The sequence below is a fragment of the Pseudophryne corroboree genome, chromosome 11, assembly GCF_028390025.1.
Source record: "Pseudophryne corroboree isolate aPseCor3 chromosome 11, aPseCor3.hap2, whole genome shotgun sequence".
Taxonomy (NCBI): Eukaryota; Metazoa; Chordata; class Amphibia; order Anura; family Myobatrachidae; genus Pseudophryne; species Pseudophryne corroboree.
In genome coordinates, this window is record NC_086454.1 from 251153592 (window position 1) to 251225680 (window position 72089).

Consider the following 72089-nt stretch of genomic DNA (forward strand, 5'->3'; position numbering starts at 1 on the left):
GGCCGGCGTGATCCATATAGTACACACTGTAGATACACTTTCACAGACGACACAAGGGTCGCTACGTGCCAGCTACACGCCAGCATATACACTCTGTTTCACCCAAGATAGTTGTTTTCTATAGGATTTGCTGTTTCATATGCAGCTGTCACTAGCGGGCACCACACTCTCTGGATATCACTTTTACACAGGACCTAGTAGGTCAGTAGCACGTACACTTTTTGGTTAGACAGTGCACTAGGCAAATTAGGGGACCACTGCTCGGCAGTTAGTTCGGAGCTCCATCGTAGCCCTTAGGTAAACCTGATACATGACCAGTGACCAACACACAGATTGTCCATCTTTTGGACAACAATAGGGTATATAGTTATATCTACATTGATTGGTATGCTGCATAATGAGATGTGCGCTGGATTTAGTAGTAAGGTGGTGGGTTCTTTAATTGGTGAGATTACACTTTCCAGCACGTTGCTTTTATCTGACAGAATGGTCCGGCACACAAAGAAGCGTCAGGGTTGCCTTGGCAGCCATCAGACGCAGCCGGAGTGAGGTCATCACAACGGGACCGGAAGCACAGCGGGAAGCCGCGACTCCGACCCACACACGAACACTGGCGGGCTTCTTCTTCATATAAGGTATGTTGTTTCACGATTTTATTGTTACACACCTTGTCAAAGGGGCAGGTAAGCCCCGAAACGTCGGCTTTTTTGTTCACTTTGAATACAGTTTTTCATTTTTGTAAAGCCTTGAGTGCCACTGTTGTTTGTATTGGGACTTTATATATATATATATATATATTTTTTTTTTTTTAGATGTGTGGATTTGGATTTACTCAGTTCTTAACACCAAAATTGACGCAAGACTGGATTTTTCTTATTAGCTATTCAAAACACTTGACATCCAATGCCAATAAGATGCCGTTTTGAGATAGAGGTAAATCCGAACCCGCACATCTGTAATATACTGTACATACAGGTATATGCTCTCATTTGAAGCGGGTACACAAAAATAATGTACTGCATGCATACAAACCCACAACAAAAATATATTCCTGGAAAAGCTGATGCTGCATATTGGCCAAGTTGTACAGGTTTCCCTGTAATTTATTAGTATGGCATACTGATTAGTTTCCAGGTCATCAGAACACTAAGTAAAAGTACCTCATTGGATCCAAATAACCAGTGAGCCCCTTGAGGGCTGATAGCCCAAGTGTCCACATCCTGTGGGTCTGACCAAACCAAGTCACAGAAGGCTCCTTTGTGAGGGATTTCTTGATTGTGTTCAATGGTCCAGATCTGATCCAAGGTCTTTATGTCGGGAGACAAGCCACCATGTACACAGAGTATTTGTTCATCTATCATCTGCAGAGATAGAGTAAACAATGCATAAGGAAAAAACTGGGAATTGTGCAGTACAAACCATGACACCTCCCGGCACAGTAGGCGTACAGTCCTAATGACTGCTGCTAATGACAGCAGATGGAGGATCATCTTACAAACTACCCACTCTAATCCTCAAACATAGCATGTTATCAGTCCATTATATTGCTGTAAGGAGGGTTGAAGTGAATCTTTATTCTGCCAGTGAGCAATGAGGCAAAATGTCAATGCCATTCAGGATCTTCAATTGTAACCAGTAGAAATATTAGAAGCTCAGTTAATAGGACTTAACACTTGTAGAAGTGCAATAGGTAAATGCAGAATTTCTTATATTAAAGGGTTAATATTAGGCACATGTACAGAGTTGTTGGTTGGTTGTTTATACTACACAGTAAGTGGTTTAAATGAAAAGGTTTTACCACATATCCGCAAACTGTCTAACGGGATCAGTATGCGATGCCGGCGATCAGAATACCGATGCCGGAATCCCAATTTTTGCGATCCCGACAGGGGTGAGGTAAGTATTCTACCGACCCCCCCCCCCCCTAACCCTCCTTTACCACAGCCTAACTCTGTCCTCCCCCTTATTGCTTAACCCTAACCTCCCCCCTTAGTCTAAACATAACCACCCCCCTTTCCGCAGCCTAACCCTAACCTTACCCCCTTTGTACCTAACCCTCCCCCGTGGTGCCTAACACTAACCCCCCTCCCCGCAGACTAACCCTTACCTCCCCCTCGCCCCTCTCCGCCTAACTGAAATTGCTAACTGCAGGTGTCAGTGACACAACTTCATCAGATGTGTCCACTAACCGTTCTTCAGATGTATTGATCAGATGTGTTCACTTTTTCTTATGAACTTACATCTAGTCTCCCTTCACTTTAAACAGCCCTTCTAGTCATTCTATTCCATTAAAATTCATCTTTTTTGCAAAACGATGCAAATAGGACACATATGCAGTCTTCGCTGATTAAAATGATATGTAGCACACCTATATTCTGTGTACCACTGCGGCTGTATCTGCATATGAAATGCTACGCTACAGTGTTTTCCTAGCATAGCAGTGTAAAAAAAGATGCATTTTTGCCAAAAAAAGATGCTCAACGCTAACAGAGTTGCAAGGAACCTGTCAGTGGAAGAAGGAAGAGATGGGTGAAGGTGCAGGGCAAAAGAAAAGTAGGTTGTAAGAGGTACATTGGGGTCTGGGTGGTGGGGGCAAATGGTAGAAGGAGGTGATGGCATAGATATAAGAGAGGTAAAGGGAGGGAGACAAAGACAGGAGAGACTTATTAGGAGGAGGGAGTGATAGAGTGAGGGTAAATAATGAGTTAAACAGGGTAGTAGGGAAGAAGAGCATAGATTCAAATGAGCAGAAGGGGATATGTATTATGCGGCATATACTGTATTGTGTCGCTATAGGGATTCCTGCTTTGCATCTTTACCAAGGTGCAGCAGGAAGCTACACCAACGAGATGTATCAACCTTTCATTTGTCATAGTGGGGAGTAAAAATTCCCCCCTCTGGCGATCCCCACCAGAGCATCAGTTTAGTGCTGATAAGAGTCGGATTAACGGAGAAGTGATAGGGTCCAGATAGACATATGTGCTGCTGACTAAGGGACTTGGGAGTCACGCTGTGCTGTATTCTGTGCTGTATGCAGCCTGAGAAGCCAGAGGCATTGTCACAGTTGCTTGGTCATAAAGTACGGGGTGGCACAGAGATAGGGGGAGTGGCAGAGGTGCGGGTGACTGGGAGCACTTACCTCCAGATCCCTGTGGGCGGTTTCTCCTTTAAAAGCAGTCTGCTGCTGCAGCATGCTATGCCCTAAGTTCTGTCCTAGCCTGCTGTCTATCTTCACAGATGCATTACTGGGAGGAGGGATGTCCCAGCATGCTCAGCATGGTCACACCTACTCCCAGTAATGCATCTGTGAAGATAGACATCCAGCTAGGACAGAACATAAGGCATAGCACACTGCAACAGCAGACTACTTTTACTTAGGGGGGTAGTGAGGGAGAGGAGCCCAAAAATGTATTTTGTTTCTAACCCCCCCCCCCCCCAAATGTTTTGAGGTCGAGGGAGAGACATAGAAAAAAAAACACTCTCCATCTCTACCCCCTAAAGTGCAGGAGATGGACGCTGGGGAGCACTGTGGCCATATTGGGAGGGGGTTGGGGGGTTTGGACAGGGCAAGGGGTCATTTTATTAGTGGCGGCCCCACAATTTTGTTGTCCTGGGACCCTCACAATCCTTAATCCGGCCCTGGTGCTGATGCGCTGATTCTCTCCTCCTGATGGACAACTCCAAAGCCAATTAAATAAATCAGCATATGATTTACCATGTGTAAAACTATGTGTAGGATATTTACTTTTATAAAAACTTGTGTGCGGAGAAAGACAAGATCTGTAAAATCTATTTCGAAACATTTCCATATACAGTATACCACAGAGGACAACAATTTACATTATCAGACATGTGCACTAAGTAAGTCATCCATTTGTAGATTCAGTAATTTTAAGAGCCAAAGAGCAGCTTTGTTTGTCATTGAGAATGGACAACATGGGTTAGAAAATGGCCATGTGCATGTTACTCAAGGGCTGTTATAACATTTGATCCACTGTATTTTGCCTTTTGGCATTACAAAAATGTATGATAAACTAAAAGAAACACTGTGCATGGTTGGGGGTTAACATCTAAAAAAATTTCAGTAACATGAGAGGCCGTCTGGCTATTTTGTTTATCAGACCACCAATGTTTATTGTTATTGTGTAATGAAAGGGTTGGAAGCCTAATATTCCTAAAAAAGAAAAAAAACTGAGGTGTATTAAATGCCATAACTTTCTAATGATCCATAGTAATAGATTTTCCTGAAATGAGACAGACCTTTCTTGATCATGAAGATGCAGAAAGTAGAGATGAGCGGGTTCGGTTTCTCTGAATCCGAACCCGCACGAACTTCATGTTTTTTTTCACGGGTCCGAGCGACTCGGATCTTCCCGCCTTGCTCGGTTAACCCGAGCGCGCCCGAACGTCATCATGACGCTGTCGGATTCTCGCGAGACTCGGATTCTATATAAGGAGCCGCGCGTTGCCGCCATTTTCACACGTGCATTGAGATTGATAGGGAGAGGACGTGGCTGGCGTCCTCTCCATTTAGATTAGGAGAGAGAGAGAGAGATTGACCTGAGGCTGATACTGTAGAAGAGAGTGCAGAGTTTAGTGACTGACCACAGTGACCACCAGCAGTGCAGTTGTTTTATTTAATATATCCGTTCTTTGCCTGAAAAAAACGGTACACACAGTGACTCAGTCACATACCATATCTGTGTGCACTGCTCAGCCCAGTGTGCTGCATGCCTGCATCATCTATGTATATATTATATATCTGACTGTGCTCAGCTCACACAGCTTATAATTGTGGGGGAGACTGGGGAGCACTGCAGTGCCAGTTATAGGTTATAGCAGGAGCCAGGAGTACAAGACAGTCACATACCATATCTGTGTGCACTGCTCAGCCCAGTGTGCTGCATCATCTATGTATATATTATATATCTGACTGTGCTCAGCTCACACAGCTTATAATTGTGGGGGAGACTGGGGAGCACTGCAGTGCCAGTTATAGGTTATAGCAGGAGCTAGGAGTACATATTATATTAAAATTAAACAGTGCACACTTTTGCTGCAGGAGTGCCACTGCCAGTGTGACTGACCAGTGACCTGACCACACTGACCACCAGTATAGTTAGTAGTATACTATATTGTGATTGCCTGAAAAAGTTAAACACTCGTCGTGTGACTTCACTTGTGTGGTGTTTTTTTTTTTATTCTATAAAAAACTCATTCTGCTGACAGACAGTGTCCAGCAGGTTCGTCATTATATAATATATATACCTGTCCGGCTGCAGTAGTGATATATATATATTTTTTATATCATTATTTATCATCCAGTCGCAGCAGACACAGTACGGTAGTTCACGGCTGTAGCTACCTCTGTGTCGGCACTCGGCAGTCCATCCATAATTGTATACCACCTACCCGTGGTTTTTTTTTCTTTCTTCTTTATACATACATACTACTACATCTCTTTATCAACCAGTCTATATTAGCAGCAGACACAGTACAGTACGGTAGTTCACGGCTGTGGCTACCTCTGTGTCGGCACTCGGCAGTCCGTCCATAATTGTATACCACCTAACCGTGGTTTTTTTTTCTTTCTTCTTTATACATACATACTACGACATCTCTTTATCAACCAGTCTATATTAGCAGCAGACACAGTACAGTACGGTAGTTCACGGCTGTGGCTACCTCTGTGTCGGCACTCGGCAGTCCGTCCATAATTGTATACCACCTAACCGTGTTTTTTTTTTCTTTCTTCTTCATACATACATACTACGACATCTCTTTATCAACCAGTCTATATTAGCAGCAGACACAGTACGGTAGTTCACGGCTGTAGCTACCTCTGTGTCGGCACTCGGCAGTCCGTCCATAATTGTATACTAGTATCCATCCATCTCCATTGTTTACCTGAGGTGCCTTTTAGTTGTGCCTATTAAAATATGGAGAACAAAAATGTTGAGGTTCCAAAATTAGGGAAAGATCAAGATCCACTTCCACCTCGTGCTGAAGCTGCTGCCACTAGTCATGGCCGAGACGATGAAATGCCAGCAACGTCGTCTGCCAAGGCCGATGCCCAATGTCATAGTACAGAGCATGTCAAATCCAAAACACCAAATATCAGTAAAAAAAGGACTCCAAAACCTAAAATAAAATTGTCGGAGGAGAAGCGTAAACTTGCCAATATGCCATTTACCACACGGAGTGGCAAGGAACGGCTGAGGCCCTGGCCTATGTTCATGGCTAGTGGTTCAGCTTCACATGAGGATGGAGGCACTCAGCCTCTCGCTAGAAAAATGAAAAGACTCAAGCTGGCAAAAGCAGTAGCACCGCAAAGAACTGTGCGTTCTTCGAAATCCCAAATCCACAAGGAGAGTCCAATTGTGTCGGTTGCGATGCCTGACCTTCCCAACACTGGACGTGAAGAGCATGCGCCTTCCACCATTTGCACGCCCCCTGCAAGTGCTGGAAGGAGCACCCGCAGTCCAGTTCCTGATAGTAAGATTGAAGATGTCAGTGTTGAAGTACACCAGGATGAGGAGGATATGGGTGTTGCTGGCGCTGGGGAGGAAATTGACCAGGAGGATTCTGATGGTGAGGTGGTTTGTTTAAGTCAGGCACCCGGGGAGACACCTGTTGTCCGTGGGAGGAATATGGCCGTTGACATGCCTGGTGAAAATACCAAAAAAATCAGCTCTTCGGTGTGGAACTATTTCAACAGAAATGCGGACAACAGGTGTCAAGCCGTGTGTTCCCTTTGTCAAGCTGTAATAAGTAGGGGTAAGGACGTTAACCACCTCGGAACATCCTCCCTTATACGTCACCTGCAGCGCATTCATAATAAGTCAGTGACAAGTTCAAAAACTTTGGGTGACAGCGGAAGCAGTCCACTGACCAGTAAATCCCTTCCTCTTGTAACCAAGCTCACGCAAACCACCCCACCAACTCCCTCAGTGTCAATTTCCTCCTTCCCCAGGAATGCCAATAGTCCTGCAGGCAATGTCACTGGCAATTCTGACGAGTCCTCTCCTGCCTGGGATTCCTCCGATGCATCCTTGCGTGTAACGCCTACTGCTGCTGGCGCTGCTGTTGTTGCTGCTGGGAGTCGATGGTCATCCCAGAGGGGAAGTCGTAAGCCCACTTGTACTACTTCCAGTAAGCAATTGACTGTTCAACAGTCCTTTGCGAGGAAGATGAAATATCACAGCAGTCATCCTGCTGCAAAGCGGATAACTGAGGCCTTCACAACTATGTTGGTGTTAGACGTGCGTCCGGTATCCGCCGTTAGTTCACAGGGAACTAGACAATTTATTGAGGCAGTGTGCCCCCGTTACCAAATACCATCTAGGTTCCACTTCTCTAGGCAGGCGATACCGAGAATGTACACGGACGTCAGAAAAAGACTCACCAGTGTCCTAAAAAATGCAGTTGTACCCAATGTCCACTTAACCACGGACATGTGGACAAGTGGAGCAGGGCAGGGTCAGGACTATATGACTGTGACAGCCCACTGGGTAGATGTATGGACTCCCGCCGCAAGAACAGCAGCGGCGGCACCAGTAGCAGCATCTCGCAAACGCCAACTCTTTCCTAGGCAGGCTACGCTTTGTATCACCGGTTTCCAGAATACGCACACAGCTGAAAACCTCTTACGGCAACTGAGGAAGATCATCGCGGAATGGCTTACCCCAATTGGACTCTCCTGTGGATTTGTGGCATCGGACAACGCCAGCAATATTGTGTGTGCATTAAATATGGGCAAATTCCAGCACGTCCCATGTTTTGCACATACCTTGAATTTGGTGGTGCAGAATTATTTAAAAAACGACAGGGGCGTGCAAGAGATGCTGTCGGTGGCCAGAAAAATTGCGGGACACTTTCGGCGTACAGGCACCACGTACAGAAGACTGGAGCACCACCAAAAACTACTGAACCTGCCCTGCCATCATCTGAAGCAAGAAGTGGTAACGAGGTGGAATTCAACCCTCTATATGCTTCAGAGGTTGGAGGAGCAGCAAAAGGCCATTCAAGCCTATACAATTGAGCACGATATAGGAGGTGGAATGCACCTGTCTCAAGCGCAGTGGAGAATGATTTCAACGTTGTGCAAGGTTCTGATGCCCTTTGAACTTGCCACACGTGAAGTCAGTTCAGACACTGCCAGCCTGAGTCAGGTCATTCCCCTCATCAGGCTTTTGCAGAAGAAGCTGGAGACATTGAAGGAGGAGCTAACACGGAGCGATTCCGCTAGGCATGTGGGACTTGTGGATGGAGCCCTTAATTCGCTTAACAAGGATTCACGGGTGGTCAATCTGTTGAAATCAGAGCACTACATTTTGGCCACCGTGCTCGATCCTAGATTTAAAGCCTACCTTGGATCTCTCTTTCCGGCAGACACAAGTCTGCTGGGGTTGAAAGACCTGCTGGTGAGAAAATTGTCAAGTCAAGCGGAACGCGACCTGTCAACATCTCCTCCTTCACATTCTCCCGCAACTGGGGGTGCGAGGAAAAGGCTCAGAATTCCGAGCCCACCCGCTGGCGGTGATGCAGGGCAGTCTGGAGCGACTGCTGATGCTGACATCTGGTCCGGACTGAAGGACCTGACAACGATTACGGACATGTCGTCTACTGTCACTGCATATGATTCTCTCACCATTGAAAGAATGGTGGAGGATTATATGAGTGACCGCATCCAAGTAGGCACGTCACACAGTCCATACTTATACTGGCAGGAAAAAGAGGCAATTTGGAGGCCATTGCACAAACTGGCTTTATTCTACCTAAGTTGCCCTCCCACAAGTGTGTACTCCGAAAGAGTGTTTAGTGCCGCCGCTCACCTTGTCAGCAATCGGCGTACGAGGTTACATCCAGAAAATGTGGAGAAGATGATGTTCATTAAAATGAATTATAATCAATTCCTCCGCGGAGACATTGACCAGCAGCAATTGCCTCCACAAAGTACACAGGGAGCTGAGATGGTGGATTCCAGTGGGGACGAATTGATAATCTGTGAGGAGGGGGATGTACACGGTGATATATCGGAGGGTGATGATGAGGTGGACATCTTGCCTCTGTAAAGCCAGTTTGTGCAAGGAGAGATTAATTGCTTCTTTTTTGGGGGGGGTCCAAACCAACCCGTCATATCAGTCACAGTCGTGTGGCAGACCCTGTCACTGAAATGATGGGTTGGTTAAAGTGTGCATGTCCTGTTTTGTTTATACAACATAAGGGTGGGTGGGAGGGCCCAAGGACAATTCCATCTTGCGCCTCTTTTTTCTTTTATTTTTCATTGCGTCATGTGCTGTTTGGGGAGGGTTTTTTGGAAGGGACATCCTGCGTGACACTGCAGTGCCACTCCTAAATGGGCCCGGTGTTTGTGTCGGCCACTAGGGTCGCTAATCTTACTCACACAGTCAGCTACCTCATTGCGCCTCTTTTTTTCTTTGCGTCATGTGCTGATTGGGGAGGGTTTTTTGGAAGGGACATCCTGCGTGACACTGCAGTGCCACTCCTAAATGGGCCCGGTGTTTGTGTCGGCCACTAGGGTCGCTAATCTTACTCACACAGTCAGCTACCTCATTGCGCCTCTTTTTTTCTTTGCGTCATGTGCTGATTGGGGAGGGTTTTTTGGAAGGGACATCCTGCGTGACACTGCAGTGCCACTCCTAAATGGGCCCGGTGTTTGTGTCGGCCACTAGGGTCGCTAATCTTACTCACACAGTCAGCTACCTCATTGCGCCTCTTTTTTTCTTTGCGTCATGTGCTGATTGGGGAGGGTTTTTTGGAAGGGACATCCTGCGTGACACTGCAGTGCCACTCCTAAATGGGCCCGGTGTTTGTGTCGGCCACTAGGGTCGCTTATCTTACTCACACAGTCAGCTACCTCATTGCGCCTCTTTTTTTCTTTGCGTCATGTGCTGATTGGGGAGGGTTTTTTGGAAGGGACATCCTGCGTGACACTGCAGTGCCACTCCTAGATGGGCCAGGTGTTTGTGTCGGCCACTAGTGTCGCTTAGCTTAGTCATCCAGCGACCTTGGTGCAAATTTTAGGACTAAAAATAATATTGTGAGGTGTGAGGTATTCAGAATAGACTGAAAATGAGTGGAAATTATGGTTTTTGAGGTTAATAATAATATGGGATCAAAATGACCCCCAAATTCTATGATTTAAGCTGTTTTTTAGTGTTTTTTTAAAAAAACACCCGAATCCAAAACACACCCGAATCCGACAAAAAAAATTCGGTGAGGTTTTGCCAAAACGCGTTTGAACCCAAAACACGGCCGCGGAACCGAACCCAAAACCAAAACACAAAACCCGAAAAATTTCAGGCGCTCATCTCTAGCAGAAAGGTGACAAGGTCCACCTATCTAAGAAATTCCTTCTCAATAGATGAATTTGCACACAATTCTTGGTGGAGCAACCAATCATTAAGACAGTGGTTCCCAAACTGTGTGCCTAGGCACCCTGGGGCGCCGTGAGGCTCTTGCAGGGGTGCCTCGGGTTGGTGATCCAGGGCCAAATCAAATTATTTATGGTCAAAGTGATTGGCATCTTTTTGCTGTGCTGTGATCAGATAGTTGCTGCCTATGGGGTAGTGTATTTTCGCTTTGCAAGTGTGCGAACGCTTTTGCAGCCGACGGCAAAAAAAAGTTTTTGTAGTTTGAGTAGCTCTCAAGTTACTCAGCCGCTGCGATCACTTCAGTCTTTTTGGTCCCGGAATTGACCTCAGACACCCGCCCTGAAAACACTTGGACATGCCTACATTTTTCCAAACACTGCCAGAAAACAGTCAGTTGACACCCACAAATGCCCTCTTTCTGTCAATCACCTTGCGATCGGCTGTGCAAAAAGATTCTTCGTTAAATCTATTGCCCAGCACCGATCCTCTTTGTACCCATACGACGCACCGAGATTTAACATGATCGCAGTGCTGCAAAAAGTTGCTAGCAAGCGAACAACTCAGAATGACCCCCAATAGCTTCACACTTCTCGTTAATTCTCCAAAATCAGTGGTAGGAATTTAAATTACTGTAGATTTGTTGTGTAGTAAGGGTATTTCCCATAGGAGTGACCTCCCAAAGATATGTGTCCGTTTTGGCAAAAAGGTAATTTAGATTTGTATTTATGAGGTACCTGAAACTTTTTGTCTGGACCAAAAGCCAAACCTAAAAAAATAGAAAATACAGAAAAAAAAACAACAGTCTGCTTTTTCGTGCACCGAACTATGGAAGCAGAGACTGCCACTTAGGAGACCTCTTCCTTCTGAATATTGAGTATGGTGCACTGCCTGAAACAACTCTTCAATACCCTGGCTGATAGGGACATCTTCTTCCCAACAGGACTGTTCCTGCCACAAAATTTTGGGAATTTTCCCTTCCACTTGTGGGGAGCCTTCCAATTCCCCCCAACCCCCTCTTTCCGAAAAAGTACATGTAAAGGAGTTATTCCTTAGAAATGCATAACTGGCTCCTGGGATGGGCCCACTAACCCTAATGAAAACAGAGGAAATGGGGGCATTAAGTACAGTCTGGCAATGCTCTCTCTGAAAGTTTGACTCTGAATGTGCCCTGTGTGTGACTCTGAATGTGCCCTGTGTGTGGTCCCTGACCTCTTAAACTCAACATTTTGCACCCTTTTTGGTGCAGTTATTAGATAATGTAGAACAGCATTTTGAACATGTAAAACATTTATTCAAGACATTCCCTTTTTGATATGAAATAATCTATAACCGATAAATCAAGCAAAACACAGAATCCCTTCTACAAAATTCTTCCTAAACCCTTAATAAGATTGATAGTGCAAAAGATAAATATATGTACATTTAATACTGAACTACTGTAATATCTGTCTAAACACTCAATGAGATAGATAGTGCATGAACATAAATATATACATATAACACTGATATAAAATATACAGTAAGGTTTGCCTTAACACTCAACAAGAGAGATTCTGAGATAGTGCAAGAAAACATAAATCACAGATAAATAATCTGCCTAAACTCCCAGGAGAGAACTAGTGAGGGGTGTTTTGTTGTTGTTGTTGGGTTTTTTTTTTTTTTAAACTATCCTTAACCACTGAACTGGCAAATATTATTGCAAAAAGGCCCCCAAAATTCTAAAAAACAATTATTATTATTATTATTATTATTATCATCATCAAATTAGGTAAATCAACGGTCCTCTGGACCCCAAACAGCAGGGTCACAACTAGGTGTTTGCGGAGGGCTGAAAAGCGGCTCCAGTCCATCCCTGCAGTCGGTAATGAATACACCTGTGCTCCAGCAAGTGAAGGAAAACATGCACTATGAGTGGATCCCGAGGGTTGGATTTGCGATGCATTAATTTAGAAACAACTCCCCATTTCTAATAATTTAATAACAAACCTTCTACCCAGTGCATCTACCCAGTGGCAATGCACCTAACAGCGTCCCTGTGCAGCACATGTGCTAACCGGAGATAAGGTGTTCAAATGAAAAAGACAGAGAAAACCCTTGTACATATAGCTTCTTGGATTCACTAAACTGCTTCAGAACATTATTAAACCTGTTCAGAACATTAAAAAATGTACCCTCACAGGCTTGCTTTGCTCGCCACACTTTGGGCACGTGTTACTATATATACTGTAGATGTCCACGTGGTGGATAGCAAAACTGAAAGCCCAGGGGTCCCACATTCTGAACTTGAGCAAGCTTCTTGATATGTACTAAAGAATTTAGGGGTCTATTCATAAAGCAGTGAAAAGTGTGGAGAAGTGAGCCAGTGGAGAAGTTGCCCATGGCGACCAATCAGCATTGAAGTAACATATATAATTTGCATACTACAGTATAAAATTATACAGAGCAGCTGATTGGTTGCCATAGGCAACTTTTCCACTGGCTCACTTCTCCACTCTTTTCTCTGCTTAATGAATAGATCCCTTAGCGCTAAGAGCAGGCTAGAATATGGCACCAGTGACGTGCGGTGGGGTGAGGCAGAGCCTTTCCTGGCATACCATACTCCCGAACGGAGTACTAGGGGAGAGAGAGGAGTGGGAGCATCATAGCAGGTCTGGCAGCTGCAAGTATTCACCCCTAGCAACAAGCATTACCCTTCACACTGAGCATTACCCTTGGCAACAAGCATGGATCCCAGAGCATGAAACTCCTAGCAATGAGCATTACCCTTGGCAACGAGCATGCATCCCAGAGCATGAAACCCCTAGCAATGAGCAATTCTCTTGGCAACGAGCATGCCTCCCAGAGCATGAACCCCCTAGCAATGAGCATTACCCTTGGCAACGAGCATGCATCTAAGCATAAAACCCCTGACAACGAGCATGACACACAGCGCATGAAATCCCTGGCAACGATCAGGTAATTTAATAGTAATTAGAAGCTTTACTGTAGGGCATAATGTATCACAGGCATTGCGGTGTATGGTATAATATGGTGCATTGGGCATAATATGGTGAAAGGGGTATTAATGAGGGGGGCTGTGGTGGAATGTGTTTTTTTTCTGTGGTTGCCAAAGTCTGTTGTTGCAGGGTCAAAAACTGGGGTGTAAGGTAGTCTTTTCTTGCAAGGTCACGCCTATCTTAGCAAGACCATGCCCCCTTGCCGGGAGCACACATGCGCAAAAACCTTCTTCTTTTTTTATGTCTATGGGGAGGTGCACATTTTTGTCATATGTAGGGGGGGGGGGGGGGCGCACTGTGAGCCAAAATGTCTAGAAAAAGCCCTGGCTTATAAACTGTGTGTAAATCTGGCTCTAGTACTAACCAGTGCCTCCTGAGCCATGTACCTCACCGCACGTCCCTGAGTAGGCACCTATGTCAGTACTAAGTAACCCAGGTGTTACTAATAAGAAATGGCACTTACCGTCACTCACCTCCAGCTGCCACTATCTGCCTCTTCTCACTTGAAGACCATTGTGAGAAACAGGAACTTCTAGGTAGTAACCTCTATGTCCAGTAACCAGTTCCAATAAAGTTTTGAAGAAAAACAAAGTGTCACTGGTTGCTGCAGCTCAACGGGAGAGGGGGTGAGTCCACAGTCTGTGTTGCCTTTCACCGCCAAGGGAGTGACTTATCATTCTCTCTTCTGGGAAGGACTGGTCTTGGTAACAATTACAGTAGCCTCCTACGGCTTCGTAGCGACGGTACGCGAAGCAGGAGCTGATATATCCCCATGGTAAGTGGAGTCTTAGTACATGGACCTAGTGTATATATGTCCCACAAGCAGCATTACACTCCCACTGAGTGCATAGGTGTTCCTTGTAGTAACTCTCTCTCTCTTTGTCTAGCTTGTATAAAATGTGGAAAGAATAATAATTCTGTATAAGGTAAGTGCAGGCAGCAGAGCTTTTCTGAGACCATGGATAATATGTGACAGGGCAGTGAGCCTATGTGGTGCTGTGAGGTGGATATATTGAGGATTGGGGTGCTGTGAGGGGTGTGGTATGCTTGGGTCAGCATGCTGACGCCGGGATCCCGGTAGCAAAATGGCGAGTGCAGCAAGCCCCTTGTGGGCTTGGTGGCGACGTGTCGTGGACACCCATTAGTGGGAATAGTCCCTGTTGGTCGGCATGCTGACCGTCGGGATTATGAGAGCTCGGGATCTAGGGGGAGGTTATGTGACCGTTGGTCTCCTGACCGCCGGTCACATGACTACATCCTGCTGTGAGAGGTGGACATTGAAGGGTGGGGGGGGGGGGGGGTGCTGTGAGGTGGGTATTGCAGGGGGGCTGCTGTGAGAATTGGGCATTGAAGGGGGGTGCTGTGAGAGGTGGGCATTGCAGGGTGAATGCTGTGAAAGAGTTGGGCATTGCAGGGGAGGTGCTGTGAGAGGTGGGTATTGAAGGGGGTGCTGTAAGGCTAACATTGAAGGGGGTGCTGTGAGAGGTAGGCATTGAAGGTGGTTTTTGTATATTGCTTCCTATATTTTAAAGCAGTCACTATAATTTCACTTTGATTATAGTTCTTAGACATAATGATTTTTATATATTTCTCTGACGTCCTAGTGGATGCTGGGGACTCCGTAAGGACCATGGGGAATAGATGGGCTCCGCAGGAGACTGGGCACTCTTAAAAGAAAGATTAGGTACTATATCTGGTGTGCACTGGCTCCTCCCTCTATGCCCCTCCTCCAGACCTCAGTTAGAATCTGTGCCCGGCCAGAGCTGGATGCACCTAGTGGGCTCTCCTGAGCTTACTAGAAAAGAAAGTATTTGTTAGGTTTTTTATTTTCAGTGAGATCTGCTGGTAACAGACTCACTGCTACGACACCACACGCTCCGGTCACTGGTGGGTGCATGGCGCTGGGGGGGGGGGGGGGCGCCCTGGGCTGCAATATGTATACCTATTTGGCAAAATGCACATAATACAGTTATAAACTATATATGTGCCTAATCCCCCGCCATAAATATTATTAAAAAAGCGGGAGAAGCCCGCCGCTGAAGGGGCTATCTTCCTCAGCACAGCCAGCGCCATTTTCTCTTCACAGCTCCGCTGGAAGGACGCTCCCCAGGCTCACTACGAGAAGGGTAAAAAAGAGAGGGGGGGCACATAAATTTAGGCGCAAAAGGTGATATAAGCAGCTATTGGGGGAAAATTCACTTTGTGTTAGTGTAAATCCCTCTGTTATATAGCACTCTGGTGTGTGCTGGCATACTTTCTCTCTGTCTCCCCAAAGGACTTTGTGGGGTCCTGTCCTCAGTCAGAGCATTCCCTTTGTGTGTGTGCGGTGTGTCGGTACGGATGTGTCGACATGTTTGATGAGGACGCTTACGTGGAGGCGGAGCAGGAGCCGATAAGTGTGATGTCGCCCCCTGCGGGGCCGACACCAGAGTGGATGGATATGTGGAAGGTATTAACCGACAGTGTCAACTCCTTGCATAAAAGGTTCAATGACGTAACAGCTTTGGGACAGCCGGCATCTCAGCCCGCGCCTGCCCAGGCGTCTCAGAGGCCATCAGGGGCTCAAAAACGCCCGCTACCTCAGATGGCAGACACAGATGTCGACACGGAGTCTGACTCCAGTGTAGACGAGGATGAGACAAATGTACAATCCACAAGGGCCATCCGATGCATGATTACGGCAATGAAAAATGTGTTGCACATTTCTGACATTAACCCGGTTACCACTAAAAAGGGTATTCTGTTTGGGGAGAAAAAGCAGCCAGTGACTTTTCCCCCATCTGATGAGTTAAATGAATTGTGTGAAGAAGCGTGGTGTTCCCCAGATAAGAAATTAGTGATTTCTAAGAGGTTACTAATGGCGTACCCTTTCCCGCCAACGGACAGGTTGCATTGGGAAACATCCCCTAGGGTGGACAAGGCACTCACACGCTTATCAAAAAAGGTGGCACTGCCGTCTCAGGATACGGCCGCCTTAAAGGAGCCTGCAGATAGAAAGCAGGAGGCTATCCTGAAGTCTGTGTATACACACTCAGGTACTATACTGAGACCTGCTATTGCTTCAGCATGGATGTGTAGTGCTGCAGCAGCATGGTCTGATACCATGTCAGATAACATTGATTCCCTTGACAGGGATACTATTTTGCTAACCATAGAGCAAGACGTAGTCTTATATATGAGGGATGCACAGAGGGACATTTGCCAGCTGGCATCTAGAATTAATGCAATGTCCATTTCTGCCAGGAGAGTATTATGGACTCGGCAGTGGACAGGTGATGCTGATTCTAAAAGGCACATGGAAGTTTTGCCGTATAAAGGTGAGGAATTATTTGGGGATGGTCTCTCGGACCTCGTATCCACAGCAACAGCTGGGAAGTCGACTTTTTTACCTCAGGTTCCCTCACAGCCTAAGAAAGCACCGTATTATCAAGTACAGTCCTTTCGGCCTCAGAAAGGCAAGCGGGTCAGAGGCGCGTCCTTTCTGCCCAGAGGCAGGGGTAGAGGGAAAAAGCTGCACCAGACAGCCAGTTCCCAGGAACAAAAATCCTCCCCTGCTTCCACTAAGTCCACCGCATGACGCTGGAGCTCCACAGGTGGAGCCAGGTGTGGTGGGGGCCCGTCTCCGGAACTACAGCGACCAGTGGGTTCGCTCACAGGTGGATCTCTGGGTTCTACAAGTGGTATCTCAGGGATACAAGCTGGAGTTCGAGGCGTCTCCCCCTCGCCGTTACCTCAAATCAGCCTTGCCAGCTACTCCCAAGGAAAGGGAGGTAGTACTGGCGGCAATTCACAAGCTGTACCTTCAGCAGGTGATAATCAAAGTTCCCCTCCTTCAACAGGGACGGGGTTACTATTCCACAATGTTTGTGGTACCGAAACCAGACGGTTCGGTGAGACCCATTCTAAATTTGAAATCCTTGAACACTTATATAAGGAAGTTCAAGTTCAAAATGGAATCGCTCAGGGCGGTTATTGCAAGCCTGGAAGAGGGGGATTTTATGGTGTCACTGGACATCAAGGATGCTTACCTACATGTCCCTATTTACCCACCTCACCAGGAGTACCTCAGGTTTGTGGTACAGGACTGCCATTACCAATTACAGACGTTGCCGTTTGGTCTGTCCACGGCACCGAGGGTATTTACCAAGGTAATGGCCGAAATGATGATACTCCTTCGAAAGAAGGGAGTTATAATTATCCCGTACTTGGACGATCTCCTTATAAAGGCAAGGTCCAAGGAGCAGTTGTTAGTCTGAGTAGCACTGTCTCGGGAAGTGCTACAACAGCACGGCTGGATTCTGAATATCCCAAAGTCGCAGCTGGTTCCTACGACGCGTCTGCTGTTCTTGGGCATGATTCTGGACACAGAACAGAAGAAGGTGTTTCTCCCGGAGGAGAAGGCCAAGGAGTTGTCATCTCTGGTCAGAGATCTCCTGAAACCAAAACAGGTGTCGGTGCATCACTGCACGCGAGTCCTGGGAAAGATGGTAGCTTCTTACGAAGCAATTCCCTTCGGCAGGTTCCATGCAAGGATCTTTCAGTGGGATCTGTTAGACAAGTGGTCCGGATCGCATCTTCAGATGCATCGGCTGATCACCCTGTCCCCGAGGGCCAGGGTGTCTCTGCTGTGGTGGCTGCAGAGTGCTCATCTTCTCGAGGGCCGCAGATTCGGCATTCAGGACTGGGTCCTGGTGACCACGGATGCAAGCCTCCGAGGTTGGGGGGCAGTCACTCAGGGAAGAAACTTCCAAGGACAATGGTCGAGTCAGGAGACTTCCCTACACATAAATATTCTGGAACTAAGGGCCATTTACAATGCCCTAAGTCAAGCAGAACCCCTGCTTCAAAACCAGCCGGTGCTGATTCAGTCAGACAACATCACAGCGGTCGCCCATGTAAACCGACAGGGCGGCACAAGAAGCAGGATGGCGATGGCAGAAGCCACAAGGATTCTCCGATGGGCGGAGAATCACGTGCTAGCACTGTCAGCGGTGTTCATTCCGGGAGTGGACAACTGGGAAGCAGACTTCCTCAGCAGGCACGACCTCCACCCGGGAGAGTGGGGACTTCATCCAGAAGTCTTCCAGCTGATTGTAAATCATTGGGAAAGGCCACAGGTGGACATGATGGCGCCCTGCCTCAACAAAAAGCTAAAAATATATTGCGCCAGGTCAAGGGACCCTCAGGCGATAGCTGTGGACGCTCTAGTGACACCGTGGGTGTACCAGTCGGTTTATGTGTTCCCTCCTCTTCCTCTCATACAAAAGGTACCAAAAGATAATAAGAAAGAGAGGAGTAAGAACTATACTCATCGTTCCGGATTGGCCAAAAAGAACTTGGTACCCGGAACTACAAGAAATGATCTCAGAGGACCCTTGGCCTCTGCCGCTCCGACAGGACCTGCTACAGCAGGGGCCCAGTCTGTTCCAAGACTTACCGCGGCTGCGTTTGATGGCATGGCGGTTGAACGCCGGATCCTAATGGAAAAGGGCATTCCAGTTGAAGTCATTCCTACGCTGATAAAAGCTAGGAAGGATGTGACAGCAAAACATTATCACCGCATATGGCGAAAATATGTTGCTTGGTGTGAGGCCATGAAGGCCCCAACAGAGGAATTTCAGCTGGGTCGATTTCTGCACTTCCTACAGTCAGGAGTGACTATGGGCCTAAAATTGGGATCCATTAAAGTCCAGATTTCGGCCCTGTCTATTTTCTTTCAAAAAGAACTGGCTTCACTGCCTGAAGTTCAGACGTTTGTTAAGGGAGTGCTGCATATTCAGCCCCCTTTTGTGCCTCCAGTGGCACCTTGGGATCTCAACGTAGTGTTGGATTTCCTAAAATCACATTGGTTTGAGCCACTTCAGACCATGGAGTTGAAGTATCTTACGTGGAAGGTAGTCATGCTGTTGGCCTTGGCCTCAGCTAGGCGTGTGTCAGATCTGGCGGCTTTGTCCTGTAAAAGCCCATATCTGATTTTCCATATGGACAGGGCAGAATTGAGGACTCGTCCCCAATTTCTCCCAAAGGTGGTATCAGCGTTTCATTTGAACCAACCTATTGTGGTGCCTGCGGCTACTCGGGACTTGGAGGATTCCAAGTTGCTGGACGTAGTCCGGGCCCTGAAAATCTATATTTCCAGGACGGCTAGAGTCAGAAAAACTGACTCGCTGTTTATCCTGCATGCACCCAACAAGCTGGGTGCTCCTGCTTCAAAGCAGACTATTGCTTGCTGGATCTGTAGCACGATTCAATTTGCACATTCTGCGGCTGGACTGCCGCATCCTAAATCAGTAAAAGCCCATTCCACGAGGAAGGTGGGCTCTTCTCGGGCGGCTGCCCGAGGGGTCTCAGCTTTACAACTTTGCCGAGCTGCTACTTGGTCGGGATCAAACACTTTTGCAAAATTCTACAAGTTTGATTACCCTGGCTGAGGAGGACCTTGAGTTTGCTCATTCGGTGCTGCAGAGTCATCCGCACTCTCCCGCCCGTTTGGGAGCTTTGGTATAATCCCCATGGTCCTTACGGAGTACCCAGCATCCACTAGGACGTCAGAGAAAATAAGAATTTACTCACCGGTAATTATATTTCTCGTAGTCCGTAGTGGATGCTGGGAGCCCGTCCCAAGTGCGGACTTTCTGCAATACTTGTATATAGTTAATGTTATTGCTTAACTATAGGGTTATTGTTCTGAGCCATCTGTTGAATGAGGCTCAGTTGTTGTTCATACTGTTAACTGGGTATAGTTATCACAAGTTGTACGGTGTGATTGGTGTGGCTGGTATGAGTCTTACCCTGGATTCTAAATCCTTTCCTAGTAATGTCAGCTCTTCCGGGCACAGTTTCCCTAACTGAGGTCTGGAGGAGGGGCATAGAGGGAGGAGCCAGTGCACACCAGATATAGTACCTAATCTTTCTTTTAAGAGTGCCCAGTCTCCTGTGGAGCCCGTCTATTCCCCATGGTCCTTACGGAGTACCCAGCATCCACTACGGACTACGAGAAATAGAATTACCGGTGAGTAAATTCTTATTTTCATTACACAATTGAACTACGCCTACAGCTTTTGATTATTTTTTTTTGCCACATCCATTGTGTTATTGCCGTGCACTGGTAGAAAACTAAAAGTTGCCAGCCAGCCAGCCCCTGCGGTCAGGCAGTGGGGGTAATTCAGACCTGATCGTAGCAGGAAATTTGTTAGCAGTTGGGCAAAACCAAGGGGGTAATTCCAAGTTGATCGCAGCAGGACTTTTTTTAGCAGTTGGGCAAAACCATGTGCATTGCAGGGGAGGCAGATATAACATGTGCAGTAAGAGTTAGATTTGGGTGGGTTATTTTATTTCTGTGCAGGGTAAATACTGGCTGCTTTATTTTTACACTGCAAATTAGATTGCAGATTGAACACACCACACCCAAATCTAACTCTCTCTGCACATGTAAATCTGCCTCCCCTGCAGTGCACATGGTTTTGCCCAACTGCTAAAAAAAAATCCTGCTGCGATCAACTTGGAATTACCCCCCATGTGCACTGCAGGTGTGGCAGATATAACATTTGCAGAGAGAGTTAAGGCCCCCATACATTAAAGCGATATGTCTGAGGCTGAAGTCAGAGACGTTTTCCCTTGAACTCTCCCGGGAGCTTCCGCATATACCTAACGGCTATCAATTTGCAGGTGGAGAAGATAGATTGGGTGGTGACTGCGTGCTGTATCCTGCATAACTATTTGCACAGCAAAGCCAACCATCATAGGACACTGCCCAGAGAAGCGCCAGGAGACCCAGACCCTGAACACCCAGACAAGACTTCACAATTTCCCTCTGTGGAACCATCTCCACTCCATTTTAGGGCAAGTCTATGGGCAAAACAGGTCAGGGACGAGTACCTGGCCTATTTTAACGGGGTGGGTGCAGTTGATTGGCAGGAGACCCACATTTAATTAGTGTACTGTGTTGGACTGATGATGGAACTTGCAAAAGCTTAAAAACGTATAAAAAAAATAAGAATTTACTTACCGATAATTCTATTTCTCATAGTCCGTAGTGGATGCTGGGGACTCCGAAAGGACCATGGGGAATAGCGGCTCCGCAGGAGACTGGGCACAAAGTAAAAGCTTTAGGACTAGCTGGTGTGCACTGGCTCCTCCCCCTATGACCCTCCTCCAAGCCTCAGTTAGGATACTGTGCCCGGACGAGCGTACACAATAAGGAAGGATTTTGAATCCCGGGTAAGACTCATTACCAGCCACACCAATCACACCGTACAACTTGTGATCTGAACCCAGTTAACAGCATGATAACAGAAGGAGCCTCTGAAAAGATGGCTCACAACAACAATAACCCGATTTTTGTAACAATAACTATGTACAAGTAATGCAGACAATCCGCACTTGGGATGGGCGCCCAGCATCCACTACGGACTATGAGAAATAGAATTATCGGTAAGTAAATTCTTATTTTCTCTAACGTCCTAGTGGATGCTGGGGACTCCGAAAGGACCATGGGGATTATACCAAAGCTCCCAAACGGGCGGGAGATTGCGGATGACTCTGCAGCACCGAATGAGAGAACTCCAGGTCCTCCTCAGCCAGGGTATCAAATTTGTAGAATTTAGCAAACGTGTTTGCCCCTGACCAAGTAGCTGCTCGGCAAAGTTGTAAAGCCGAGACCCCTCGGGCAGCCGCCCAAGATGAGCCCACTTTCCGTGTGGAATGGGCTTTTATAGATTTTGGCTGTGGCAGGCCTGCCACAGAATGTGCAAGCTGAATTGTACTACAAATCCAACGAGCAATCGTCTGCTTAGAAGCAGGAGCACCCAGCTTGTTGGGTGCATACAGGATAAACAGCGAGTCAGATTTTCTGACTCCAGCCGTCCTGGAAACATATATTTTCAGGGCCCTGACTACGTCCAGCAACTTGGAATCCTCCAAGTCCCTAGTAGCCGCAGGCACCACGATAGGTTGGTTTAAGTGAAATGCTGAAACCACCTTAGGGAGAAATTGAGGACGAGTCCTCAATTCTGCCCTGTCCGTATGAAAAATTAGGTAAGGGCTTTTATAGGATAAAGCCGCCAATTCTGATACACGCCTGGCTGAAGCCAGGGCTAACAGCATTACCACTTTCCAAGTGAGATACTTCAAGTCCACAGTGGTGAGTGGTTCAAACCAATGTGATTTTAGGAATCCCAACACTACATTGAGATCCCAAGGTGCCACTGGAGGCACAAAAGGAGGCTGTATATGCAGTACTCCCTTGACAAACGTCTGAACTTCAGGTACAGAAGCTAGTTCTTTTTGGAAGAATATCGACAGGGCCGAAATTTGAACCTTAATGGACCCTAATTTGAGGCCCATAGACAGTCCTGTTTGCAGGAAATGCAGGAATCGACCCAGTTGAAATTCCTCCGTAGGGGCCTTCCTGGCCTCGCACCACGCAACATATTTACGCCAAATACGGTGATAATGTTGTACGGTTACATCCTTCCTGGCTTTGATCAGGGTAGGGATGACTTCATCCGGAATGCCTGTCTCCTTCAGGATCCGGCGTTCAACCGCCATGCCGTCAAACGCAGCCGCGGTAAGTCTTGGAACAGACATGGTCCCTGCTGGAGCAGGTCCTGTCTTAGAGGTAGAGGCCACGGGTCTTCCGTGAGCATCTCTTGAATTTCCGGGTACCAAGTCCTTCTTGGCCAATCCGGAGCCACGAGTATAGTCTTTACTCCTCTCCTTCTTATGATTCTCAGTACTTTTGGTATGAGAGGAAGAGGAGGGAACACATACACTGACCGGTACACCCACGGTGTTACCAGAGCGTCCACAGCTATTGCCTGAGGGTCCCTTGACCTGGAACAATATCTGTCCAGTTTTTTGTTGAGGCGAGACGCCATCATGTCCACCTTTGGTTTTTCCCAACGGTTTACAATCATGTGGAAGACTTCCGGGTGAAGTCCCCACTCCCCCGGGTGAAGATCGTGTCTGCTGAGGAAGTCTGCTTCCCAGTTGTCCACTCCCGGAATGAACACTGCTGACAGTGCTATCACATGATTTTCCGCCCAGCGAAGAATCCTTGCCACTTCCGTCATTGCCCTCCTGCTTCTTGTGCCGCCCTGTCTGTTTACGTGGGCGACTGCCGTGATGTTGTCCGACTGGATCAATACTGGCTGACCCTGAAGCAGAGGCCTTGCCTGACTTAGGGCATTGTAAATGGCCCTTAGTTCCAGGATATTTATGTGAAGTGACGTTTCCATGCTTGACCACAAGCCCTGGAAATTTTTTCCCTGTGTGACTGCTCCCCAGCCTCTCAGGCTGGCATCCGTGGTCGCCAGGACCCAATCCTGAATGCCGAATCTGCGGCCCTCTAGGAGATGAGCACTCTGTAACCACCACAGGAGAGACACCCTTGTCCTTGGAGACAGGGTTATCCGCTGATGCATTTGAAGATGCGATCCGGACCATTTGTCTAGCAGATCCAACTGAAAAGTTCTTGCGTGGAATCTGCCGAATGGAATCGCTTCGTAAGAAGCCACCATCTTTCCCAGGACCCTTGTGCACTGATGCACTGACACCTTGCCTGGTCTTAGGAGTTTCCTGACTAGGTCGGATAACTCCCTGGCTTTCACTTCCGGGAGAAACACCTTTTTCTGTACTGTGTCCAGAATCATCCCTAGGAACAGCAGACGTGTCGTCGGAATCAGCTGCGATTTTGGAATATTTAGAATCCATCCGTGCTGTCGTAGTACTATTTGCGATAGTGCTACTCCGACCTCTAACTGTTCTCTGGACTGTGCCCTTATCAGGAGATCGTCCAAGTAAGGGATAATTAAGACGCCTTTTCTTCGAAGAAGAATCATCATTTCGGCCATTACCTTGGTAAAGACCCGGGGTGCCGTGGACAATCCAAACGGCAGCGTCTGAAACTGATAGTGACAGTTCTGTACCACAAACCTGAGGTACCCTTGGTGAGAAGGGCAAATTGGGACATGGAGGTAAGCATCCTTGATGTCCAGAGACACCATGTAGTCCCCTTCTTCCAGGTTCGCTATCACTGCTCTGAGTGACTCCATCTTGAACTTGAACCTTTTTATGTAAGTGTTCAAGGTTTTCAGATTTAAAATGGGTCTCACCGAGCCGTCCGGCTTCGGTACCACAAACAGCGTGGAGTAATACCCCTTTCCCTGTTGTAGGAGGGGTACCTTGATTATCACTTGCTGGGAATACAGCTTGTGAATGGCTTCCAATACCGCCTCCCTGTCGGGGGTAGACGTTGGTAAAGCAGACTTCAAGAACCGGCGAGGGGGAGACGTCTCGAATTCCAATTTGTACCCCTGAGATACTACCTGCAGGATCCAGGGGTCCACTTGCGAGTGAGCCCACTGCGCGCTGAAATTCTTGAGACGGGCCCCCACCGTGCCTGAGTCCGCTTGTAAGGCCCCAGCGTCATGCTGAGGACTTGGCAGAAGCGGGGGAGGGCTTCTGGTCGTGGGAAGAAGCTGTCTGTTGTAGTCTTTTTCCCCTTCCTCTGCCCCGGGGCAGATATGAGTGGCCTTTTGCCCGCTTGCCCTTATGGGGACGAAAGGACTGAGCCTGAAAAGGCGGTATCTTTTTCTGCTGCGAGGTGACTTGGGGTAAAAAGGTGGATTTCCCAGCCGTTGCCGTGGCCACCAGGTCCGATAGACCGCCCCCAAATAACTCCTCCCCTTTATACGGCAATACTTCCATATGCCGTTTGGAATCCGCATCCCCTGACCACTGTCGCGTCCATAATCCTCTTCTGGCAGAAATGGACATCGCACTTACTCTTGATGCCAGAGTGCAAATGTCTCTCTGTGCATCTCGCATATATAGGAATGCATCCTTTAAATGCTCTATAGTCAATAATATATTGTCCCTGTCCAGGGTATCAATATTTTCAGTCAGGGAATCCGACCAAGCCACCCCAGCACTGCACATCCAGGCTGAGGCGATTGCTGGTCGCAGTATAACACCAGTATGTGTGTATATACTTTTAAGGATATTTTCCAGCCTCCTATCTGCTGGCTCCTTAAGGGCGGCCGTTTCTGGAGACGGTAACGCCACTTGTTTTGATAAGCGTGTGAGCGCCTTATCCACCCTAGGGGGTGTTTCCCAACGAGCCCTAACCTCTGGTGGGAAGGGATATAGTGCCAATAATTTTTTAGAAATTAGCAGTTTTCTGTCGTGGGTAACCCACGCTTCATCACACACTTCATTCAATTCATCTGATTCAGGAAAAACTACGGGTAGTTTTTTCACACCCCACATAATACCCCTTTTTGTGGTACTTGCAGTATCAGAGATGTGCAAAACCTCCTTCATTGTCGTGATCATGTAACGTGTGGCCCTACTGGAAAATACGTTTGTTTCTTCACCGTCGACACTGGAGTCAGTGTCTGTGTCTGGGTCCGTGTCGACCCACTGCGGTAACGGGCGTTTAATAGCCCCTGACGGTGTTTGAGACGCCTGGACAGACACTAACTGAGCTGCCGGCTGTCTCATGTCGTCAACAGTTTTCTGTAACGTGCCGACACTGTCACGTAATTCCTTAATTACGGCCATCCATTCAGGTGTCGACTCCCTAGGGGGTGACATCACCATTATAGGCAATTGCTCCGCCTCCACATCATTTTCCTCCTCATACATGTCGACACACACGTACCGACACCCAGCACACACACAGGGAATGCTCTGATAGAGGACAGGACCCACTTAGCCCTTTGGGGAGACAGAGGGATAGTTTGCCAGCACACACCAGAGCGCTATATATGTATAGGGACAACCTTACAATAAGTGTCTATCCCTTATAGCTGCTTATATCTGTTATTTTGCCAAATAAGTGCCCCCCTCTCTTTTTTACCCTGTTTCTGTAGTTGCAGGATGCAGGGGAGATTCTGGGAGCCTTCCTACCAGCGGAGCTGTGTAGGAAAAATGGCGCTGTGTGCTGAGGAGATAGGCCCCGCCCCCTTCACGGCGGGCTCTTCTCCCGCTTTTTTCTGGAAAACTGGCAGGGGTTAAATACATCCATATAGCCCAGGAGCTATATGTGATGTATTTTTCGCCAACTAAGGTAAATTCATTGCTTCCCAGGACGCCCCCCCCCCCAGCGTCCTGCACCCTCAGTGACCGGAGTGTGAAGTGTGCTGAGAGCAATGGCGCACAGCTGCAGTGCTGTACGCTACCTTATGAAGACAGGAAAGTCTTCTGCCGCCGATTTATGGACCTCTTCTTGCTTCAGCATCTGTAAGGGGGCCGGCGGCGCGGCTCCGGGACCCATCCATGGCTGGGCCTGTGATCGTCCCTCTGGAGCTAATGTCCAGTAGCCTAAGAAACCCAATCCACTCTGCACGCAGGTGAGTTCGTTTCTCTCCCCTAAGTCCCTCGATGCAGTGAGCCTGTTGCCAGCAGGTCTCACTGAAAATAAAAAACCTATTTAAACTTTTACTCTAAGCAGCTCAGGAGAGCCACCTAGATTGCACCCTTCTCGTTCGGGCACAAAATCTAACTGAGGCTTGGAGGAGGGTCATAGGGGGAGGAGCCAGTGCACACCAGCTAGTCCTAAAGCTTTTACTTTGTGCCCAGTCTCCTGCGGAGCCGCTATTCCCCATGGTCCTTTCGGAGTCCCCAGCATCCACTAGGACGTTAGAGAAATATACTTGCAAATGCAGACAAAGATAGGTCATCGTCTTCAGGCTCTGGTGTGGCAGTCCGAGGGAGGGAGGTGAAACCTGTCCGGGTAGCCTCCTGGTCCAGGACAAACTCCAGCAGTGCCGTAACTAGGTGTGTGCTGAGGTGTGTGCTGAGTGTGCCTAGCACACAGTGCACTTGCGGTGGGAGCGCATTGTGCTGTTCGACACTGCGGGCACCGTGGTGCTTGGCTATCTTTTTATTATTCTCCCAGGTGGTGGTTGTGCTTTTGCGCAGGTACACTGATTCATACACGCATACAGAAACCGGAAACTAATGGTTTAAGCAGGACTAGGCGTGGCTTGTGCGGCACACAGCCACAGACTTCACTGTAAAGTGTAATAACCCCACCTGCAGGCCGCAGCAAATATCTGCTCCCTCCCCTCCTCGGTCTGCACCCGGGCCGCCCGTGCTCACAGGCAGCCAGACAGGCAGCATCACAGCAGCAGAGTTTGGGAGTAGAGGCCGCTGGTGCTGGGCAGCATATCCTGACTCCAACGCCTCCTCATCTCCCGAGCCGAGAAAGATCAGCCTCCGCCTCCAGCCCAGGTGCCCCTACTGCAAGCTAGTGTTTTGTTTTTATAAAAGGGGCGTGGCCATGGAGGGCCGTGGTTAGGCCCCGCCTCCGACTTTGCCTTGCCCTCTGTGGTTGTTTGTGTGTGGCCCATCCCTGCCTGCTACCAATGTGGGACCTGGAGGTAATATGTAGGGGGGGAGGTGTGGTGTGTGTGTGTGTGTTTGTGTGTGTGTACATGGGTGGGAAGGTAGGGAACATGCTGTGTGCGATGACTGGGGGTAACAGGCTGTGTGTGTGTTTGGTGATGTAAAACCCCACTGGTACTAGGTATGCAAAACTGCCGTCACTGTGTATGGTGCATCACACTTACTCTGCTCCGGCTGGTCATGGGTTCAGGCACAGATACCAGAGGGTCCCCTGAATAATCAGGTGTTTAATTACAGTTGCATTGTGGGAGTGGACTACAGGTATCGGTGCAGCGCATTAAGAATTGGGCGCCATGCCATCTCATAAAACAGAATAAAGTTTATTTAACATAAAGCAGGGATATAGCAGGGATAACTTCTTAACAATCCTCCAGCACAAAGCTTAATAGTTACATTCGATCCCACATCAGGGCACCTCCTCCAGCGCATCACTTAATTGCAGCTGCATGAATATGGCGAACAGCATTACATACCAGGGCATTCTGTGACCAGTAGTGCTACACATACCAGGTTATCGTCTCTCTCTCTGCCATAGCGAGGACTCTTGTCCATGAATGGCTTCTAATCTTGCCGCGTGGCTTCCGATCACTCACCCAGATACATCCTCTCTTGAGACACCTGTAACACACTCTTCTCCTGGCATCACCCTTTCACTGGATTCTGAGTACTGCTGCTCTCACACTGCGGTCTCACCCTCGGTCAGGTGCCTTGCTGCTTCTGGCATCTCTCCCCACATAAACATGTGAGGAGCCCTTTCCAGCTCACACACACCACGCTTCTCTCAGCTAACACACGTGCTTCTGCTAGCTAATACTCCAGGCTTCTGGACTGCAAAGACCATGCTGCTGCTGCATGAGAGCCTTTTGTAACCTTTTATTCCCAGGGAGACATTCCATCTGGGATTTCCCTCCCTGAGCTGCAAATTGGTGAGCCCTGCCTTTGCTTTTTGCAGGCTGATCTGTCTTGCTGTGAGCTGGGCTGTTAACCCCTTCTGTGCTGCAAGCTGTAGGCTGCGGGCTCAGTTCTATGAAGCTCCAGCAACCCTTTTACCTTTATGACACAGTCATGCTGGCACCTGTAGTGCCACAGTTGCTTTGTGCTTGCAGGCCCTTGCAGTTCCAGGGTATTACAGTGACTGTAGGGGACAGGCTGTGTGTGTGTGGTGACTGGGGGGTAACAGGCTTCTGTGTGGTGACTGTAGGGGACAGGTTGTGTGTGTGTGTGTGTGTGTGTGTGTGTGTGTGTGTGTGTGTGTGTGTGTGTGTGTAGTGACTGGGGGGTGACAGGCTGTGTGTGTGTGTGTGTGTGTGTGTGTGTGTGTGTGTGGTGACTTGGGGGGTATCAGGCTGTGCGTGTGTGGTGACTGGAGGGTAACAGGCTGTGTGTGTGTGGTGACTGTAAGGGACAGGCTATGTGTGTGTGTGGGTTGGGGGGTATGGGGGTTAAAGGGCTTTGTCTGTGGTGACTGAGGGTTAGCAGGCTGTGTGTGTATGTATAGTGATTGGAGACGCCAGGCTGTGTGTGCGTGTGTGTGTGAGTGTGTGCGTGCGTGCGTGTTTGTGTGTGCGTTTTTAACGGGGGGAACAGGGTGTGTGTGTGTGTGTGTGTGTGTGTGTGTGTGTGGTGACTGGAGGCACACGGGAACGTTCCCACCTCACGTCATTTCTGCCACTTTTTTTTTCTTTAAACAGGGACCAGCGGCAGTGTGGTGCAATGAAGGGGCATGCAGCAGCACTGTCAGCGCAGTACTAGCAGGAGGAGGCGGTCCAGCCAATCCTGCCCCTCCTCTCACCTTTTCTTCCTCTACCGCTGTCACGATCCCACAAAAAACAGAAAAGTGGACCTGCTGCTGCCAGCGCTGAAAGGAGGACCCGCTGCTACCGACACTGATGAGAAGGGGGACCCGACGCTGCCCGAGGTACACAGTGCCGCTTGTACTTAAGAGGACAATGACATACACTTGTATCGGTGGTAGGGGGACAGAGCGAGGTACACATGCTCTCTCTCTCTCTCTTTTTCACCTCTCTCCCCCTTTCTCTCCCCTGGTCTCTCTCCCCTCAGCCCCCTCTCTCTCTCACCCCCACTCTGTCTCCCCTCTCTCTTTTCTCTTGCCCCCTCTCCCTCTTTCAACCCTCTCTCTCTCACCCTCTCTCACTTAACCTTATCTTTCATTCTCCCTCTCTTTCTCTTTCTCTCTCTCTCTCTCTCTGTCCCTACTTCTCTCTCTCAACTCTCTCACTTTTTGTCTCACTTCTCCCTCTTTATTTCTCTCTCTCTCTCGAACCCTTTCTCCCTGTCTCTCTCTCTTTCTTTTGCACTCTCTTCTTCATTCTCTCTTTCCCTCTATCATCTCCCTCACTCTCTCTAGTCTCCCTCACTCTGCTCGCCCACTCTATCAACCCTCTCTTTCACTCCCCCTCTCTGTTTCTTTTTTATCTCTCTCCTTCTCTCTATCTTTCTCTCCCTCCTGCATCTCTATCTTTCTCTCCTCTATCAGACTGCTTTCTCTTCCCTGCTGTCTATCTCACTCTCTCTCTCTCCCCCTCCCATTTCTCCCTCTCCCCCTTTCTCTCTCTCCTCTCTCACTCTCACCCCTATTTTGTCTCACCTATTTCTTTCTTTTTGCCCCTCCCTCTCACCCCCTGCCCACCCCCTCTCTCTCAACCCTCTTTCTTTCTTTTTCTTTCTATCTTTCTTTCTTTCCTTTTTTGCTCTCTCGGTCTCCTCTGCCTATCTCCACTGCCCGCTCTCCCCCAGCTCCCTTTCTCTCACCTCTTTCTTCCTCCCTTTATTTTGCTCTTTTTTTCATGCTTTCTCTTTCTCTCTCTGCCCTGCTCTCACTTCCCCGCCCCCTCTCCCTCTTTCATTCTTTTCTCTCGCCCCTGTCTCACCTCTTTTTCTCTAACGTCCTAGTGGATGCTGCGGACTCCGTAAGGACCATGGGGAATAGATGGGCTCCGCAGGAGACTGGGCACTCTAAAGAAAGATTCAGTACTATCTGGTGTGCACTGGCTCCTCCCTCTATGCCCCTCCTCCAGACCTCAGTTAGAATCTGTGCCCGGCCAGAGCTGGGTGCTCCTAGTGGGCTCTCCTGAGCTTGCTAGAAAAGAAAGTATTTTGTCAGGTTTTTTATTTTCAGAGAGCTTCTGCTGGCAACAGACTCTGCTACGAGGGACTGAGGGGAGAGAAGCAAACCTACTCACGGCAGCTAGGTAGCGCTTCTTAGGCTACTGGACACCATTAGCTCCAGAGGGATCGAACACAGGTACCTAACCTTGATCGTCCGTTCCCGGAGCCGCGCCGCCGTCCCCCTCGCAGAGCCAGTAGAACAGAAGCAGCAGAAGCATGAAGACATCGAAATCGGCAGCTGAAGACTCCTGTCTTCACTTAAGGTAGCGCACAGCACTGCAGCTGTGCGCCATTGCTCCCACAGCACACCGCACACTCCGGTCACTGTAGGGTGCAGGGCGCAGGGGGGGGCGCCCTGGGCAGCAATTAATTACCTTTTTGGCAAAAATAGACATATATACAGTCTGGGACTGTATATATGCCCGAGCCCCCGCCATTTTTTACACATTAAAGCGGCACAGAAGCCCGCCGCTGAGGGGGCGGGGCCTTCTTCCTCAGCACACCAGCGCCATTTTCTCTTCACAGCTCCGCTGGAAGGACGCTCCCCAGGCTCTCCCCTGCAGTATACAGGTGCAATAGAGGGTAAAAAAGAGAGGGGGGGCACATAAATTTAGGCGCAGAGATATATTTAACAGCAGCTACGGGGTAAACACTAAGGTACAGTGTAATCCCTGGGTTATATAGCGCTGGGGTGTGTGCTGGCATACTCTCTCTCTGTCTCCCCTAAAGCCTTTGTGGGGTCCTGTCCTCAGTCAGAGCATTCCCTGTGTGTGTGCTGTGTGTGTCGGTACGCTTGTGTCGACATGTTTGATGAGGAAGGATACGTGGAGGCAGAACAAGTGCAGCCGAGTGTGGTGTCGCCGCCGACGGTGCCGACACCTGATTGGATGGATATGTGGAAGGTGTTAAATGATAATGTAAACTCCTTGCATAACAGATTGGATAAAACTGTAACCTTGGGACAGTCAGGGTCTCAACCCATGCCTGATCCTACAGCACAGAGGCCGCCAGGGTCTCAAAAGCGCACACTATCCCAGATAGTTGACACAGATGTCGACACGGAATCTGACTCCAGTGTCGATGACGATGAGGCAAAGTTGCAGCCTAAAATGACTAAAGCCATCCGCTACATGATTGTAGCAATGAAGGATGTATTACACATTTCTGAGGAAAATCCTGTCCCTGACAAGAGGATTTATATGTATGGGGAGAAAAAGCATGAAGTGACTTTTCCCCCTTCACATGAATTAAAAAGGATCCTGCGGATAGAAAGCAGGAAGCTATCCTGAAGTCGGTTTATACACATTCTGGCACACTGCTGAGGCCAGCAATTGCTTCGGCCTGGATATGTAGTGCGGTAGCTGCATGGACGGATACTCTGTCTGAGGAGATAGATACCCTGGACAGGGACACTGTTCTACTGACCCTGGCACATATCAAGGACGCGGTCCTATATATGCAGGATGCCCAGAGGGACATTTGCCTGCTGGGCTCTAGAGTAAACGCAATGTCCATTTCTGCCAGAAGAGTCTTATGGACTCGGCAATGGACAGGGGATACCGACTCTAAAAAACACATGGAGGTTTTACCTTATAAGGGTGAGGAATTGTTTGGGGACGGTCTCTCGGACCTAGTTTCCACAGCTACGGCTGGGAAGTCAAATTTCTTGCCTTATGTCCCTCCACAGCCTAAGAAAGCACCGTATTACCAAATGCAGTCCTTTCGTTCTCAGAAGAGCAAGAAGGTCAGAGGTGCGTCCTTTCTTGCCAGAGGCAGGGGTAGAGGAAAAAAGCTGCACCATGCAGCTAGTACTCAGGAACAAAAGTCTTCCCTGGCTTCCACTAAATCCACCGCATGACGCTGGGGCTCCACAGGCGGAGCCAGGAGCCGTGGGGGCGCCTCTCCGACATTTCAGCCACCAGTGGGTTCGCTCACAGGTGGATCCTTGGGCTATACAAATTGTGTCTCAGGGATACAAGCTGGAATTCGAGGTGACGCCCCCTCACCGTTACCTAAAATCGGCCTTACCAACTTCCCCCCTGGAAAGGGAGATAGTGTTGGCGGCAATTCACAAACTTTTTCTCCAGCAGGTGGTGGTAGAGGTTCCCCCCCTTCAAAGGGGAAGGGGCTACTATTCCACTATGTTTGTGGTACCGAAACCGGACGGTTCGGTCAGACCCATTTTAAATTTAAAATCCCTGAACATTTATCTGAAGAAATTCAAGTTCAAAATGGAATCGCTCAGAGCGGTCATTGCAAGCCTGGAAGAGGGGGATTTTATGGTGTCTCTGGACATCAAGGATGCTTACTTGCATGTCCCCATTTATCCGCCTCATCAGGAGTACCTCAGGTTTGTGGTACGGGACTGTCATTACCAATTCCAGACGTTGCCGTTTGGCCTGTCCACGGCACCGAGAGTTTTTACCAAGGTGATGGCGGAAATGATGGTGCTGCTTCGGAAGCAAGGGGTTACAATTATCCCATACTTGGACGATCTCCACATAAAGGCGAGGTCCAGGGAGCAGTTGCTGATCAGCGTAGCACACTCTCAGGAAGTGTTGCGTCAGCACGGCTGGATTTTGAACATTCCAAAGTCGCAGCTGATTCCTGCGACGCGTCTGCCCTTCCTGGGCATGATTCTGGACACAGACCAGAAGAAGGTGTTTCTCCCGGAGGAGAAGGCTCAGGAGCTCGTGACTCTGGTCAGAGACCTCCTAAAGCCAAAACAGGTGTCGGTGCATCACTGCACACGAGTCCTGGGAAAGATGATGGCATCATACGAAGCCATTCCCTTCGGCAGGTTCCATGCGAGGATCTAGGGCCAGGGTGTCTCTTCTGTGGTGGCTACAAAGTACTCACCTCCTCGAGGGCCGCAGATTCGGCATACAGGACTGGGTCCTGGTGACCACGGATGCAAGCCTCCGAGGGTGGGGGGCAGTCACTCAAGGAAGAAACTTCCAAGGGCTGTGGTCAAGTCAGGAGACTTGTCTGCACATAAATATCCTGGAGCTACGGGCCATATACAACGCCCTGAGTCAAGCGGAGCCTCTGCTTCGAGACCAACCAGTGCTGATTCAGTCAGACAACATCACGGCAGTCGCTCATGTAAACCGCCAGGGCGGCACAAGAAGCAGTGTGGCAATGGCGGAAGCTACCAGGATTCTTCGTTGGGCGGAGAATCACGTGCAAGCACTGTCAGCAGTGTTCATTCCGGGAGTGGACAACTGGGAAGCAGACTTCCTCAGCAGGCACGACCTCCACCCGGGAGAGTGGGGACTTCATCAAGAAGTCTTCACGCAGATTGTAAATCGATGGGAACTGCCACAGGTGGACATGATGGCGTCCCGCCTCAGCAAAAAATTAAAGAGGTATTGCGCCAGGTCAAGGGACCCTCAGGCGATAGCTGTGGACGCACTGGTGACACCGTGGGTATTCCAGTCGGTCTATGTGTTTCCTCCTCTTCCTCTCATACCCAGGGTACTGAGAATCGTAAGAAAAAGAGGAGTGAGAACAATACTCATTGTTCCGGATTGGCCAAGAAGGACTTGGTACCCGGAACTGCAAGAAATGCTCACAGAGGACCCATGGCCTCTGCCACTCAGACAGGACCTGTTGCAACAGGGGCCCTGTCTGTTCCAAGACTTACCGCGGCTGCGTTTGACGGCATGGCGGTTGAACGCCGGATCCTAGCAGAGAAGGGCATTCCGGATGCAGTTATTCCTACGCTGATAAAGGCTAGGAAGGAAGTGACAGCAAAACATTATCACCGTATATGGCGAAAATATGTTGCTTGGTGTGAGGCCAGGAAGGACCCTACAGAGGAATTCCAGCTGGGTCGATTCCTGCGCTTCCTACAGTCAGGTGTGACTATGGGCCTAAAATTAGGGTCCATAAAGGTCCAGATTTCGGCCCTATCCATTTTCTTTCAAAAAGAACTGGCTTCACTGCCTGAGGTTCAGACGTTTGTTAAGGGAGTGCTGCATATTCAGCCTCCTTTTGTGCCACCAGTGGCACCTTGGGATCTTAACGTGGTCTTGGGTTTCCTGAAATCCCACTGGTTTGAGCCACTTAAGACAGTGGAGCTAAAGTATCTCACATGGAAAGTAGTCATGCTGTTGGCCCTAGCCTCAGCTAGGCGTGTGTCAGAATTGGCGGCTTTGTCATGTAAAAGCCCCTATCTGGTTTTCCATATGGATAGGGCAGAATTGCGGACTCGTCCGCAGTTTCTGCCAAAGGTGGTGTCATCTTTTCATTTGAACCAACCCATTGTGGTGCCTGCGGCTACTCGTGACTTGGAGGATTCCAAGTTGCTTGATGTAGTCAGGGCTTTGAAGATCTATGTTGCCAGGACGGCTGGAGTCAGGAAAACTGACTCGCTGTTTATCCTGTATGCATCCAACAAGCTGGGTGCACCTGCTTCGAAGCAAACCATTGCTCGCTGGATCTGTAACACGATTCAGCAGGCTCATTCTGTGGCTGGATTGCCGCATCCAAAATCAGTGAAAGCCCATTCCACAAGGAAGGTGGGCTCTTCTTGGGCGGCTGCCCGAGGGGTCTCGGCATTACAGCTTTGCCGAGCTGCTACTTGGTCGGGTTCAAACACATTTGCAAAATTCTACAAGTTTGATACCCTGGCTGAGGAGGACCTGGTGTTTGCCCATTCGGTGCTGCAGAGTCATCCACACTCTCCCGCCCGTTTGGGAGCTTTGGTATAATCCCCATGGTCCTTACGGAGTCCCCAGTATCCACTAATTTACTCAACGGTAATTCTATTTCTCGTAGTCCGTAGTGGATGCTGGGCGCCCGTCCCAAGTGCCGACTTTCTGCAATATGAGTATATAGTTATTGCTTAACAAAGGGTTATGGTTATGTAGCATCGGTTGAGTGATGCTCAGTTGTTGTTCATACTGTTAACTGGGTAAGTTTATCACAAGTTGTTCAGTGTGATTGGTGTGGCTGGTATGAGTCTTACCCTGGATTCCAAAATCCTTTCCTTGTAATGTCAGCTCTTCCGGGCACAGTTTCCTTAACTGAGGTCTGGAGGAGGGGCATAGAGGGAGGAGCCAGTGCACACCAGATAGTACTGAATCTTTCTTTAGAGTGCCCAGTCTCCTGCGGAGCCCGTCTATTCCCCATGGTCCTTACGGAGTCCCCAGCATCCACTACGGACTACGAGAAATAGAATTACCGGTGAGTAAATTATTTTTTTCTCTCTCTCTCTCTCTCTCTCTCTCTCTCTCTCTCTCTCTCTCTCTCTCTCTCTCTCTCTCTCTCTCTCTCTCTTACACTCTGCTCCCCCTCTCTCAACCCTCTCTCACTCCCCCTCTTTATCTCTCCTCCTCTCTCTCTCCCTCTTTCCTCTCTCACCCTGCTTTCTCTACTCTGCTGTCTGTCTGTGTCTCTCTCTCTCTCTCCCTTTCTGCCCCCTCTCTCTTTCACTCCCCCTACTCTCTTTTTCACTCTTTTACCCCGATCTTTCTCTATCACTCTCTCCCCTTTCCGAGAGGTAATGGGTGTTACTGGCTGCTGCTGTGTTCTGTACTGCTGGGTGAAGGGTGCCGGGTCATATGCAGAACTAGCGTCGATGCTGGGGGGCACCAGCCAAAATCTTGCCTAGGGCATCAAACTGGTTAGTGCCAGCTCTGCTTGGGTGAGAGCAACCGTCTTCCCTCTGCGGTAATGGAACACTGACATTAGTGGATATTGGTGATTTTCCATCACCAGAACACACACACATACACATACACTCACACTGTGTCTACGGTTACACCACACACATACTCTCACACTGTGTCTAAGGCTACACCACACACACACTCTCACACTGTGTCTAAGGCTACACCACACACACCCTCTCACACTGTGTCTAAGGCTACACCACACACACACTCTCACATTGTGTCTAAGGCTACACAACACACACACACACTCACACTGTGTCTAAGGCTACACCACACACATACACTCTCACACTGTGTCTAAGGCTACACCACACACACACTCTCACACTGTGTCTAAGGCTGCACCACACCAGGGCAATAACTATGTGTGTGTGAAGTGTGCTTTGCACATAGCGCACTTTAGCTGATGGTGCATTGTGCACATTGACCCTGATTGGCAGCCCTATTTGTGTTGCAGCGCTGTTTACCGAAGACAGCGCTGCCGAGTTTGTAGGTGGAAGAAGAAGTGGTGCCAGGACCGTGCGAAGGTCGTTGTGACATAAGTTACAGGCGACCTGGGCAGGGCCCTATACTGTAGTGGATCGGCAGGGCCGGGTAGATTACATTATTGCCCTAGACCAAACAGGGAAGCGGGTGGGTACCTACCACATAAATAGGTTAAAAAAATATGTCACCAGGGAGATAGGGGCGGTGGCAATCTGCTGCCCACCTATGGATGACCCAGAGACTGACCCCATCCCTGACATTCTAGCAGCCACCAAGAGGGACCTAGGAGTGGAGGCGGTGCCCATAGGCTCGCAGTTAACCGAAACCCAGGCCCTACAGATGAGGGAGGTATTGGAGGTAGAGAGGCCACAATTCACAAGCAGGCCAGGGCGCACTCATGTAGTGGCCCATCATGTCAACACCAGGGAGGCTCGGCCCACTAGGCAACCCGCTTATCGGGTGAACCCCAGGGTGATTGATATGATCAAAAGGGAGGTCGATGAAATGCTGGCGCTTGGTGTTATTGTACCGTCCCATAGTCCCTGGGCTACCAGCGTAGTCCTAGTGCCCAAGAATGATGGCAGTACCCGCTTCTGCGTGGACTATAGGAGGCTGAACGAGGTGACAGTGACAGACGCATACCCCATGCCCCGGGTAGATGAGCTGTTAGACAGGTTGGGAATGGCACGCTATGTATCCCCTCTGGATCTTAGCAAAGGATACTGGCAGATACCCCTTACCAGGGAGGCACAGGAGAGGTCTGCATTCAGCACCCCATTTGGGCTCTTTGAATTTACTGCCATGCCCTTTGGGATGAAGAATGCCCCAGCCACCTTTCAGCGTACCATAGATCACCTACTGTCAGGACTTTGCCCAGGCATACCTTGATGACATAGCCATTTTTAGTCAGACATGGGAGGAGCATCTGCAGCATGTGGCCCAGGTGTTGGCACAGATCAGCAAGGCAGGGTTAACAATCAGACCTGACAAATGTCAGATGGGGATGGCAGAGGTGTTGTACCTCGGGCATAGGGTTGGTGGAGGCCATATTCGTCCAGAGCCAGCGAAAATTGAGGCCATCCTGAAATGGCCTCGGCCCACTAACCAAAAACAGGTATGTGCCTTCCTTGGAACAGCAGGGTACTACCATAAATTTGTGCCCCAGTACAGCACCATTGCCAAACCCCTGACTGACCTAACGACAAAAAAGTACACCCGACAAATTGACTGGAGCACAGAGTGTGAGCAGGTTTTTTCCCAGCTGAAGGACATTTTGTCCCAATCCCCGGTGTTAGCAGCCCCCGACTTCCGCCGGCGGTTCATTGTGCAAACAGATGCCTCGTGTTGTGGAATAGGAGCTGTGTTGAGCCAAGTAGGGGAGGATGGTTGTGAACACCCAGTTGCCTTTCTCTCCCGAAAACTTATGGACCGTGAGATAGCCTATGCCACTATTGAAAAGGAGTGCCTGGCCATAGTATGGGCACTCAAGAAATTGCAGGCATATGTGTACGGGCGCGAGTTCTCAGTGGTAACAGACCACAGTCCCCTAAGTTGGTTACAGCGCACTGCTGGAGACAATGGACGACTGCTGAGATGGAGCTTAGCCCTACAACTATACAATTTCTCTATCTCTCACAAAAAGGGCAGAGATCATGGGAACGCAGATGGCCTGTCCCATTAGCAGGAACCAGACCCAGCGCCGAGCAAGCCCAGGAGATCCCTCGCTACCAATACCCAGGGTACAGGAGAATACCATTACTCTCAGCAAGCTTAAGCCACCCAGGACACCGGGCTTGGAAGTAGAGGGAGGAAATGTGACAACACAGCCGGTGCGTTGTGTCACACAGTGGTAAAAGACACGCAGCTACTTCCCTAGCCCTGGTCTGACCCATGGACTACACTGATTGTTAATTTGTATTTGGCTATGTACTAGGCAATATTGTATTATATTGTATGATGTTATTGTTACAAGGGTACAGTTATGTTTTCGATGTATATATATGAATGTATTGGTTATTGTGTTATAGTTTGTAAAATAATGTTCCCCCCCATGTGACTGCTCAGATAACCTGTGTGTTTGCTGTTGGGTAGATACAGCCAGTCTCAGATGTCAGGCCATACAACCCCCTCATTCTTCCACACACAATGGATTCCAGGCCACACAATCAGATTAAGTAAGGTTAATTTAGTTAACACCTATTGTGGCCTAGGGGACATGCCTGGGCATGTGAAAGTAGGTTTGCTCTGAAACTGTTCTGGGGGTGTCGCCTTATTGTAGGAAAGACAAAGGTTTTGATAATAGCAAACAGGGGAGGTGAGAGAGATCTGGGAGAGAAGGTCAGAGAGTGTCAGGAGACTGGCTAAGAAGTAATGTTCTGCCGGGAGTTCCAGGAGGGAATTGTCGTGTCGAATTGGATCACAGAAGTGTGCTGAGCTGTTTATAACCCATTCTGTTCAATAAACCACTGTTGGTTTTTCATCTACCACCATGACTGAGTGATTTTGAACCCAGTATCCTCACAGTCGTGCTCACCTCAAGAGGATCAGAGCATCCAGGGAGCTACCTTCCCCAACCGCCACCCAAGCAGAAAGGAACCGTCGGCAGTGAGAGTTTGGGAGCCAGTGAGTAGAGTCTGCATTTTCCAGATTACAGGCGGCGCGTTGGAGTGGCAGCAGCGCTGAGTACCCAGGAGCCAACTGCATCTAAGCCGGAGTAGACCCCTATCTGTTGCTGGAGTGTCCTCAGGAGTGCCTGCGCGGAGGAGACCGAGGGAAGGATCAAGCTGCTCAGGAGCCGTGGCAGAGGTGCACCAAATGATGGAGGAGTCCCCATTTTACTTGTGGCCACAGAAGACCTGGCAGTGGAGACCAAGGGCGTGCAGGCACCACAGAAGACAAACCCGGGGGGCACCGATGCTGTTTCTTGCACACAGCGGTGAAATGTCTAGTTATGCCACTAAACTCCAGCATGGGGTAGTACCAGAGCGAGGTCTTGTAAATCTGGGAACAACCTGCTCCAGACATTTTGGACTGTTCCTTGTTTTTGTGTTCTTTCAGGAACACAGGTGGTCATTCTGAGTTGATCGCTCGCTAGCAGTTTTTAGCAGCCGTGCAAACGCTATGCCGCCTCCCACTGGGAGTGTATTTTAGCTTAGCAGAAGTGCGAACGAAAGGATCGCAGAGCGGCTACAAAGTATTTTTGTGCAGTTTTAGAGTAGCTCTAAACCTACTCAGCGCTTGCGATCACTTCAGACTATTCAGTTCCTGTTTTGACGTCACAAACACGCCATGCGTTTGCCCAGCTATGCCTGCATCTTTCCTGGCACACCTGCGTTTTTTCAAACACTCCCTGAGAATGATCAGTTGACACCCAGAAACGCCCACTTCATGTCAGTCACTCTGCGGCCCCCAGTGCGACTAAAAAGCTTTGCGAGACCCTGTGTGAAACTACATCGTTCGTTGTAATAGTACGTCACGCGTGCGCATTGCGCCGCATACGCATGCGCAGAAGTGCTGTTTTTTTGCCTCATCGCTGCACAGCGAACTAATGCAGCTAGTGATCAACTCGGAATGACCACCCCAGTACGCAGGTTCTGTATCTTTTTCTTGACCCATTCTTTGTCAGCACCGGACACAAAGGGCCTACAGTACTCCACTAGCTCCTCCAAGGCCGCATTCCTTCGCACTTGATCAGAATAGCCCTTTGCTTTGATCTTCCATAAACACTCAAATCCACGGTACATTTCTAGTAGGCCGGTGATGAAGTCTATGTGGTATATTTACTAAGGTCCCGATTTTGACCGAGATGCCGTTTTTTCTTCAAAGTGTCATCTCGGTAATTTACTAAACTCAAATCACGGCAGTGATGAGGGCATTCGTATTTTTTGGGAAGTCCAAGAAAAAAATTACGAATGAATACACCATCGGTCAAAACGCGGCTGTTTAAGTATGAATCTCGGTCATTTACTAAGAAGTGCAAAGCAAAAAAAAAATAAAACACTGCCGTGAAAAATTACAACTCGTAAAAAAGTGCTAAAAAAAAACAGACCTGCTTTTTTGATCCGTGATTGTATAGGCATGCAGGGATCCATGAGATCTGTGCATGTATATCAGTGGGAAGGGGTGGGAAAGTGGTTATTTTCTAAAAAAAAATTGCGTGGGGTCCCCCCTCCTAAGCATAACCAGCCTCGGGCTCTTTGAGCCGATCCTGGTTGCAGAAATATGGGGAAAAAATTGACAGGGGTTCCCCCATATTTAAGCAATCAGCATCGGGCTCTGCGCCTGGTCCTGGTTCCAAAAATACGGGGGACAAAAAGAGTAGGGGTCCCCCGTATTTTTAAAACCAGCACCGGGCTCCACTAGCTGGACAGATAATGCCACAGCCGGGGGTCACTTTTATATAGTGCCCTGCGGCCGTGGCATCAAATATCCAACTAGTCACCCCTGGCCGGGGTACCCTGGGGGAGTGGGAACCCCTTCAATCAAGGGGTCCCCCCCCCAGCCACCCAAGGGCCAGGGGTGAAGCCCGAGACTGTCCCCCCCATCCAATGGGCTGCGGATGGGGGGCTGATAGCCTTTGTTGAAAATGTAAAGATATTGTTTTTTTTAGTAGCAGTACTACAAGTCCCAGCAAGCCTCCCCCGCATGCTGGTACTTGGAGAACCACAAGTACCAGCATGCGGCGGAAAAACGGGCCCGCTGGTACCTGTAGTACTAATACTAAAAAAATACCTAAAAAAAGACAAGACACACACACCTTGAAAGTAAATATTTATTACATACATCCACACAAACATACATACATACTTACCTTATGTTCACACGCAGGTCGGTCCTCTTCTCCAGTAGAATCCATGGGGTACCTGTTGAATAAATTATACTCACCAGATCCAGGGTACCAGGCTCCTTGGCGAATCCATTTGTAATCCACGTACTTGATTAAAATAAAAAAACGGAGACCCGAGCCACGCACTGAAAGGGGACCCATGTTTTCACATGGGTCCCCTTTCCCCGAATGCCAGAAACCCACTCTGACTTCTGTCTAAGTGGGTTTCTTCAGCCAATCAGGGAGCGCCACGTTGTGGCACCCTCCTGATCGGCTGTGTGCTCCTGTACTGATTGACAGGCAGCACGCAGCAGTGTTACAATGTAGCGCCTATGCGCTCCATTGTAACCAATAGTGGGAACTTTCTGCTCAGCGGTTGACCGAAAGTGACCTCACCGCTGAGCAGAAAGTTCCCACCATTGGTTACAATGGAGCGCATAGGCGCTACATTGTAACACTGCCGCGTGCTGCCTGTCAATCAGTACAGGAGCACACAGCCGATCAGGAGGGTGCCACAACGTGGCGCTCCCTGATTGGCTGAAGAAACCCACTTAGACAGAAGTCAGAGTGGGTTTCTGGCATTCGGGGAAAGGGGACCCATGTGAAAACATGGGTCCCCTTTCAGTGCGTGGCTCGGGTCTCCGTTTTTTTTATTTTAATCAAGTACGTGGATTACAAATGGATTCGCCAAGGAGCCTGGTACCCTGGATCTGGTGAGTATAATTTATTCAACAGGTACCCCATGGATTCTACTGGAGAAGAGGACCGACCTGCGTGTGAACATAAGGTAAGTATGTATGTATGTTTGTGTGGATGTATGTAATAAATCTTTACTTTCAAGGTGTGTGTGTCTTGTCTTTTTTTAGGTATTTTTTTAGTATTAGTACTACAGGTACCAGCGGGCCCGTTTTTCCGCCGCATGCTGGTACTTGTGGTTCTCCAAGTACCAGCATGCGGGGTAGGCTTGCTGGGACTTGTAGTACTGCTACTAAAAACAATATCTTTACATTTTCAACAAAGGCTATCAGCCCCCCATCCGCAGCCCATTGGATGGGGGGGACAGCCTCGGGCTTCACCCCTGGCCCTTGGGTGGCTGGGGGGGGACCCCTTGATTGAAGGGGTCCCCACTCCCCCAGGGTACCCCGGCCAGGGGTGACTAGTTGGATATTTGATGCCACGGCCGCAGGGCACTATATAAAAGTGACCCCCGGCTGTGGCATTATCTGTCCAGCTAGTGGAGCCCGGTGCTGGTTTTAAAAATACGGGGGACCCCTACTCTTTTTGTCCCCCGTATTTTTGGAACCAGGACCAGGTGCAGAGCCCGATGCTGGTTGCTTAAATATGGGGGAACCCCTGTCAATTTTTTCCCCATATTTCTGCAACCAGGATCGGCTCAAAGAGCCCGAGGCTGGTTATGCTTAGGAGGGGGGACCCAACGCATTTTTTTTTTGTGATTTTACAGTGTTTATTTAAAAAAAAAAAAATGAACCCCAGCACGGATCACACAGATCCGGCCGAGATTCATTGTGATAAAGTCGGCAGTGTTTTGCTAATCACTGCCGTAAAAAACGGGGAAAAAACACGAATGACATCGACATCGGAACAAATGAAAATGCAGAATACGACAGCTTAGTAAATTAGTCGTAATAAATTCAAAAAGTTGCAATTTTACACTTTCGATGTCATTCGTGATTGAACTTTGACCTTTTTCCGAAAATTACGAATGTTAGTAAATATACCCCTATGTCTTGATCCAGAGACATATCTGTAATGAAAATAAAGTGGTGCACAAACTGTTATATTTTTTGTTTTACAAATGGTTTTACTTAAGGTATATGGTTATATGGTTATATGATTAAATGTTTTTTTGGTTAAATGGTGTTTAAATTTGTATAATATTTGTTTTTAAAATAAAATTTTTTAAATACTTTCCTCATTACACATCAATGGTACAGCATGGGGGTACAGTGGCGGTGAAAGCACATGGCTATTTGGGGGTTAAAATTACTTTGGGACAAAGAAACACAAGGTACAGCATTGGGGTACAGTGGCGGTGAAAACACATGGCCAGTTGGGGGTTAAAATGACTTTGGGGACAAAGAAACAAGGTACAGCATGAGGGTACAGTGGCGGTGAAAACACATTGCCAGTTGGGGGTTAAAATGACTGTGGTGCCACAGAAACACAAGGTACATCATTGGGGTACAGTGGTGGTGAAAACACATGGCCATTTTGGGGTTAAAATTATTTTGGGTACACAGAAATAAATAAAATGTGAACAATAATTTATAATACATTGGTGGTCAGTGTGATTACATTGGTGGTCTGTGTCATTACATTGCCATACCTCCCAACATGACCCTCTCCAGGAGGGACACAATGCTCTGCTTCTGGACTTTTCTCTTAATGTATGATTGCCGGCACCTGTTTTGAACAGGTTAATGGATAAGAAAAGTGTTTCAGCACGGGTGATGGCAATTATATATTAAGAGGGAAGTCCAGGAGCAGAGAACTCTGTCCCTCCTGGAGAGGGTCATATTGGGAGGTATGCATTGGTGGTCAGTGTCATTACATTGGTGGTCAGTGTGATTACATTGGTGGACAGTGTGTTAGGTGGACAGTGATTGGTGGTCAGTGTGGAAATACATACTTGGGGCAATGTGAAATCCAATCAAATCGGATATATCTGTAGCTCTCCGGTTGCTGCATCGCTGCTGCTGATGCTGCTGCCGCTGATGGGAGTGTCCTGAGAATGCCAGTCAAACTTCCTATGATATATTGCAGGCGATATATCACAGGTACAAAAAAAACACACCTTTTTCCATACGATTCCAGGCGATTACGATATATCATGAGTGCAGCACTAGCGACCTAGGGGATACGACACAACACTCACGGGAACGCGGATTGGATTGGAAATACCTCCAAAATGCCCGATTTCACCCGATATATCGTCCCGAATGCCCGAAATTCGATTAAATTAGGCATTATCTTTCTAGTGTATGGGGCCCTTTAGATTTGGGTGGGATATATTGTTTCTGTGCAGAGTAAATACTTCCTGCTTTATTTTTACACTGCCATTTAGATTTCAGTTTGAATACACCTCACCCAAATCTAACTCTCTCTGCACATGTTATATCTGCCCCCCCCCTCCTTTGCAGTGCACATGGTTTTGCCCAACTGCTAACAAATTTGCTGCCACGATCAGGTCTGAAGTGGTGCTGCCGTATAAGTTCAAAACAGTGGTGCTGCCATATAAGTCCAGTGGTGCTGCCATGTAAGTCCAGGGGTGGTGCTGTATAAGTCCAGTGGTGGTGCCGTATAAGTCCAGAGGTACTGCTGTATAAGTCATGGGGTACTGCCGTATAAGTCCAGGGGTACTGCCATATAATTCCAGTCCAGTGGTGCTGCCGTATAAGTCCAGCGGTACTGCCGTATAAGTCCAGGGGTACTGCCGTATAAGTCCAGTCCAGTGGTGCTACCTTATAAGTCCAGTGGTGCTGCCATATAAGTCAAGGGGTACTGCCGTATGAGTCCATCAATATTGTGTGTGCATTACATCTGGGCACATTCAAGCATGTCCCATGTTTTGCACATACAATTAATTTGGTGGTGCAGAATTTTTTTAAAAATGACAGGGGCATACAGGAGATGCTGTCGGTGGCCCGAAAAATTGCGGGCCACTTTCGACATTCAGCCACTGGTGCCACTCATTGCACATCATTGCACCTCTTTTTCTTCTTTGCATGATGCGCTGTTTGGGGCCTAGTTTTTAAAAGTGCCATCCTGTCTGACACTGCAGTGCCACTACTAGATAGGGCAGATGTTTGTGCCGCCCACTTAAGCCGCTTATCTTAGTCATCCAGCGAACTCATTGCACCTCTTTTTCTTCTATGCATGATGTGCTGTTTGGGACCTAGTTTTTAAAAGTGCCATCCTGTCTGACACTGCAGTGCCACTCCTAGATGGGGCAGATGTTTGTGCCACCCACTTGGCCCACTTATCTTAGTCATCCAGCGAACTCATTGCACCTCTTATTCTTCTATACATGATGTGCTGTTTGGGACCTAGTTTTTAAAAGTGCCATCCTGTCTCACACTGCAGTGCCACTCCTAGGTGGGCCAGGTGTTTGTGCCGCGCACTTGTGTCGCTCAGCTTAGTCATCCAGATACCTAATTGCACCTTTTTTTCTTCTTTGCATGATGTGCTGTTTGGGGCCTACATTTTAAAAGTGCCATCCTTTCCGACACTGCAGTGCTACTCCTAGATGGGCCAGGTGTTTGTGCCGCCCACTCGTGTCGCTTATCTTAGTCACCCAGCTACCTCATTGCACCTCTTTTTCTACTTTGCATGATGTGCTGTTTGGGGCCTAGTTTTTAAAAGTGCCATCCTTTCCGACACTGCAGTGACACTCCTAGATGGGCCAGGTGTTTGTGCCGCCCACTTGTGTCGCTTAGCTTAATCCAGTGACCTGGGTGCAACCTTTTGGCCTAAAAATAATATTGTGAGGTGTGAGGTGTTCAGAATAGACTGGAAATGAGTGGAAATTAATGTTATTGAGGTTAATAATACCGTAGGATCAAAATTACCCCCAAAATCTGTGATTGTTTTTTCAAAAATCATCCAGATCCAAAACCAAAACCCGAAAGGGTGGTTTTGGCAAAACCAATTCAGATCCAAAACACGAGCGGGTACCCAGATCCAAAACCAAAACACAAAAAGTGCCCACCGCACATCTCTACTTCCAATAGGATGGAACAGGTCTCGGTGAGCTAACGTTTTATAAAGAGTAAGTTAGTTCCTGCAGTCAGTCTCAGAAAAATTAGCTTGATGAGGGGACATTACGTAAAATATGGGGAAACTGTTTTCCTATGTGTAACAGATGGACCTATTCACCTTGATGAATAGTTCCCATCAGTGGGGGTTTTCACTGAAGCCCCCTCCAGGTAAAATCCGCCACCCAGCTCAGTGTCAGTGAAGCCAGATGCAGTCCATGACTGCACTGGCTTCACTGTGACTAGCAGAGACTTCCTATTGGAAGTCCTACCTGTCAGTCACAGACACGCAAGGCAGTCCCATTGGGAGGTTTTTTCCTCCCTCCGGGACTGTCCGACCAGGCTGCAATAAGCGGAGAGCTGGCAACCTGTAGGAAGCCACTCCCTGCCTCATCAGCCCTAGTCAGCATCTATGAGCTGCAGACGGTGTAGTTTATAGAAGCCAGGGGTTTACATATGCGCAGTCACACTGCAGCATCTGCGCATGCGCCAGTCCCGGTACGTGCCAGATCCATTGCACAGGTGTCCTCTCTGGGCATGGGATAGTGGCAGCCACCCTACGTTTGGTAAGTAGGAGCCGCAGTGAAATATACAAGTCAAAGTTGTAAGCTCTACGAGCAGGGCCCTCAACCCTCATGTTTTCTGCCACTGTGACACTTATGTCAGTGTTATTTAACCTGTACATGTCCTATATTCTCTTCAGCTGTAAGTTAATATTGTTCCGTTCTGATTTTTCATTTATGTAACTCCTGCCCCCGCAGCCACTGCAGTGGCTTGGACGCGCAGGGCTGCGGTGGCGCCGCCGCCACCGATTGCTGCTGCCGAAGGGCACAGGGCACCCCTCTCCTGTGTGTCCCTCCTGGGTCTCCGGCGGTGTATCTATTAAATGAAGTGCTGGTTCTTGAGCCAATCAGAGCTCGCGGACCAGCAGCTGCCAGTCCGCGAGCTCTGATTGGCTCACGAACTGGCACTTCATTTGACAGACACGCCGCTGGAGACACAGGACGGACACAGCCAAGAGAGGCGCACACTGTGCCCTCCGGCACCTTCCTGGACTCACAGCAGCGGGGGAGGGTGTGTACCTGGCACTGGGGGGGCATATTTGGAACTGGGGGTATATGTGTAGCTGGCACTGGGGGGGCATATGGGACACTGGGGACATTTGTGTATCTGGATCTGGGGGGGCATATGTGTTTCTGGCACTATGGGGACATATTTTTATCTGACACTGTGGGAGAATATCTGGCACTGGGGGCATATGTGGCACTGGGGGCACAGCCCTAGCAACAATCATTACCCCCTGGTAACAAGCACAACACCCAGCTCATGAAATCCCTGGCAACAAGCATTACCCCCTAGCAACAAGCATGACACCCAGTGCATGAAACCCCTGGCAACGACTATTAACCCCTGGCAGTGAGCTTGACACCCAGCACATGATACCTCTGGCAACAAGCATAACACCTAGCACATGAAACCCCTGGCAACGAGCATGACACCCTGAGCATGAAAACCCTTGGCACCGTGCATGGAACCAAGAGCATGAAACTCCTGGCAATTAGCAGGTAATTTAAAATTAATTAGAAGCCTTACAGTAGGGCATAATGTGTCACAGGTATTACGGTGTGTGGCATAATGTGTCGGGGGCATTACGGTGTGTGGCATATTGTGTCATGGGCATTATTGTGTGTGGCATAATGTCTAAGGGCCATTGTAGTATGTGGCATAATGTATACTGGGCATTACTATAAGGAGGAAAAATGACAAATAATGTAAGGGGCATGAATCAGGATTATTTTTTTTTCCTGTGGTGACCAACGCCTGGGCGTGCATGTTGCAAAACTGGGGTATAAGGTAGTCTTTTCCTTCAATGCCATGCCCCTTAATGCAAAGCCACACCCATTTCAGCAAGGCCATGCCCCCTTTTTGCGGTGCGCGCAGATTCATCACTTTGCTAGTGGCAATTATGGGGGGGGGGGGGGGGGGGGGGGGCGCCAGAGAATGTTTTGGCTAGGGGGAGAAAAAATTCTAGTTACGCCACTGTATGTACTGTACTCTGTAGTTCGGTGCTGTGGATCCCTTGTGGCCCGATATAAATAAAGGATAATAATAATAATAATAAATATGATTTTTACTGAATATAAATGTAAACATTGGGGGCGCTAAGAATATATTAGTACAATAATTCCCAAACTTGGTCCTTAAGTCACCCTAACAGTTCATGTTTAACCACATGCCTTCAAGTGCTTTATCTGACCTGGTCGCACAGGATGCGACCAGTCAGCTAAACAGTGTTAGCAGCGGCAGGGAAGGGAAACTTCCCTCCACTGCTGCTGTCCCTCTGCCTCCCCTCTGTGTCTGCCGTGCTGCCGATCACTGCTGAACGGTCAGCACGGCAGGATCCCCCCCTACAGCGGCTGCAGATAATGGTGTAAATTAACCCTCCCGCACCCCCCCCCCGCACCCCCCCCTCTGTATACCGGGAGGCTGCCCCGGCTTTCAAAATGAAAGCCCTGATGGTCGCGATGGTCCCGGTCGATGTTTCGATGTTTGGAGAGAGAGAAATTAAAAAAAAACTTCTTTTTTTTTTTTACTAAAACCATTTTGGATAGGGTTAAATTCATGTTCTTTACCTAATTCACTCCTGAAAAAAAAAAGACAATTTCAGAGCGTTTTTTTGGCAAAATAAATCGTCATTTAAGTGGTTAAGAATATCCCATGCTTTTGAACCGGTGATGTAATTAGTACCTTATTCGTTTTGATTAAACCATTTGTGGATAGTCATTGTAAACCTGAACTGGAATACCCCCAGCATGATGAAAGCGAGGTGTCGCTTGTGAGTACGGCATTTCTCAGGATGTCACACCCCCTATGCAATGGTCACGGTATCCGTTCACATGGTCGACCATGTTATGGTCGACAGTCATTAGGTTGACCACTATTGGTCGACATTGACATGGTCGACACATGAAAATGGTCGACACATGAAAAGGTCGACATGCGTTTTTTAACTTTTTTTTCTTTTGGGGAACTTTTCCATACTTTACGATCCATGTGGACTACGATTGGAACGGTAATCTGTGCCGAGCGAAGCGGTAGCGGAGCGAAGGCACCATGCCCGAAGCAAAAAACTCATGTCGACCTTTTCATGTGTCAACCTTTCATGTGTCGACCATTTCCATGTGTCGACCATGTGTCCATGTCGACCATGTCAATGTCGACCAATAGTGGTCAACCTAATTACTGTCGACCATTCATACCGGAACCAATGGTCACCATCTGCACTTTTGAAAACTTGGGAGGTCTGCATCCAACACATCTGATGGATCATACAGTATGCAGGATTTTAATATAGTAGCGTAGCAATATTTAAAATATTTATCAGCAGACATAAATCTTAGACAACGTGTCCACCTTTGTAACACCAAGGCCACGGAATTAAAAACATAACTTTGCTTTTTATTGCGTTGAACTAAATGTTGAAGCAAGCAAATCAGTTTTCTCTGATTCATCGACATGGGGCTGGGAGTCTCAGATCTAAAAAACTAGGCTGGCAGAGACTTTCATTGGAAGCTGTGAGTCAAGTGGTAAGAATCTAATGACACAATACTTTCTGGAGGCTTTATCTAATAGCTTTTGTCTGTATTAAGGTAAAATTGTGGATACTATTACTCTGCTGTTACATACGTAACATGTGAAAAAAGCTCAAAGTTAACTGTAAGCAGGAATTAAACAGAAATGATGTTTTAAGTTAAATCACAAATATCTTACATTTTCTGTATGTCACAGACAGAATGGTTGCTCTAGTTCAGTGTTTGCCCAAACTCGGTCCTCAATGCACACTGACAGTCCAGGTTTTAGTGATTGCCATGCTTGAATCAAAATAACAGGCATTAATTGTCACCATGTTAGTTTTTTGGCGATAATTAAAGGGTGCCTATTGGTGCTATTCAATTGTTCTAGGCACCTTTTAATTATCGCACTCAAAGTGCCAAGTTAGACAGGGTTTAGCCGTGTAAAGTGGCAAAACTTGACTAAACTAATGGGCGTGTTGGGGAAAAGTTCTGTTTGTTCTCCCAAACAGCATCCGGAGGTGCGAGCTGAAATGTGACTGCTGCGGGTAATGGGCATCTGACCAGAGCAACATTTCAATAGCTCTAATAGATGCCCATCAGTATTCCCCGCCTCTCAAACATTAGAATAGCCCCCATAGTGTGCTTTGAGAACCGTGGTTGGGAACCCCTGCTGTATCTGCTAATAGTCTATGCTTGGAAATGAGATGTCCGCATGTGCAGTACAGGTTCAGACTGTAAGTGGCAGGTACCTCATGGTAGGACCTACGGTGGCTGATTACATGACCCCAGGGGTGACGTAGCTAGTCGATGGTGTCGCAGATGATTCGATGCTGCATCCCAGAATGCAGCTCGGATCACTAATACATGCGCCCAAATCATAATCAGCCCCTATCTGCGATTCTCTCATTTACTAACAGTAGTATAGTGAACCACCTTTCATCAAACTTTTGACAGGTGCCCCGCCCCTTTAAAGCCCCGCCCCCTTTTAATTGTGTTTAATATAAAACTGATATCAAATGATATAAAACTGATATCAAATGATTATTGATTGCCTATTAAGAACAGAATCCGACCCTTAGACAAGCCGCATTTATATTAAATGGGCAGCTAATAGCGATGTAATCTATACATCTTTGTTAAATGACATGTATACAATTATGTGAACCAAATGAAGGGTTTTTAGGTATTAAATATTATTGATTGGCACTGCATTAGGAACTAACATTGTGTGAACCAGATGCGAGTGTTTTAGAAGTCGGCTCAGAGGATGGGGGATGATCTATCTGCACAAATGGTCAGAGACTGACCATCTGCCACTCATTATGATGGATGTAGATTCTGGATATATGGACAACTATTTGCCATGTAACCAATATTTGGGGATTGTAATGTATAACACCAATTATGAGGGCTGAAGTAGCTGGACAAATGGCCGGCTATTTGATATCTTTGTGAAAAGTAATGTATACCACTTATGTGTTGCACTGGTCAAACAGATGGCCGGGCAATATCCCTTATGCAAGCATTGCGGTTTGTGTTGTAATCAATTAAAACTTTATAGTACACACAAGACAAAAAATATGTTTATTTGAAGAAATTAACTTTATTTTAAGAGCAAAAAAAAATGGATGTTTAAAACAACTTTTTGACTGTTCCCTTGATATTTTAGGAACAATAGTATATATTGTATTGTGATAATCTCCAGGACAATTCCACTGGCTATTTATCCTATAATTTGGGTATACTTTTTAAACAAATAATACTATGTGATCATGTGCAATCTTCCTATCTACACCAGTATTATGTGTTCCAGAATCATAATATATATGATAAATATATATCATTTAAATAAGATACAGTAATTTCACACTGACATACATATGAAAACCGTGTTAAATGAAAGACACAAACATTATTGTGGCTTATAGAATAGTAGTTCATCACATCATATGTACTTTCAAAAAGGGTCATGTTCAGACATGTTTGCTATATGTCTGTATATATATTAGATATACCAGTTTATCACCTGTGCATATTATATTGTTACACTGATAATATGTATCATAAAGGTCTGAGTATGTGATAAAATTATTATGATTCTGGAACACATAATAATTGTGTAGATAGGAAGATTGCACATGATCACATAGTAATATTTGTTTAAAAAATTATACCCATAAGGGTACTACATTAGTAAAATATAGGAATATATAAGATTCATCATGATAAATTCAGTAATATCATCTGTCATGTTGATATTCTATTTACAATATTTAGTGATACAACATGCATGAAACATCTTAGATTTCGAAATGTTTGGAAATATTTATGCCAAGCACATATGTATATGACACAGGGACCTATATGATTACTGTATACTGAGTTAACTAGTTAGTCAGAAATCATTACAGATCTCTTGTTTTGTTTAGCGATCTTATATATCATGATTCATATCTTTGTAGTGACCTGTAGTATATGTGTATATACCAAAATCAACATGTAAAGGATTACAGTACCCGGAACTGCTTATTATCGGTTTTCATATGTATGTCAGTGTGCGATTACTGTATCTTATTTAAACGCTATATATTTACCATATATATTATGATTCTGGAACACAAAATACATATATATTTATCATATATATTATGATTCTGGAACACATAATACATATATATTTATCATATATATTATGATTCTGGAACACATAATACTGGTGTAGATAGGAAGATTGCACATGATCACATAGCATTATTTGTTTAAAAATTATACCCAAATTATAGGTTAAATATCCAGTGGAATTGCCCTGGAGATGATCACAACCTTGGGATGGTGATACATGCTACCTATTATATAGCCTGTTCCCTAGAGATGAGTTTTTTTTCATTCTCATTCAATACAATTCATATATATCAATCACAATAGCTCTTCTCACATATTTACACTATATTTATTCTCACTCTTTTTATTATGGATATGCATCCCTTCTTTTATCATCATTCTGTATAACACAATATTTCATCTCTATTTTTTGTCAACACATTACTATACACATACTGTCATTTTTTGTTTTTCTCCCAAATCTTTCACTTGTTTTTTATTGTTTTTGTACTTTCACATATGATTAGTGGACAACATATCATTTATTTAGGTAAACCGTGTACAATACACATTGAAATATGAATTAAATGTTTTTTACTTGAAGTACTTTATCTTTTATTTTTATTAATTTTCATTAATGGCTTTCAATAGTGACCAAATGTATTTATTATGTACACTAGTATCAAAATTATTAAAACATTGTTTATAGGTATACTTTTAATACCGTTATATGATATATTAACATATTGACACAAATGTAACTTAAATGTTGTTTTACATGTGTCTGCTATAATAATTATTTTATAATATACTGTATGTATTACAGATGATGCTGTAGCGCAACGATATGATTTAACGATACCAAGTTGCAATGTTACAGATGCGCTAATGCACAGGCCTAGCATAATTGGGAAAACAACAATTCGCACAACAGTCGCTGAAACGGCGAACGAACAATTTGCAACGCCCTCGATCGGACATAATAGCCTAAAGAAGAATGCTAGGCCTGCTAGGACGTTGGTTATGGGGATACATCACGGCTGTATCAACCCGAACAAACGCAGACCGCCTCGACCAAGAATGAACGACAAAGGTTATAATTCAGCATTTTACCGATCTTAAAAGAAATTGTTATATTCCGAAGAGGATGTCCCTCAACGGATTAGGATTGCGTTACAAACTGTATCAAGTGTCAGTAACGTGGCCGCTGTAACAGCATAATAGAGACAATGACACAAGAACAGCAGAATAGTTCTGGTGAAATGTTAATAGTTGTTGCAGGTATTCCTGGTAATACTACAGCGGTTGATTGTGTAGCAGCAACACCCAATATTTTTACCACGGACGCCGGGCACGCACATCGACCGACGTGTGTCCCCCGGAACACGGTTTATCACAAGGCCATACTTTGCCCCGCTGTAATAGTCCAGGAGCACTGGTTATCACCCAACATATCTGGTGGAATTCAAAATTCAGAACAAGAAGACCAATACGCTGAAAAACTATTTTATGCGTTGATGGGTAAGATATGGGAAGATGTTGAGAACATGGGTGTAAATGCCGGATATTTGTTAAAACCCATTAAAGGTGCGTGCCACAGTGCTAAATGTAAACAGGACATTATTAAAGAAGTTGTTGAGACGTATATGAGTGGCCTGCCAAAATACATAGATCGGTCAGTTTAGAAAACTGCTTTCGATATATACAGTATAATACACAGTAGTAATATGTGGTAATTGTACAATGATATAAATGGTGTGAATCTTTTTTCGTTAATATACATGTCTGGACATGTCACGATGCCCTTTTAATTGTGTTTAATATAAAACTGATATCAAATGATATAAAACTGATATCAAATGATTATTGATTGCCTATTAAGAACAGAATCCGACCCTTAGACAAGCCGCATTTATATTAAATGGGCAGCTAATAGCGATGTAATCTATACATCTTTGTTAAATGACATGTATACAATTATGTGAACCAAATGAAGGGTTTTTAGGTATTAAATATTATTGATTGGAAGTGCATTAGGAACTAACATTGTGTGAACCAGATGCGAGTGTTTTAGAAGTCGGCTCAGAGGATGGGGGATGATCTATCTGCACAAATGGTCAGAGACTGACCATCTGCCACTCATTATGATGGATGTAGATTCTGGATATATGGACAACTATTTGCCATGTAACCAATATTTGGGGATTGTAATGTATAACACCAATTATGAGCGCTGAAGTAGCTGGACAAATGGCCGGCTATTTGATATCTTTGTGAAAAGTAATGTATACCACTTATGTGTTGCACTGGTCAAACAGATGGCCGGGCAATATCCCTTATGCAAGCATTGCGGTTTTTGTTGTAATCAATTAAAACTTTATAGTACACACAAGACAAAAAATATGTTTATTTGAAGAAATTAACTTTATTTTAAGAGCAAAAAAAAATGGATGTTTAAAACAACTTTTTGACTGTTCCCTTGATATTTTAGGAACAATAGTATATATTGTATTGTGATAATCTCCAGGACAATTCCACTGGCTATTTATCCTATAATTTGGGTATACTTTTTAAACAAATAATACTATGTGATCATGTGCAATCTTCCTATTTACACCAGTATTATGTGTTCCAGAATCATAATATATATGATAAATATATATCATTTAAATAAGATACAGTAATTTCACACTGACATACATACGAAAACCGTGTTAAATGAAAGACACAAACATTATTGTGGCTTATAGAATAGTAGTTCATCACATCATATGTACTTTCAAAAAGGGTCATGTTCAGACATGTTTGCTATATGTCTGTATATATATTAGATATACCAGTTTATCACCTGTGCATATTATATTGTTACACTGATAATATGTATCATAAAGGTCTGAGTATGTGATAAAATTGTTACTGTCCCCTTGATATTTTAGAATATAAGTCATGTATATTAACGAAAAAAAGATTTACACCATTTATATCATTGCATACATACCACATATTACGGTGTATTAAACCGTGTATATCTTGCATACATACAACATATTACTGTGTATTAAACAGTTTATATAGCTGCATATCATATATTACTGTATATTACATCGTGACATGTCCAGACATGTATATTAACAAAAAAAAAGTGCTGCATATCATATATTACTGTATATTACATCGTGACATGTCCAGACATGTATATTAACGAAAAAAAAAAAGATTTACACAATTTATATCAATGCATACATACCACATGAACACTAGACGTTCATCGTCTGCAGATCCACTCTGTCAGTCCCCCCATTGGTTACCTGTACTCTACCACATTCAATATAAAATACTTTTACTCACACACAAGGCCATTAACCAAACTACACCAACGTACATCACTTCGCTTATCACAAAATATCTCCCAACCCGACCTCGTCGCTCTTCACAAGACCTGCGTCTCTCATCCACACTCATTACTCGCTCCCACTCACGACTGCAGGACTTTCATCGGGCTGCACCCACTCTGTGGAATGCCCTACCACGCACAATAAGACTCTCCTCTAGTCTCCAAACCTGCAAGCGTTCCCTGAAAACTCACCTCTTTAGGCAATCGTATCAAATTCCAGAACCGCCCACATAACTTTCATAAACCTACCTATCAAATTGCATCCACTCTGCACAGTCCACACTTATCCTAACCTGTCTTCTCACTCTATGCAATAGATAGGCATATGCTCACAAGGAAAGGTGCTATTTCACTATAGATTGTAAGCTTGCGAGCAGGGCCTTCCTACCTCTATGACTGTTATCACCCAGTTTGTTATTGTTATTTCAAATTGTAAACCGCAACGGAATTTGCTGCACTATATAAGAAACTGTTAATAACTAAAATAAATAAATAAATATTACTGTGTATTATATCGTGTATATCGTTGCATACATACCACATATTACTGTGTATTAAACCGTTTATATCGCTGCATACCATATATTACTGTATATTACATCGTGACATGTCCAGACATGTATATTAACGAAAAAAGATTCACACCATTTATATCATTATACAATTACCACATATTACTACTGTGTATTATACTGTATATATCGAAAGCAGTTTTCTAAACTGACCGATCTATGTATTTTGGCAGGCCACTCATATACGTCTCAACAACTTCTTTAATAATGTCCTGTTTACATTTAGCACTGTGGCACGCACCTTTAATGGGTTTTAACAAATATCCGGCATTTACACCCATGTTCTCAACATCTTCCCGTATCTTACCCATCAACGCATAAAATAGTTTTTCAGCGTATTGGTCTTCTTGTTCTGAATTTTGAATTCCACCAGATATGTTGGGTGATAGCCAGTGCTCCTGGACTATTACAGCGGGGCAAAGTATGGCCTTGTGATAAACCGTGTTCCGGGGGACACACGTCGGTCGATGTGCGTCCGTGGTAAAAATATTGGGTGTTGCTGCTACACAATCAACCGCTGTAGTATTACCAGGAATACCTGCAACAACTATTAACATTTCACCAGAACTATTCTGCTGTTCTTGTGTCATTGTCTCTATTATGCTGTTACAGCGGCCACGTTACTGACACTTGATACAGTTTGTAATGCAATCCTAATCCGTTGAGGGACATCCTCTTCAGAATATGACAATTTCTTTTAAGATCGGTAAAATGCTGAATTATAACCTTTGTCGTTCATTCTTGGTCGAGGCGGTCTGCGTTTGTTCGGGTTGATACAGCCGTGATGTATCCCCATAACCAACGGCCTAGCAGGCCTAGCATTCTTCTTTAGGCTATTATGTCCGATCGAGGGCGTTGCAAATTGTTCGTTCGCCGTTTCAGCGACTGTTGTGCGAATTGTTGTTTTCCCAATTATGCTAGGCCTGTGCATTAGCGCATCTGTAACATTGCAACTTGGTATCGTTAAATCATATCGTTGCGCTACAGCCTCATCTGTAATACATACAGTATATTATAAAATAATTATAATAGCAGACACATGTAAAACAACATTTAAGTTACATTTGTGTCAATATGTTAATATATCATATAACGGTATTAAAAGTATACCTATAAACAATGTTTTAATAATTTTGATACTAGTGTACATAATAAATACATTTGGTCACTATTGAAAGCCATTAATGAAAATTAATAAAAATAAAAGATAAAGTACTTTAAGTAAAAAACATTTAATTCATATTTCAATGTGTATTGTACACGGTTTACCTAAATAAATGATATGTTGTCCACTAATCATATGTGAAAGTACAAAAACAATAAAAAACAAGTGAAAGATTTGGGAGAAAAACAAAAAATGACAGTATGTGTATAGTAATGTGTTGACAAAAAATAGAGATGAAATATTGTGTTATACAGAATTATGATAAAAGAAGGGATGCATATCCATAATAAAAAGTGAGAATAAATATAGTGTAAATATGTGAGAAGAGCTATTGTGATTGATATATATGAATTGTATTGAATGAGAATGAAAAAAACTCATCTCTAGGGAACAGGCTATATAATAGGTAGCATGTATCACCATCCCAAGGTTGTGATCATCTCCAGGGCAATTCCACTGGATATTTAACCTATAATTTGGGTATAATTTTTAAACAAATAATGCTATGTGATCATGTGCAATCTTCCTATCTACACCAGTATTATGTGTTCCAGAATCATAATATATATGATAAATATATATGTATTATGTGTTCCAGAATCATAATATATATGATAAATATATATGTATTATGTGTTCCAGAATCATAATATATATGGTAAATATATAGCGTTTAAATAAGATACAGTAATCACACACTGACATACATATGAAAACCGATAATAAGCAGTTCCGGGTACTATAATCCTTTACATGTTGATTTTGGTATATACACATATACTACAGGTCACTACAAAGATATGAATCATGATATATAAGATCGCTAAACAAAACAAGAGATCTGTAATGATTTCTGACTAACTAGTTAACTCAGTATACAGTAATCATATAGGTCCCTGTGTCATATACATATGTGCTTGGCATAAATATTTCCAAACATTTCGAAATCTAAGATGTTTCATGCATGTTGTATCACTAAATATTGTAAATAGAATATCAACATGACAGATGATATTACTGAATTTATCATGATGAATCTTACATATTCCTATATTTTACTAATGTAGTACCCTTATGGGTATAATTTTTTTAAACAAATATTACTATGTGATCATGTGCAATCTTCCTATCTACACAATTATTATGTGTTCCAGAATCATAATATATTTGATAAAATATATATTGTTTAAATAAGACACAGATGAGTTAAATTTAATACTCATATGTTATGTTAGTAATAATGTAATGGGTTATTTTATCACAACAGATCCTATTTAGGAAAATGATGACATGATATGCCTAGTGACCCAATAGTTATTAAAACTTTTTACTGTAAATATAATGTTTGTGCATACATACCCCATGAGATATGCCCTTCTATTAAGCACAATCAAACATATTGGCATTCTACTCTAACATTTAGGGTAAAAGATTAGAATGGATCAAGGTAGCATATCTTAAGGCCAGATATAGGTTCAGCGGGCTCTTTGCCAATCCATGTTATGGTTATGAAGTAAACCCACCATTAATAATCATTAAAAATGATACCAAGAATATGATTTTGACATATGGTCCCAGATTTTCAAATAAAGGATGTGTAGTGTATCTCCTTATTTAATCCTAATGGAGTCATAGTATTCAACAGGCAAATGTATCTGGATTTTTTCTTTAGTGACAACTTAGTAATGTTACCACCACTTATCCCTAACTCAACCTGTTCTAGATCATACATTTTCACCTTTTTGTGATTACTATTGTGGATCATAGAAAGTGTCTCGTCACACTTGTAATTTTCTTTATGTTGCTTATATCTCTTTGTGTATTTTTAATGATATATACATGATCCAATATTCGTTTTTAAAAAGCATCTTAGTCATGCCGATATATTTATAAACGCATGGGCCTATTAAGCAGTAAATTATACCAAATGTGTGGAGCAGTTAATGATGCTTTTTATTTCTGTTTTATTGTTTTTTCTGTCAGAGAACTTCTGAGTGATATGAATATATTGGCATGCTTGACATTTGCCACAGGGATAACAGAAAGATAATGATGGATTTTCCCTCTGATGCTTGGAAAAGTGACTTCTAAACAAATTAGCCCGTAAATCCTGATAATCTGTATGTTCTTATCAAATTCTTTCTTCAGATCATCATCCGTGTTGAGTATATATCGGTATTTGTGTAATGACGCTTTGATGTATATCCACTCTTTATAGTATGTAACGATGTATCTTATTTGGCACAAGGTGGGTTCTCTTGTCTTGGGTATAAGTAAGGATATACTTGAGGTTTTACTGTTGGCATTATAAGCTTTCTGTAGGTTCTGTTTTTCATAGACCATCTTAGTGTATATTTTGAACTCATCTTGCTCTTTTCCTATAAATTTCAACATCCGATCAATTTCTTCTGGTTCGGATATATTCTCCTTTTGGAATTGATCTCAGAGTGACGGGATAATGGGAACTGATGTGATGTAAAATGCTGTTGGCGGCCGTGGTCTTACGGAAAACATCTGTGCTGATTTCTCCAACGGCTGTTTTGGAAATCTTCAAGTCATGAAAAGTATTACTATTGTGACATATCCAATGTAAGTTTAAGTACTAAGTTGCTATTATTAAGAAGTTGAATAATTTTTATAGAAGGGATGCTAATAACACTCTACGGGAGCTGGCAGATGTAGGTGAGGAATCCACCTCAGATGTTATAGATTACTACAGATCAATCCTACGTAAAATACAATCTGAAGGAGACATACAGTCAACTAGCTGACACCACTACGTACAAGAGACTCTGATTTAATCCTACGTCCAACTTACTCATATTCTATGAAAAGCTCATTAAGTGAGCTTTTAATGGTGGAACTACTGTATAACCAAGTCTGATTTTGATTTCCTTAAAGTAATTGATCCTAAGGTTTCTACGCTGTGCTTATTGCCAAAAGTACATAAGTACTGTACATGTCCACTCCGGTAGACCCAATTGTCTCAGGTATTGAAAGTATAACGGAAAAAGCCAGCATTTTTGTGTTTAAGCACTTACGAAGATTTGTATTAGATACTCCATCGTATGTGCACGATATTATGGACATACTGAATAAAATGTATGGGATTACACTATCATCCAATAATTTGCTATGGTACCCTTTGTACATGTTTTGCACTTTGTGTAGATTAAATAACATATTAATTATTGGTCTGTATCTACATTTTGCTTCATAATACAGTTATGCTATCTGCCACATATTTCATTTGTGTCTCTTTTGCACTCTGTGTAGATTAAATATATTAATTATTGCGCTGGTTGGAGAATACTTCAGTGAATAGCTGTACTTGGGTGCATATTTGAGGGCTAGGGAAAAAGTAACTTTGATTTTTTCGTAGGATTGATCTGTAGTAATCTATAACATCTGAGGTGGATTCCTCACCTACATCTGCCAGCTCCCGTAGAGTGTTAATAGCATCCCTTCTATAAAAATTATTCAACTTCTTAATAATAGCAACTTAGTACTTAAACTTACATTGGATATGTCACAATAGTAATACTTTTCATGACTTTAAGATTTCCAAAACAGCCGTTGGAGAAATCAGCACAGATGTTTTCCGTAAGACCACGGCCGCCAACAGCATTTTACATCACATCAGTTCCCATTATCCCGTCACTCTGAGATCAATTCCAAAAGGAGAATATATCCGAACCAGAAGAAATTGATCGGATGTTGAAATTTATAGGAAAAGAGCAAGATGAGTTCAAAATATACACTAAGATGGTCTATGAAAAACAGAACCTACAGAAAGCTTATAATGCCAACAGTAAAACCTCAAGTATATCCTTACTTATACCAAAGACAAGAGAACCCACCTTGTGCAAAATAAGATACATCGTTACATACTATAAAGAGTGGATATACATCAATGCGTCATTACACAAATACCGATATATACTCAACACGGATGATGATCTGAAGAAAGAATTTGATAAGAACATACAGATTATCAGGATTTACGGGCTAATTTGTTTAGAAGTCACTTTTCCAAGCATCAGAGGGAAAATCCATCATTATCTTTCTGTTATCCCTGTGGCAAATGTCAAGCATGCCAATTTGTCACTAAAGAAAAAATCCAGATACATTTGCCTGTTGAATACTATGACTCCATTAGGATTAAATAAGGAGATACACTACACATCCTTTATTTGAAAATCTGGGACCATATGTCAAAATCATATTCTTGGTATCATTTTTAATGATTATTAATGGTGGGTTTACTTCATAACCATAACATGGATTGGCAAAGAGCCCGCTGAACCTATATCTGGCCTTAAGATATGCTACCTTGATCCATTCTAATCTTTTACCCTAAATGTTAGAGTAGAATGCCAATATGTTTGATTGTGCTTAATAGAAGGGCATATCTCATGGGGTATGTATGCACAAACATTATATTTACAGTAAAAAGTTTTAATAACTATTGGGTCACTAGGCATATCATGTCATCATTTTCCTAAATAGGATCTGTTGTGTTAAAATAACCCATTACATTATTACTAACATAACATATGAGTATTAAATTTAACTCATCTGTGTCTTATTTAAACAATATATATTTTATCAAATATATTATGATTCTGGAACACATAATAATTGTGTAGATAGGAAGATTGCACATGATCACATAGTAATATTTGTTTAAAAAATTATACCCATAAGGGTACTACATTAGTAAAATATAGGAATATATAAGATTCATCATGATAAATTCAGTAATATCATCTGTCATGTTGATATTCTATTTACAATATTTAGTGATACAACATGCATGAAACATCTTAGATTTCGAAATGTTTGGAAATATTTATGCCAAGCACATATGTATATGACACAGGGACCTATATGATTACTGTATACTGAGTTAACTAGTTAGTCAGAAATCATTACAGATCTCTTGTTTTGTTTAGCGATCTTATATATCATGATTCATATCTTTGTAGTGACCTGTAGTATATGTGTATATACCAAAATCAACATGTAAAGGATTACAGTACCCGGAACTGCTTATTATCGGTTTTCATATGTATGTCAGTGTGCGATTACTGTATCTTATTTAAACGCTATATATTTACCATATATATTATGATTCTGGAACACACAATACATATATATTTATCATATATATTATGATTCTGGAACACATAATACATATATATTTATCATATATATATATATTATGATTCTGGAACACATAATACTGGTGTAGATAGGAAGATTGCACATGATCACATAGCATTATTTGTTTAAAAATTATACCCAAATTATAGGTTAAATATCCAGTGGAATTGCCCTGGAGATGATCACAACCTTGGGATGGTGATACATGCTACCTATTATATAGCCTGTTCCCTAGAGATGAGTTTTTTTTCATTCTCATTCAATACAATTCATATATATCAATCACAATAGCTCTTCTCACATATTTACACTATATTTATTCTCACTCTTTTTATTATGGATATGCATCCCTTCTTTTATCATAATTCTGTATAACACAATATTTCATCTCTATTTTTTGTCAACACATTACTATACACATACTGTCATTTTTTGTTTTTCTCCCAAATCTTTCACTTGTTTTTTATTGTTTTTGTACTTTCACATATGATTAGTGGACAACATATCATTTATTTAGGTAAACCGTGTACAATACACATTGAAATATGAATTAAATGTTTTTTACTTGAAGTACTTTATCTTTTATTTTTATTAATTTTCATTAATGGCTTTCAATAGTGACCAAATGTATTTATTATGTACACTAGTATCAAAATTATTAAATCATTGTTTATAGGTATACTTTTAATACCGTTATATGATATATTAACATATTGACACAAATGTAACTTAAATGTTGTTTTACATGTGTCTGCTATTATAATTATTTTATAATATACTGTATGTATTACAGATGATGCTGTAGCGCAACGATATGATTTAACGATACCAAGTTGCAATGTTACAGATGCGCTAATGCACAGGCCTAGCATAATTGGGAAAACAACAATTCAGACAACAGTCGCTGAAACGGCGAACGAACAATTTGCAACGCCCTCGATCGGACATAATAGCCTAAAGAAGAATGCTAGGCCTGCTAGGACGTTGGTTATGGGGATACATCACGGCTGTATCAACCCGAACAAACGCAGACCGCCTCGACCAAGAATGAACGACAAAGGTTATAATTCAGCATTTTACCGATCTTAAAAGAAATTGTCATATTCCGAAGAGGATGTCCCTCAACGGATTAGGATTGCGTTACAAACTGTATCAAGTGTCAGTAACGTGGCCGCTGTAACAGCATAATAGAGACAATGACACAAGAACAGCAGAATAGTTCTGGTGAAATGTTAATAGTTGTTGCAGGTATTCCTGGTAATACTACAGCGGTTGATTGTGTAGCAGCAACACCCAATATTTTTACCACGGACGCCGGGCACGCACATCGACCGACGTGTGTCCCCCGGAACACGGTTTATCACAAGGCCATACTTTGCCCCGCTGTAATAGTCCAGGAGCACTGGTTATCACCCAACATATCTGGTGGAATTCAAAATTCAGAACAAGAAGACCAATACGCTGAAAAACTATTTTATGCGTTGATGGGTAAGATACGGGAAGATGTTGAGAACATGGGTGTAAATGCCGGATATTTGTTAAAACCCATTAAAGGTGCGTGCCACAGTGCTAAATGTAAACAGGACATTATTAAAGAAGTTGTTGAGACGTATATGAGTGGCCTGCCAAAATACATAGATCGGTCAGTTTAGAAAACTGCTTTCGATATATACAGTATAATACACAGTAGTAATATGTGGTAATTGTACAATGATATAAATGGTGTGAATCTTTTTTCGTTAATATACATGTCTGGACATGTCACGATGTAATATACAGTAATATATGGTATGCAGCGATATAAACGGTTTAATACACAGTAATATGTGGTATGTATGCAACGATATACACAATATAATACACAGTAATATTTATTTATTTATTTTAGTTAATAACAGTTTCTTATATAGTGCAGCAAATTCCGTTGCGGTTTACAATTTGAAATAACAATAACAAACTGGGTGATAACAGTCATAGAGGTAGGAAGGCCCTGCTCGCAAGCTTACAATCTATAGTGAAATAGCACCTTTCCTTGTGAGCATATGCCTATCTATTGCATAGAGTGAGAAGACAGGTTAGGATAAGTGTGGACTGTGCAGAGTGGATGCAATTTGATAGGTAGGTTTATGAAAGTTATGTGGGCGGTTCTGGAATTTGATACGATTGCCTAAAGAGGTGAGTTTTCATGGAACGCTTGCAGGTTTGGAGACTAGAGGAGAGTCTTATTGTGCGTGGTAGGGCATTCCACAGAGTGGGTGCAGCCCGATGAAAGTCCTGCAGTCGTGAGTGGGAGCGAGTAATGAGTGTGGATGAGAGACGCAGGTCTTGTGAAGAGCGACGAGGTCGGGTTGGGAGATATTTTGTGATAAGCGAAGTGATGTACGTTGGTGTAGTTTGGTTAATGGCCTTGTGTGTGAGTAAAAGTATTTTATATTGAATGTGGTAGAGTACAGGTAACCAATGGGGGGACTGACAGAGTGGATCTGCAGACGATGAACGTCTAGTGTTCATGTGGTATGTATGCATTGATATAAATTGTGTAAATCTTTTTTTTTTTCGTTAATATACATGTCTGGACATGTCACGATGTAATATACAGTAATATATGATATGCAGCACTTTTTTTTTGTTAATATACATGTCTGGACATGTCACGATGTAATATACAGTAATATATGATATGCAGCGATATAAACTGTTTAATACACAGTAATATGTTGTATGTATGCAATGATATACACGGTTTAATACACCATAATATGTGGTATGTATGCAATGATATAAATGCTGTAAATCTTTTTTTCGTTAATATACATGACTTATATTCTAAAATATCAAGGGGACAGTAACAATTTTATCACATACTCAGACCTTTATGATACATATTATCAGTGTAACAATATAATATGCACAGGTGATAAACTGGTATATCTAATATATATACAGACATATAGCAAACATGTCTGAACATGACCCTTTTTGAAAGTACATATGATGTGATGAACTACTATTCTATAAGCCACAATAATGTTTGTGTCTTTCATTTAACACGGTTTTCATATGTATGTCAGTGTGAAATTACTGTATCTTATTTAAATGATATATATTTATCATATATATTATGATTCTGGAACACATAATACTGGTGTAGATAGGAAGATTGCACATGATCACATAGTATTATTTGTTTAAAAAGTATACCCAAATTATAGGATAAATAGCCAGTGGAATTGTCCTGGAGATTATCACAATACAATATATACTATTGTTCCTAAAATATCAAGGGAACAGTCAAAAAGTTGTTTTAAACATCCATTTTTTTTGCTCTTAAAATAAAGTTAATTTCTTCAAATAAACATATTTTTTGTCTTGTGTGTACTATAAAGTTTTAATTGATTACAACACAAACCGCAATGCTTGCATAAGGGATATTGCCCGGCCATCTGTTTGACCAGTGCAACACATAAGTGGTATACATTACTTTTCACAAAGATATCAAATAGCCGGCCATTTGTCCAGCTACTTCAGCCCTCATAATTGGTGTTATACATTACAATCCCCAAATATTGGTTACATGGCAAATAGTTGTCCATATATCCAGAATCTACATCCATCATAATGAGTGGCAGATGGTCAGTCTCTGACCATTTGTGCAGATAGATCATCCCCCATCCTCTGAGCCGACTTCTAAAACACTCGCATCTGGTTCACACAATGTTAGTTCCTAATGCACTGCCAATCAATAATATTTAATACCTAAAAACCCTTCATTTGGTTCACATAATTGTATACATGTCATTTAACAAAGATGTATAGATTACATCGCTATTAGCTGCCCATTTAATATAAATGCGGCTTGTCTAAGGGTCGGATTCTGTTCTTAATAGGCAATCAATAATCATTTGATATCAGTTTTATATCATTTGATATCAGTTTTATATTAAACACAATTAAAAGGGGGTGGGGCTTTAAAGGGGGCGGGGCACCTGTCAACAGTTTGATGAAAGGTGGTTCACTATACTACTACTAACCTCAACTGCTTATTTTCGTTCTCCCATGGTATTTACCATTTGTGTGTCATCTACAGTAAGGTTATGTTTATGTGACACAATACCAACGCTGGGATCCCGACATCTGAAAATCCCGATGGCCAGCATGCCGACCAACAGGGACTATTCACACTCGTGGGTGTCCACGACACCCATAGAAAGGGAATAGAACCTGTGGCGAGCGCAGCGAGGCACCGAGCCCACTGTTAGGTGAGCGCAGAGAGCCTGCAAGGTGGTTCGGCTCCCCCCGCCGGCCATCCGACACCCGGGATCGCGCCGTCAGTATTGTGACCGGCGGTCTCCTGACCGCCGGTCACACATACCCAATGCCTACAGTATACTGCTTTTGTGGGTATATTTACTAAGCAGTGGATTTTGAAAACCCTCGATTTTTGCAGATTTTACCTGCCATATTTAAAAGAGCAATAATAGTAAATGCTAAATCAGGCCTGCGTTGCACTCAAATATTATTGCTCTTTTATTTATTTATTTATTTATTAACAGTTTATTTTTTTAATCTAGCAGGTAAATCTGTAAACATCGAGGGTTTTCAAAATCCACTGCTAATAGGCAAAAGTAACAATACTGTCCTAATGCTCAACTACTTCTATGTAACAACTAGCAGGTTTTTGCTATCAATTCTAGCTATTACTATTATATATGACTTATAGGGGGTCATTCCGAGTTGATCGCTAGCTGCCATTGTTCGCAGCGATCAGGCTAAAAGTCAGCATTTCTGCGCATGCGTATGGACCGCAATGCACACGCGCGTCGTATGGGTACAAAGCCCGTTGTGGTTGTGCACAGGTTCTAGGAAAGTTTTCAGTCGCACTGACGGCCGCAAGAAGATTGACAGGAAGGGGGCGTTTCTGGGTGGCAACTGACCGTTTTCAGGGAGTGTTTGCAAAAACGCAGGCGTGTCTGAAAAAAGGTGTGTGCGTGGGGTGTAGGAGAGGTGGTTGGGTGGGTTGAGTGTCTTTGTAAGATGTAGTGTTGGGTATGTGTTTGTTTTTTGTGTGCTCTTGTGGTGTGAGGGTGATGGGGCAGGAGTAAACGTTGGTTGGTGGTGGTGTGGCAAAGATGCGGAAGGTGTTGCGTCTGTGGATGGGGGGGTGTAGGGTGCGTGCATGTTGGTAGGAGTGTTGAGGCAGTGTGTGTGTGTGTAAGGTAGTAGGTGATGGTATAGGTGGGTCCATGAGGCTGCACTTGTTCCCCACCTTGTAATGAGTGGCCTGTGAGTGGAGATTTTGGGAAAAGGGAGTCATGCACATTCATGCACATAGGGGGATGGGTGATAGGGGTGGCTGGCCATCTATTATTGTGTGGGTGCGCTGTTGTTGCTTGGCTGGGGGTGTGGGTCTGTGGTGCTGGAAGGGGAGAGACTTGCTTTATGCGGGTGTGGGGGCAGGAGCGGCGACAGAAACAGGTGTGGGTGATGCTGCAGCTCATGTGCACTGTGTCTTGGTCTGTTGTGTGGACGGCGTCTCCCGGGAGAGTGTGTCCCTGGGGTGGGTGGATGTGAGAGGTGTTGCTGGGGTGGTGCGGTGGTGTGGGCTGCGGCGGTGTGGGTGTCCATGGTGGGGAGGGGGTCTGCCGGGACAGTGTGTCCCTGCCGTGGCTGGATGTGAGAGGTGGTGCGGAGGTTGGGAGCGGTGGTGTGGGTTGCATCTGTGTGGGGGTCGGTGGTGGGGACTGTGGGTCCCGGGAGAGTGTGTCCCTGCCGCGGGTGGGAGCAGAGAGGTGGTGCGGAGGGTGGGAGCAGTGGTGTGGGCGTCGGCAGAGGCGGATTAAGGCTATGGGGGGCCCAGGGCCCTTCAGATAGCTGGGCCCCTAATACAGGGGCAGATGAGTTTTTATATATATATATATATATATATATATATATATATATATTAGTGATGAGCGGGTTCGGTTCCTCGGAAACCGAACCCCCCCGAACTTCACCCATTTTACACGGGTCCGAGGCATACTCGGATTCTCCCGTATGGCTCGGTTAACCCGAGCGCGCCCGAACGTCATCATCCCGCTGTCGGATTCTCGCGAGATTCGGATTCTATATAAGCAGCCGCGCGTCGCCGCCATTTTCACTCGTGCATTGGAAATGTTAGGGAGAGGACGTGGCTGGCGTCCTCACCGTTTATTAATAATATTTGTGCTACTGCTTATTGCTTAATTGTGGGGAGGACTGGGGAGCAGCTGTATTATATAGGAGGAGTACAGTGCAGTTTTGCTGACCAGTGACCACCAGTATTATACGTTGTCTGCCTGAAAAACACTCCATATCTGTGCTCAGTGTGCTGCATATATCTGTGCTCACATTGCTTAATTGTGGGGACTGGGGAGCAACTGTATTATATAGGAGGAGTATAGTGCAGAGTTTTGCTGACCAGTGACCACCAGTATACGTTGTCTGCCTGAAAAACACTCCATATCTGTGCTCAGTGTGCTGCATATATCTGTGCTCACACTGCTTTATTGTGGGGACTGGGGACCAGCTGTATTATATAGGAGGAGTACAGTGCAGAGCATACTTGCCTACTTTTGAAAACTAGATTCAGGGAGATTGTAGGTGTAAGCAGAATGCTTCGTGTCATGCTCGAACCAAAGGGTGCATCTAACTCTTGTCACTCTGAAACTTTTGTCACTCTGAAAGAGTGAAATATATGTGCGCGCAAAGCGTGCGCCCATAAAAGGGGTGTGGCCTGTTAAAAGAGGCTTGTCTTTGCAGGAGGGCCCGTGAATGTGATCCACACACCGTTTTCATCACTGAGGGGGCATACCCAGCGCTCTGTGCGCTGCTGGCATGCCCCCTCTCCTATCTCCAGTGAATAGACGCTGTGCGATGGAGATGAGCGCCCAGCCAAAGGCGCGGCCGCCTCAACATATTGCTGAACTAGTTACTCCTGCAGTCCCTATGTGGATATAAGTACTGGGAGGCGGTCTGTAAAATCCTGCACACCAGAGCCACCGGAGAATCTGTGCGACGGAGACGAGCACCCAGCCAAGTGCGCGGCCGCCGATTACATATTGCTGAATCAGCTACTCCTGTAGTCATCCCTAGTGCAGTGAAGCCGGGGAGTGCACAAAGTACTGGACCGGCACGCCAGCCGATAGCCTCCGACGGGGACTCCGTCCGTTCCATCAATTGGAACTGGACCTGCCTCTCCAAACCAGGAGAGCTATTCATTCGGTAAGCGTATCCAAGTTTCAAGAATATTATCCCAAAGATTGGGGCAGATCAATATTGCTATCCTCTGGAATTGTTTGGAACTGTCATTTAAAATGTAATATTCATTAGTCACAGAAGACCGCAGAATTATCCCAATGCATATTGTGGAGAATTGTATTGGTGTGGATACATTCAGTTTAAATAATTGCAACATAGTATGCTGATATTGCAAGTGTATCCCCCCCGTACAGCTGAAATTGTTACATGAAGTGCTATTATTATCTTGTATGATCTCTGAAAGAGTGTTAAGTAAAAGAAATAATGAGTATATGTGGTTTTAAATGTGATTTTATGGTTGATCTTAATTGTTTAATAAATACTCTTTGTTATTGGACAGCGCTTTCATAATTTATTCACTATCCCTATAACACTGACACTATACTATCCTATAACGCTGACCCTATCCCTGTAACGCTGACCCTATCCCTGTAGCGCTGACCCTATCCCTATATCGCTGACCCTATCCCTATAACGCTGACACTATACTATACTGTAATGCTGACCCTGGCCCTATAACGCTGTCCCTATCCCTGTAACACTGACCCTGTCCCTGTAACTCTGACCCTATAACGCTGACCCTTGCCCTATAACGCTGTCCCTGACCCTATAACACTGACCCTATACTATAACACTGACCCTCCCCCTATAACTCTGACCCTATAACTCTGACCCTATAACGCTGACACTATCCCTGTAATGCTGACCCTATCCCTGTAACACTGACCCTATGCTGTAACACCTACCGTCCCCCTGTAACTCTGACCCAGTTCCTATAACGCTGACCCTATACTTATAACACTGACCCTGTACTATAACACTGACCCTCCCACTGTAACTCTGACCCAGTCCCTATAACTCTGACCCTATAACGCTGACCCTATACTATAATGCTGACACTATCCCTATAACTCTGACACTATCCCTGTAACTCTGACACTGGGGGTCATTCCGAGTTGTTCGCTCATTATTTTTTTCTCGCAACGGAGCGATTAGTCGCTAATGCGCATGCGCAATGTCCGCAGTGCGACTGCGCCAAGTAAATTTGCTATGCAGTTAGGTATTTTACTCACGGCATTACGAGGTTTTTTCTTCGTTCTGGTGATCGTAATGTGATTGACAGGAAGTGGGTGTTTCTGGGTGGAAACTGGCCGTTTTATGGGTGTGTGCGAAAAAACGCTACCGTTTCTGGGAAAAACGCGGGAGTGGCTGGAGAAGTGTCTGGGCGAACGCTGGGTGTGTTTGTGACGTCAAACCAGGAACGACACTGACTGAACTGATCGCAGATGCCGAGTAAGTCTGGAGCTACTCAGAAACTGCTAAGAAGTGTCTATTCGCAATTCTGCTAATCTTTCGTTCGCAATTTTGATAAGCTAAGATTCACTCCCAGTAGGCGGCGGCTTAGCGTGTGCAAAGCTGCTAAAAGCAGCTTGCGAGCGAACAACTCGGAATGACCCCCACTATGCCTATAACGCTGACTCTATACTTATAACGCTGACCCTGTACTATAACACTGACCCTCCCCCTGTAACTCTGACCCAGTCCCTATAACTCTGACCCTATAAGGCTGACCCTATACTATAATGCTGACACTATCCCTGTAACTCTGACACTATGCCTATAACGCTGACCCTATACTT